Source organism: Nipponia nippon, unplaced genomic scaffold (assembly GCF_047370975.1).
Source record: "Nipponia nippon isolate SJK-2023a ecotype South Korea unplaced genomic scaffold, ASM4737097v1 scaffold_3, whole genome shotgun sequence".
Taxonomy (NCBI): Eukaryota; Metazoa; Chordata; class Aves; order Pelecaniformes; family Threskiornithidae; genus Nipponia; species Nipponia nippon.
Window position 1 is genome coordinate 94,488,315 of NW_028262347.1, and position 72,089 is coordinate 94,560,403.

At 39.2% G+C, this 72,089-nt stretch overlaps 1 long non-coding RNA gene across 1 annotated transcript; it reads left to right on the forward strand.

Annotated features, from left to right (window-relative positions):
• The first annotated feature begins 4,665 nt into the window (after window positions 1–4,665).
• LOC148054774 (uncharacterized) lies at window positions 4,666–48,775 on the forward strand. The gene is made up of 3 exons (XR_015706811.1): window positions 4,666–4,797; window positions 42,426–42,488; window positions 48,475–48,775. It is a non-coding gene; the product is annotated as an uncharacterized LOC148054774 (long non-coding RNA).
• The last annotated feature ends 23,314 nt before the right edge of the window (window positions 48,776–72,089 follow it).

Sequence of the window (72,089 nt, forward strand, 5' to 3'; positions counted from 1 at the left end):
TGCAGTCAGAGATCAGCAATCATCCCCCAGAACTGTTGGGCAGGTCCTACTACTCCAGGCTTTGAAAGAGTTCTTTTTTGTTTGTTTGCTTGTTCTTTTTTTCATTTGAAGAGAATCTTAAAAGACACAATATTTATCTCTCTGTCTCCATTTTAAGCAACAGCAGAGATGGGTCAATTACATAAATCCCCCTCAAAGTGTGGAGCTTACAAGATAGGTAAAGAATTATCCAAGGACTTTTTAATCAGAAAAAAGTAAATTCCCTCCCTTCAATTTCTTCATTCAAGCAACTTTTTTTCTTTCCTGTGTGACTCAGGTTTACTCTGTGCTGACATGCTATTTATCTGGATCTTATCTCCATGGGGTTACCTTGCTGTTCTGTAAGTATAAGTATGTCTTGCAAGGGAAAATTTATCCTGAGATTTAATATTTTGAAGACTGAATCATCAAACCCTAGCTTCCATGTGTTCACTGTAACATCCTAGCCCCATCAGTGTTATGAATGCTTCATTCCAGGCAGAAGCTCAAACAGAAAATAAATTATTCAGACTGAAAGTCAAAGAAGAGTAAGTAAGTTTCAAGAGTTGTCAGAATTTGATTACTTGTTGACACCTTTATAGAGGCAGCATTCTGGGGGACAGAGTTTTCACGCAAATACTCTCTCCTTCAGAGTGCCGGAGGCTTTAATAGCCCACCTTCTTCCAGGTGAAAATCAATACATTTGGTTTCTGTTTTTCTGGTTTCTGCAGGTACTAAGAAAAAGTAAACAGAAAGACTGATACAAAAGAGAAATGAGAGAAAAACCACAGAGGATCTCAGCACAAGGAAAATTTATGAATTTCAAAATGAAGCTCCAGATATGTGTTTGTTGATTGAGTGAGTAGCGAATATCTCAAGAGAGCCAGGAATTCATTGATTATGTGTAGATCCAGAAAACCCTTTGAAGTTAAAAAGGAAAAAAAAAAAAAAAAAAGAGATTAAAACATACCTTTCCCTTACAGTCTTTTTCTTGGCTATTTCCACCTGTGTTTTGTGTGCTTCATTTTAGGCTGACTTTCCACAACTGAAACTGCTGAGATGAAAATCAAGAGGTTGCTTAGCAAACACCTTGCACTAGGTTCAGCTAAGGTCAGTGGATCTGGTGTTCTTATGATCAGTTTTTTTGTCAACATCTGAATATGATGCTGAATTTTTTGGCTGTTAGTAACTGCATGAGCAGTGTGAAGGGGGGTATATGGGTATGCAGGTTGGCCACATACACAACAGTTTTATTCTGCTAAGGGGATATTCATGTGGCTGCGATGAAACAGCTTGCAATCAACTCCCAGCTGATTCCACACTCCTGTCCCCCAGGTGCCTGCAGGACGCAGTGGGATTCCAGAGTCCAACAGAACAGTTGTGGTGGCTTCTCTCTTTTCATCTCGTTGACGTTGCTACTTTCAACATTTCATCAGGCACCAGAGAGATCCCTGATGAGCAGGGGAAAGCAGAGAAATTCCAGACGTTCCTAAAGAAATCGTTCAGATCTGTATGCTGTGCCCGAGTTCATTCTGGATTTGGCTTCCCTGTCTGAATCCCCTATGCACGCTCATAGTTTCCTCTGGTGCATTCACCCTCAAATGACTGCCTTGATGCAAGTAAAAGAACCATACATAACTGTCAAGTAATCCAATAGAGCAGAACATGAGCATTGTCTGTGGCATGTTTAGCTTTAACAGACTGTGCTGAGCCTTTGTATGTTAATATACAGATAATGTTGTCAGTCAAGTTTTGTGCATTTTCCTTAACTGTGTGAAGTCGACACTGATATTAGGTGGTACTACAAAGCCTCAAAAACCAGGCTGAGATTTTTGAAAGGAGACTTATGCATCTAATTCTTATTGAATTTTAGTTGGCTACAGGGACCTAAATTCCTTAATCTCAGTCCTAAAGGATTACCCTTCCTCTTCTTTGTGTTTTACTCCAGGCAGAACAGATACAGGCTTCTTACAAAGAAACAGTTGTTTTTAATTCTAAGCAAATCAAAACATAAGATATGTATAAGCCTATTTTGGAAGGGTTTGAAAAATTATACAGAAATGCTGTTAGGATAAATTCCTTATGTACTGGAGAGAAGCTGTAATGTTTTGTGCTATTTTAGTGACTTTTCCTTGAAAATTGCCTACTTGTATCTTTTCATTCTAAATAATTTCTAGGATTCAGAGTGGTTAATGTACCATTAAAGGAATTTATTTGCACAGAAACCAGTAAATGTACTTTTATTTCTTTGGAGTCATTTGGGCATGTACTTGATTTATATGTATTGTTTACCTAGTTACTGATTTTCATTGGTGTGGGGAAAACTTTTATCAGCTTTGGTACCTTATTCCCAGCAAGATGATGTTGAATGTCTGAGTAGTTTTCCAGTTGTTTACCTTTCACTATTGTTGAGACCCATTCCTTTTCTTAGGTACTTGTTTGCTAAACAATGTAGATGGTAAATATCACCTTTACAGTGGGCCTAAGTATATGGTATGTTGAAATCTGCTTCACACATTTTGATTTGTGAATGACTGCAAACAATGTTAAAAAGTCCTTTCCCCTGAGTAATATACATTGGTGTCCTTCTGGAAGGCAATCTGGGGGCTTGCCATTACAATTCAGTTATTTTCAGTCATAGTCAAGACCTCAGTTTTAATTTATCCCAGTTAGATGGGTACATTAAGGATGCATCAATGGAAGGAAGCAGACAAACCACAGTAAATTCAGGATTACGCTTGCCCATGCAACTGAACCTGAGGTTTAGCTGGCTGTAAATGAAAGCAGCTGTTCCAACACTGCACACGGTGGTGAAGAGATTCTTCTCTAGAAGCAGACTTCTACATATTTTCAACTCTGCCTGATGTATGAACAGGGATAAATCACAGGTATCTCTTTAGGACCCAGTTTAGGCAGGCAAAATGTGAGATAATAATGCTGTCCTACTCCAGAAGGCAATTTGGAAAAAAAACCCAAAACATCACCCACAATCAACCATACCTAAGCCTTATAATAAGCAGATACTAGCTATTATTCATTGATTTACCATTCCTTCTTCCCACTTTTTGACTGGACACTTTATTATACACCCATATATTAATTTAAAGTTATCTATTTGTCTGCTAATTTCTTTGCAAAAATCTTTGCAAGAATAAGCATCATATTATAGATGCTGATTAGTGGCATAATATCTTATAATGAATAGTTTTGTCCTTTTGACCTAATTTATCTTCTGACTCAAGGCTATGGGTAGCTACAGTTGAGAAACTGAAAAAAGAAACTAGATTCCACTGATTGTTTTAGTGTAACTGCTAAAATATACAGATAGAGATCAACCGTAAAGCTTTAATTTTCTTCGGGGATACAGAAATCAGGTAGGAAGAATGAAAAGGTACTTTTCAGCTTTAAATGTGCTTTTTTTGTTCTGATGTGTCACTTGACATTTGTGAAAATAATGTAACTGCAGTGGAATTTAAAATCTGGGAGCCACTGAGTGGTTTGGTACAGCAATAATTGTTTCCTTTTCAAGTTCTTATGGATAATTATCATGAGTGACAGCAGTAACTTTTAGCTGAGCTACCAATTGCCAGAAGAGCTATATCATGATTGTCATTTGGGATGTTGTTGGATTGGTGAGGTTCTATTCAAAACAATACAGTGTAATTACTATTTACCCCAGTGGGTACACAGGGCAGCAAAATGCTGAATGCAATGCTGAAGAGAGAAGGGGTTTTTTGAATCCACCTTCTGTTTAGCAGAAAGATTGCTTAGAATAAGAATGCAACAAACCACAGGCTGCTGGATCAAGCCCAGTGCCGAACAGAATAAAATCTCAATTGAAACCAGAGATGCAGTTCTCAACCATACGCTGATTCTTGCCCTTTAAAACCAGATCCACCGAAAAAGTCCTTAGATGGAGCTGCTCATGCTTGGGACTGAGAACTGGTTGCATTTGAGTGCTGTGAAGCCCTGAGGTTAGCATGATATCTACCAGCTTCTCACTGCTGAGCTCTGAGAAAGGCTTTGCCTTCTACCAAGCATACCCAGAGAAGCATTGCCTAAAGAAGTGCCCCAAAACAATTTCTCAAGAGGCCTAAAAGTCAGGACCTGTCAAATATGGGGAAAGAGAAATTTGGGGCAATGGCCTTTAACTTTGTGGGCCTTTAACAGCCCACAAAGTAGATATAGATAAAGGAAGAAACTTGAATTAGCAATGCTTTAATAAATTAATTGGAATACAGGATTAAGAGTGGCAATAAACACATTGTTTCCCAGACTGACTGAGTAAACAGATGAAGTGATCTGTAAAACAGAAAGCGGAGAGGGGAAAAACTTGCTACACTTCAGGATTCTTCCTAATCAATGGAGATTTGTTACAGCTGGCTCCAAATAAGACTGAGTTTACACAAGTGATTTTCTTACTCTGTTCCTGAGGAGATCTGCAATTAGGGCCTAGGGCAATATATTGGGTTTATTAGTGTATTTTTAAGAAAGATGTCTTCTGCCACACTGCATGATTGGCTACAAGCACAAATATTAAAGTAGCATTGAGGAGAGTGCAGCATTCATGCAACAGGTGCAATCAATCTCCCATTTTATTTAAGTTGTTTATGAACCTGCTGATACAATTTTGTCTGGCTCTTCTAGGTGAAATGTGGGGGTAGAAGGGAAACAGCTGCTATTTAGGTGAAGTAATTATTAGGTGGTGATTAGGGGAGGAGATAGAAGGCCAGTAGAGCTCTTCCCTGAGAACTGCTGCTGGGAGGTGTCAATGAAGGGGTGAGTATTGTTTTGGGAGGCTTTTTGGAGGTTTAGTGTGTGTGTTTGTTTTTTTGTTTTTTTAATAATGTCTAAGTGAAAGACCAGGGATATTTACCATGTATACAGTATCATTAGGAGGGGGCTGAGTGTCTAGGGCCTATCTTTCTTTCCTCTGAAGAGAACACTGTCTGCTTAAACAATAAGAGGGGTGAAATACTACTGTGAAGTGCTGCTGGGTTTGCTTGCTAGAGCCTGTAAGAAGGGAGTCTATATGCTTTCAAGAAGGTCTGGGAGCCTCTGTTTTGCTTTCTTACAGTGAAGATGCAGATTAGATTTCTGTCTGTTGCTTCTGCTTTGTGCTAAGAGGTTTTGGTCCCTCCCTCCTCTTACATGGTAGCTATTCTTTTCTCATTGGAGTTGTTCCTAACAGCAGTGCAACTACAAAACAGAGACTATGCCAGGCCTCTCGGCCACAAACCACTGCTATTTCCAGGGCTACTGGGATGAGGTAAAATAGAGATGGCAGTAGTTGTGGTCCTGTGAGCTATCTTTTCTTTTGGTTTCTTAGAACACTTCAAACTTTTGCTTGTGTTTGAAAACATGTTTGGGCAGACTCCTGTGGGGAGCAGGAGCTGCTTCAGCAGGTGGAAAATACAGCCTGTTTTGAGCTCTACATCGTAGCTGCCTTGTGCAGACTGGGACTGGTGTTCCTCAAGTGCCTCCCCTAATACCTGCTTCTGATGTAGGCGAGGACAGCTGTAGACCTAGATGCTAGCACACTAACTGCTTGTATCATATTAGAGTAGCTTTTCTATGTGGAGATTTGGGAGGTGTATCGTGGGAAATAATAGGAGAGGTTAAGAAGCAAGATACAAGGAAATTGGCATTTCCTCTAATAGAATTACAATTCTTCAGATTAAACTGGAGAACTACAGATTGTCACTAATTTTTTATCCTCGGAGAGGAAAACAAGCTCCCAAATTGTGTATAGTGAAGTACTTGGCTTGCTAAGCATTTTCTCTAATGACTCATTTGTTATATTTTCCTAGTGTAAGAAGGGGAGGGGAGGATGATGTTCCTAACTAAAGATGGTCTATTGTTTCCTACATTGGCAATTGAATTGTAACTCATAATGTGCAGATGAAGTAGTTGAAGTATTCTGGCATCTTTGTGATAAAAGGGAAAAATTTAATGCTTTTGTGAAAATAACCTTGAAGGTAAATGAAAACCTACATCCGTCCAGGCATGGGTCTATTAAATGTTCCCTTGATACACATCAGAATAGAAACATTTGAGCAGGCAGTGTAGCAAAAATTGAAAGAAATATCAGGTCTCTGAAGTCACTGTATCACCTCACTACTTGTAGGACTATTTTTGTGTCATGAAGTTTGATTTTCTTTTTTTAGTTGCTCTCCTGGTAGTGAAGCAGTCATCTTGTACTGGGGTCAGGTGGAGAAAATACAATGAACAGCTTCAGAACATGGGGCTTTTTGTATTCCAGTGTATGAAAATTTAACAGAAGCAGGGACTTTTAGTAGTGGGAGAGGGAGAAACAAGAACCTAATAACATGAAACTCAATTGGAGATGGAGTTTTGGATGTGGACCCTTTCTGTGACTGTCATAGAGTGGTGATATTTATACTGGTGTAGTGCCTAACAGCCCTTAGGCAACTACTATGTGAAATAGTCTAACCCAGGCAGGTAATAGCTGAATCTAATGGTGTTAGATTAGGAAACTTGGAGCCTGAAGGTAGGGATGGAAACATCATAGCAAGCTTCTGGCTCAGCCCTGCGAAGGTGCTCTGTCCCTAATGCAGAAGGCAGGGTATTTGCACAGTGACTCTCCCGTCATGAGAACTGAGCTGCAGAGAAAATCTGGAGGTGTGCCTGGTTTGAAACAAGAGACTGCACTGTGTTTAAGGACAGAGCCCTGTGAACCAGACTATCCATGTCTCAAGGTCTGAGAGCCCGTGTCAGCAGCCTGAGGGCCCCCAGAGCTGTGTGGGTGATCATGGGGCCTTCAAGGACAGAGGTATGGGGGGAGGCACAGCTGCTTTCCTGCTCTTTGAACACTGAGGGGAATCACTACCAGATCAACATCGATTGTGGGTTTGCTGAGAGAAAAGGGATGATGAATTATCAGGTTGATGCACCATCCTGGTCCTGTTTTAGCTGTGTCTTTTAGGTGATGTGGATGTGAATTAAGGAAGGCAAGAGGACAGGAAAGAGTCACTGAAAGAGCAGGTGCAATCTGTTACCTTTTTATCCCACAGCAGAGTCTCCAGGGAGAACATTATCTGTGTTATTATGTGTGTTATTTCTACTAAGTTAAGCTTTCAAAAGCCTATGGACAGATGCTTAGGGGCAAACGTTTGGGAAGGTGAAAGCATTCTGAAAAAGAGCATAGGACACAGTGTGTGTTCTTGGCAGTGGGAATACTTTTTCTAACTGCTGTTTTTCTCTTCATTATAAAACCAGGCCACCTCCTTTCCTACGACTCTCCAATACGTGTGTTTTAAGGTTGCTACCAATCCAACAGAAATTTAAGTCAGTTCTACCTTTCTGGAATGAGGCTAGGTAATGCAATTGAAGCAATACAAGGCAACATTTTAAATGCTGGTAGTTAAGCAATGGCACAAATCACTACAAAGTTTAAAAGAAGTAAAAATGACGACTGTCACACAAAGGTATCACTTTAAGGTTGGATAATGGTAAAGTGAATGACTTTTGTGTGAGTAGTGGTAACAATACAATATTAGTCATGATTCCATGGCAGAGTCAAGAGATACTTCCTTATATTTTTTACTAGAAATGTCAAGGCATCTTTTATGTAGCTAAAATGAATAGAGGGAATTACTAACAAAACTGGTAATATATACATCAAAAGATTCGAGATGCTCGAGTCAATGTCTCTTCCACAGACAGTGAAGGGGTCTTACTGCACAGAACTACTAATACATATGAAAATTTCCTTTTGTTTTGCTTCTGCAAAGATCTTAGGGAATGAAAAGTGAAAATATTCTTCATCGCTGGTTCCTCAGTTTTGTGCAAACAGCAGCACTAAGGAGTACTAGAGGTAGACTCAAGGCTGCCTGAGGCAGGGCTTAAACCACAGGCTTGTCACTTTTGTCTGCAAACTGGTTTCTGCAGCTACCGAAATTAATGTTTCTACCCCGAATAGGCTACAAATTGTCTATCTTGCTTGCCTGTAAAACCAAATATTCCTACCAATGCTAAATTTTAGCAGCTTTCTGTGTTTTCTGGTGTCACAGTTCCTGATATGTGTGGAAGGCTTTAGAAATATAACCTACATTACAAGTAACAAGTCCTTTGTCCTCCTGTACCTAGTTCACATAAAATGTCAATGGGTCTGCTGCTACTGCTAGTGAAGGCATTTAACTAGCTCAAGAGGTGTATGTAGGTGACCAAGGCCCTGTGATTTTAAATTTCCCACAGATATAAGTTACCTGAAAGCATGTAATGGGAAGTGGCATCTCTCAAGACAAAGATGAGGTGTTACCAACCAGTAAGGAAAGAATTAGGAAGTATCGAAGTGGGACTTGAATGTGTTTTGGCTGTGATCCAATGACATTTTGTAAGGATGTTCAGAAGGCTTCTTTAATAACCATTACAAGAAAGGATTTAGTCTTCAGCATGTGGTAAAGTGATAAAGCTTTGTCTTCTTTTTTTGAGAAGTGTCTTGTCCTATTAAAGCTATGTGATACCTTTTAATTCCTCTGTAATTAGTGGAAGATGCTGATGCTTCATAAAAACCTAAGGAAGAACATTTTCTTTCTTTACAACATTTCTCTTACTGTAGATGACATGAAAGCAATTCTAAAGTATTTCATTTGTATTTGAAGGTTCACTTTTTACCTTCTCCTTGATATTTGAAATAGAATGACACAGCTAGAACTGTCTGTCTTGTCTGAAAGGTTAAATATGGCTTCTTGGTTACCAATTTTGTAGTTGTACATTCTGGTGGTGAAAGAAATGTGTTGGGTACTAGTCATCAAATAAGACCTTGCTAGAAAAAGATTTTTCTATAATTTTTCAAGGCCCTGGAATCTACCGGTTCAGGAACAGGAAAAGAAATATAATTGCTTGTTTATAAAATTATAAAACAATGTTTTTTAGTTTATGGTTCAAATGGGAACTCTTACCTCTAAATATTAAATATTTTAATAGTAAAAACTGTAGTCTGGCCTTTTTGTTTAGAGGCGATTTATTTGCAGCTGGCTATTAACTGAACAATAGGAGGCTTTAAGAACTTCATCTAGAATCTGTGCTGCAGAGAGGGTAGGTGATGGTGAAATGGGACATGGCTTCAGTCCTAGCCTATACTCTTCTCTTTTGTAAAGCATCTCCAAAAAACTATGCAAACGCTTTGTTGATCAAGCTAGTCTTTTCAATCAAACTCTGTATTACTGCAGAGATGACGTTAAGCATCCATTTGACAAAAGTCAGGAAAATAGTTTCCAGAATAATTTTATTTCAGGTCCTGTATTATATATGGAGATAACTGGAAGTCAGGTGGTTCTTTGTAGGTTAATCTGGCCCATGCAGAGCTTCTGAAGCAGCTATAAGGGCTCAAGATGGCTTGTTCAGAGCTTGTGTTGCTATGTGCCCATATATTTCTGTAAGTGGACGTGGCCTTAATACTAGAAGATGTGGTCCAAGTAACAGAGATGAACACTAGCAGTAAAAGTTCATTTTGACAGCATTCAATTCTTGTGTCTCATTGATAATATTTCACTGATAATAAATTCCCTAATAAGAACAATGATGATGAGATTTAGTATGTCCCAGCAACCAACACTTTGTGGCCATTATTAAAGTGGTCTTGTTAGTAATAATGCTAGGAAATGTTTAGAAGAAAAATGCAGTGAACTGCAGTGAAGTGTGAAATTCTTGTATAGAGAAAGTGGTCTGGAAATCATGCAAATGTCTTAGGACTGTTTTCGGTTCTTTGGTGTTAGGATATTTGGGCTAAAGTGATTCCTAGTGGCTTATGATGCCTCCTGGGTCATCTTGCTGTCAGGATCTGTGTTACTATCTTGACAGACTCTCACATAACTGAGCGCGCTTCCAGTTTCAGTGACCTTGGACTTCTGTGTGTGTGGAAGGGGAAACGTACTCAGTCAAACTTAGACACTTAAGCTACAATATTTCTAGGTAAAAGCCCAAGATGTTGAAGCCTAGTTGTAGTACTCAGGGTACAGTTTTATAAAGATCTTCTTTTAAAATAAGAAGTCAAGCACTCCTTTTTCTTAGAAAGCAATGCTTAGCATTTATTGCCTGTTCTCTGTGCTTCCTTTTCTCAAGTGTTTTGTGCACACTAATTTCTGTGGAATTTAGACAGCAGGCACTTATTTTACTTTTTTCCTGTACTATTCTCAAAAAAAAAAAAAACTATTAAAATTTGTGATTTAAGTTCAGGCTTAGAGCATGATTCTCCTTAACAAGAATGAAAAATGAGATTGGGTGCAGCCAAGACAAAGCACTTGCTTCTCAGAGTCCACTTTAAAAGTATAAGGGTACTTAAGAATAGCAGATACCTGAAATCTGCATTTAAATAGACTCGTGATGCGTGGCAGCTTGTATCCATTTTCCTCTGTGGAAGGTTTCATATTAGTTTGGGTTTATAATAGCTTAAATTGTGCAGTTTTGTGATGGAGTATTAGTGGGTACCTGCAGGAATGCTGATTTGGATGATGTACTTGGTTATGTACAGACTATTTCCATTGCTAAGGGAGTGAGAGGACCAAGAAAGCTGGACTGTGCTGAAGCCCTGAAATTAAATCAAATACAGCTCTCTAGTCCTCTTTTAGTCAAGAAGCTCCTAAGCAAAGGGGATTGAAGGTTGTTTTAATCAGACCACATAGATATATAACTCCATAGCTGAATTATGTGGCATTTGGAGATATTTTTTATCACTGCCTGTATATATTTGATTTGTATAATTAGGATGAAAGTGCACATACTTTCTGACAGTAGACTCTCCAAACAGCATTATGGTTTTGGGACTCTGATAAAAATGAACTGTGGGGAATTTTTTTCAAACTTTCTAATTGGATTTCCTGTCAGGGGAAAGAAGGAGAGGCAGATACCCCCAGGGAGGTCAGCACCCTATGGGCCTAGAAACGGCTACAACAAATTTTTTTTGCATCGCATATTACAGTCTCCTGTTTGGGTAAGGCGAGCCCAATCTGCCGCTTGGGACAGTTCATGCCCGTGGCCAGGGCCGCCTCCTCACCGCTGTCCGTCCCTGCGTGGTCACGGGCTCCTCGTGAAGTGGCTCCTGCGGCCACGCTGGGCGGCAGCGCCGCCGCTTCCCGCCTCAGCAGGCGCGGGCGGTGCCGCTGCGGGCGGGCAGCAGCTGCCCCCGCCGGTTCTCGCCCGTTCCAGCTGGGTGCCTCGCTGAGGGGGCTGTGAGGGACAGGGGGCGACCTGCGGGCAAGCAGAGCCTGGGCAAGAGGGAGGAGTGGCGTGTACAAGGGTGTGTTTGTTTTCTGTCAGTAGCTGACAGGGTGATCGGGGCGTGAGCTAGCTGGCAATAAATTACACAAAATAAACGTTCTCCTGGTGGAGATGGTTCTGCCTGCAGTAGTGAAGGGTGGAAGGCGCAGGGGATGCCCGGGCCTGGCACGGCTGTGGCAGGCGTAGCTGCTGTCACGGTGGGGCTCGGGGAGGAGCTTATCGTTTACCTTAGTTTAACGTTTACTTACAGGCTTCCTCAGATGCTGCTGAGGAAGTCAGTCATGATTACCTGCTACAAGACATAGAAACACTGCTAAATATCAGGAAATACTAGTTTCTGTGGCAGAAGAGGGACATAAAGCGTTGAATATAAGAAAGTGAAGGGTGGCTTCAGTTTGGGTGCAAAGAAGGCATCTGAATTCTTAAAGGCGCATCAAGTGTCAGCATTAATACTCCTCTGAGCTTTACAGATTCAGAGGCTCCTCTTCTGTAATTCAGGCCCTTTAGGATCGTAAACAGTTATTCTCAGTACTGCTGAGACCAGTGTCACACTCGTATCGTGATTTTGATGTTTGATGCCTGTCATGTATCAGAAGGCAAACGCAATTATGTGCATATCAAGAACACCTTGGAGTTGTTTAAGAAATCAAGGTTAGTCACAGATGCTTTTGACATTCCTCTTTCCCCCTTATGACTGTAGAGTTTTCTGTTAAGTTTAAGGGAAGATGTTCTAGTTAAGGATTAAGAGATGGTTGTTGGAAAAACAGGACAGGCACTTCAGCTCGCATCTCTAACAAATGACACGGTCAGTGACCTCTTGCCAGACTGCGGGAAGATGATCAGTAGTACTGTGGGCTCTGGGAATCTAAGGTGAAAAGGTAAAATTTCATTTTGGAAAAAGTGGTGTTTTTAAATGAGCCTTATGCTGTTTAAGTCATGTGTCTCTGTTACCATTCGTCAAAACACACTGGTCTCGATTTTGTCCCAGTGATACAGCCTATTGCAAGAGATGCTGCTTCTCTTCAGTAATTTTGTTTTGTGGCTCAAAGGAAAATGGCTCCTACAGTGTTGAAACTTCTTCCATACAAGGTAACCTATATGTGCTGGTATAAGGTTGGACCAAAACTGCCCTTTCATCTTCATTTGTTCAGCTTGAACAGTAAGAGCATGTGTACAACAGGTACACCATGTTGTGCTCAGTCTAATGTTTTCAGATTCATTGGGGGCAAGAGAAGCAAGGACAGCGGTAAGTCTGTTTTGCTGGATGATTATCAAGCCACAGTTGTTTCAAAGGGGCACAAGCCTTTGAGAACCTGAATGTGTAGAAAATCATACAAAAGTCTACAGCAGTCTTTTAGAGATTTTCCCCCTGCCTCTCTTCTCTACCCCCTTCAAAATAAAGCCCTACATCTTAGCATTAAGATCATCAGGGATATAGTAGTGTTGCTATTATTGATGCTGTGTTATTCTGTGAGATGATGTTTCATCAGTGTGTAAAATAAGGCCACTGTCTTGCAAATGTTTTCAGCTCCTTATTCTTGTACACAAGAGTCCCTTCAGAGACAACAGAATAGCTTGGCAAGTGTAGTCCAGCACATGTATAAGCACTTACAGAGTGAGTACTTAAGTCTGATTAATATGCAAAATGGAAAAACGGATTGCAAAAGTGAAAGCTCAGTGTGGAAAGATCAATGCAAGAAAACATACATTTGTGTTAAGAAATATTTCATGCATAGGAAGTAATGTTGCATGAAAAAAGGCTGAGACCTTAATAGTGAGACTTCAGAAGTGAAATTACCAGATATTTGGAGAAACCACTAATTCTTAACAATTCTACAAACACAAGAAAATTTCATTAGCAATGTTGTGTTTTTAAACTGTAGTGTGATGGATCATTTAAGATGCAAGTTTGGCAAACTACTTTTATTTGTGAGCAAGCTGGAACTGGAAGTGTTAATCTGGATCTTTTTGTTCTCTTGGGTTTAGTACTGTGTAGTGATGAGAGAAAGAATAATGAACTGGGTGCTAAAAGAGTTTAACACTGAGGATGACTTTTTGGGAGACTGTTGAGACATGGAGCCAACTGGTTTATTCAACTAAAAGTAAAAGATCAAAAATATGAAAAAGCTGTGTGGCCAGCCTGCCAGAGGTGTTCACTGAGAAGGAAAAGGAGGATGCATTGCAGGTGGAATACTGGGTTTTGAACATTGGGTATAAAGCTTCCTGATTTAGTTTTGATAGGTTATTTCTCATATCTGTAGATGTGTTTCCTCCCTTCTTGTTACCCTTTTATTTTTATTTGCCTTTTAATGGGGAAGTCTTCCTTTTGAAGTAGCAGTGGTCCAAAGACTGGACAATACCTTTGTCAGGGAACTACGGAATTCACTTTGGTCTTTAATCTTTTGCCTTAAAAAGGTTGTAGTAGCTGTAATATTTTAAAAATAGATTTAATAATAAAAAGAAGAGTCAGTGTATCATGATGGATTTCTGAGAAGGAAATAACTAATAATGGTTTCTGTTGGAAACCTGGAAATGCCATTATATGCCAGTATGCTGACATAGTATGTAGACTCACTTTATAACTGTTATATTACTCATGTACGTAGCAATAAAGGAAGCTATTTTCCCTGCTGTAAATCGCATGTTTACAAGCACAATACAATAATGCAGATGACTGATGGTTTGGACGCAGCTTTTGCTAGCTGTTGCTAAAAAAAAAAGCCAAACAAAACTAAGCCCAGTCTGATTCAGATGCTTACTCTCGTGGCTGACAGGGGCTATGAACTCTTTATGCCACCATTCAGCAAGCTTTCCAGTCAACCACAGAAAAAGTTGAATCTGCTATGGCCAGACTCCCTCAAGACTGATAAAAATCAGAAGTTTTTTACCCAACAGTACAGCTACAGGCTTGTCTGGTCCACTAAACGTGAACAGGGGGCTTCCTTCTGTTCCCTATTTGATCCCACAACTGTTAATGACCACACAAAAGTAAAGGCTGACTACAAACCAAGCCCTGTTAAAACTGGAAATTTCACCTTGCCAACATGACACTTTTGTTGAAGCAGGAAGCAGAAAAAAAAAATACAGAAAAAGATTGAATTTCAAGGAAGTATTTTTATCTGGACTGGTACATGAAATATAGGAGATAAATATGAAAGGGTTAATCAGTGTGCTGCAGACACAGCTGATAATTAGTTCTGCTGATTGTAAAGCTACTTGAAGTCAAATTTTCATATGGAGTATGTATTGTGGTTAGAATTTTCAAGTAACAACTAAAGCTTTTGTTTGGAGTATCAGTAATGGCTCTATTTTGCATGGACTCCAGGATCTGCCTATCATGAACTGGGCTCCTATTACAGACTTTTAAGAGGTAATTGGTAGGATTTACCTCCTTTATTGGCCATAGTTCCATGAAATGTACAAGTATTTAACCTTTGTGAATTCTCCCATGTTGTCAGATTTAACTGAAATTGGCCATTGGATTCAAAATTACTAAAAAGCACTGACTGACAGGTGTACTCTCATGCACAGTGTGAGTTCGTTTGCCTTGTTCCCATAGGAAACCAGGCTCCAAACCATTCCCAAACTGCAGAGCATCAGAGCTGCCTCGAGGAGAGGCCACACAGGCTGGCAGGGCCCTGTGTGCTTCCTGGCTGTGCGTAGGGGCAAGGCTTCCCCTGTGCATTGCATCCTGGCACGAGCAGGGTGCTGCCTGCTGTCTCAGGGCAGCATCCTGCCCCTTGGTCTTGCTCTGGAGTGGCTGAAAGCACTTAATTTCTCTTCTTTCTCTTTTTTTTTTTAATGACTAGGCAAATAGCTATAATATTCATAGCAATATCCTGCAGCAGGTGACTTAGGGTGCCAAAAATAAGACTCCATTGTAACCAGAATTATCAGTACTCATGACCTCTACCAAATCCTGCATGTGGAGGGGAATGCATAATAGGATGTAAGTTATTGTTCCCAACAAAATCTCTGCAAGATATATCATTCTGGTGCAATTTGACAATTTCAAATTTCGTCTGCTGGAAGAACTTGTTGAGATAATTTCTGGTTTTGTGAAGATCCCAGGGAATGGCAGCTGTACAATGTCACTTGTCATACTTAAGCATAATGAAGTGTTGGCTGGAGTGCTGCAGTGACAAGGACAGAGCAGCCAGCTGCATTGTGTCTGTTCCTGTCTGGAAAGGCCGTTCCAGTCTGTGACCTGCTTCTCCTTCCATAAAAGTGGAAACTGGATTGCAAAAGCAGCCAAGTTCTTTCAAAGCGCAACCTGGTTCTCTTATGGTGGGGTGCATGTAATCTGTCCTACAAAGATGGCTGCTGCTGACATGTCATGGGGGGGTGGGGAGAAAGAAAAAGTTGTGTTGGTTTTTTTTTTTTCCTAAAAACAAAGGTACATACACTAACCCCCCCAAAAAACAAAACCCAAGAACAAACGCATAATCTTCAGCTATTTCCAGGACCGTTTTGTTCTGGCAGTTCCACACAACACATAGTGTTGTGAGAAGTGAGTAGACACATTGAATGAAATTTATGAGCTGGACAAAATCCATGCACGCTACTCAGCTGAATGCGGACACAAACCTGCTTTTGCATTGCAGACTTCTGTTGAGCCACAGCAGTTTGTCCAGTCCTGATTCTGAAGAGCGCAGAGAACGGCGGAGAATCCTGGCATTTGTGTGTGCTGTACCTCATGGGATTGTCTGTTTTATGTCACCAGATGGTGACTTTCTGTTGTGAATGAGTGTGATGAGGGGAAAATTTAATTTACACAAGCACCTTCAAAGTATGTAAATGAAAAACATGTATATGCCAAGGAAGGATGAGGGGCTGAAAGGTGAAGTCTTTACAAAGCCACGGGATATTTGAGATAGCAGTACAACTTGAGACCTAGGTCCCAATTTGGTAAACAAATATTTGCTTAATGTTAATTCTCTCTTGGGATTTTTTTGCTGGTTAAAGATATGCTGAAGTGTTTTGATGGACTGAGGAACTGGATAAGAAGTGATGTACTCAATGCCCAACTTGGTGTTGAGGTTGTTCCTGCCGTCTGATGGGGCTCAACAGTTGTCAGTACAGCTTCGAAAAAAGGGAAGAAAACAAGCCCTATATATTTTTAATAGTAGGGTAAGGATGTTTTGTGTTTATGAAACGTCTAATGCTAAATCCATGCATTTCATAGCCATGTTTAAGCCACCCCCAGGGCCACATGAAAGACATGACCAGTACATTTAGTAAACAAAGGGAATGATAGGAGCTCAGTATCCTGATTATAGACGCAGTAGATAGTAAGTCTTGAATCTATGATGACTACTTGCTTTTAAAAACAAAGCTGTTTTCATAGCCTAGATATTTCCTATTAACCCTGCAAAGCTTGCTGAAGCAAAAAATACTTATTATAAAATACTTATATTTTATTTCAATCTAGCATGTGAAAAATGAAATTTGAATTGGTTTTATTGTTTTGGACAAATCACACAGCAGGTTTAAGTAGTAGAGTCAGAAATTAATTAACTTGATTAACAGGGAAACATGCATAGACAGTTTTAAAGTACTTAGGTTTTGGCCTCCAGCAAAATCTTTCAGTCTTTTTGTTTGAGAAATGTTTTGCCTTAGGGTCTGGATGACTCATAGACAGTAAATGCATGAGCCTTTCACCTTAAGTCACTGGTTCAGGTCAATATGATTCAGGTCAGTAGTAAGTGAAGGTCATGTTTTCTAATGTATGCTCAGTGATGTGAAATATTGTTTTCAGGACTAGAGCCAGCAAACGACTGAGGTGTTTAGAAACTAGTGACTTGCAGGTCTAGACTTCAAGCAGTTGGCCTTCAAAGGAGAGGTCACTTGCTGTGCTATCTGTGGCTCTCGGAACAGGGCATAGGTAGAACTGGGTGCCTCAACACATGGTTCTGTGGTCCAACATAGAGAGATGAGCTTGCACAAACTCGCTGGGAAATAAGAACCTACCACTAATAAGTAGGATGTTTTGGCGCTGGGGAGGGTGTTACTGAAATTTTGTCCCATTCCAGGGGTCTGGCTTTACTGGAGACTCTCTTCTTTGTCATTCCTGAAAACACCATTTAGGGCTTTAGATGCCTTCAAGTCAGTTGTGATTGGTGAGGGAACTGCTCACTGCTCAACAGTTTCAGGTCACTCATGGAGTCATTTATCAAGGTGGCTGAGCCCTGTGGTGCTCACTGCTTTCCTTCCAAGTCTCCCAAAGACTCTGAGAATTCCCTTCTCAAAACTCCAGCCTGGAGAATAAACAGTAGCTACTGACTTCACGGCTATAGTAATTTCATGATTGCTTGAGGAAATTGGTGGCCAGTTGGGAAGAGGATAAATCAACTGTTTGTCCTCCTGCCTTCCAAGTAAAGGGTCTATTGATCACCTGCTAATAGTCTTGTTGGACTAAGTTAAAGATCTGAACTGTAGCACTCTACTAAAATGGCAATTCATCCTGCAGCTACTCAGGTGCTATTAATGACCAAAATGGGAAAGGATACGAACAAATAGATTTTTTTTTTAACAAAGCAGAGAGGGATTGCATTATTTAGAAAGCAGTTTTGCCTTAATCAATTTTCTTCTTCATAGCAAAGCTCTGATATGGGATTACTCAGCCCTGCAAGAAGGTGTAAAAATGCATTCTGTAAACATGCATCTATTCTACTTTTTTTCCTAGGCAAAATGGTGAGTTTTTAATCCAAAGCTGTTCTGATTTTTCTCCCTTTTCCCTTTCAGTCTAAGGGCTTTTTTGATTGTATATTTTTCAAACCATTTCAGTTGTGAAGCAAGAGAGGTTACTCTAGATTGCTGTTTGGACAGTACGTCTCAAAGCTGTAGGAAGCCTCCTTTAAAGCTGAAAGTTGCTAAACCTTTCCCCTTCTAGAAAACTTCTGTTCATCTGAACAGGCCCTTTCGAAAGATGTGGCATGTACTACAAAGCAGGCTTTCCTGTCTGGAGGAGAGGAGCCTACAGAAAGGCCACGTTTTAGACTTAAATATAGGGCAAGGATCAACAATTGCACCTAAGGCGTTTTCAATGCAGATATTCACAGACCTGTTCTTACACCGTGTGATTGGACTTGCCATTAAATTAGATCAATACTTGGCTTCTTTCCTGATGTACTATCACACTCTGCTGAAAAGATCTTTTTTGTGAATCATAATTAGCCTTGCTGCTATTCTAATACTAATCACTGCTGAATACCAGCCAGGTAACAGATAAAGCAGGGAGCTGAGTAGTCTGGGAGCAATTTGGGCCTGAAGATTTCATCCCAAGTTCTTATGACTTTTCATATCTCATATTCAAGATTGGAGAGCTGTGTGGTGGGGAAGGAATTATTGGGGTTTGTTTAAAAAAAAAAAATCACATTCAGTAGCTTCATTTTCATTTCATTTTCATTTCATTTTGAGGGAGATGCAAAATGTTACACACTGAAAAATGAGGGAGGAGGAGGGAGATATTTTGAAAGAATAGTAAATAGCTCTATAGGTAAGGTATTTTGTTCAGGGTAGGGGAGAGACAGCACTCCCTTACAGGGCTTGTACAGATTGTTCCTTCTTGATACAATGATATTGTTCAGAACCAGGACTGCTGGGACTTGCAAGGTACCTTTCCTTTTTTCCTCCATGTATCTTACCTTTTTTCCTCCCTTCTTGACAAAATTTCTTCCTTTTGTTTCTTCGTTTTTTACACTGAATGCTGTTGCTGCAGACTTGCCCAACTTCTGTGTTTTCTTATATACAACAGCTTTTTTGCAACTACTTCCAGGCATATGACCTACTGACCCTTCTCTTATTTGGGAAGGAAATTGTCAAAGCCAATCATTGTGTATATTTCATGCAAGTCCCTTTTCTTAAGTGTAAATTACAAGCTTTTAAAACAAACTCATCTTGTTTGTTGTTTATAACAACCATTTCATAAGTGGTTTGCTTAGATATATTAAGGCAGTTATTAATAATTAAATATTGATGTCTTAACAGCATACTGAGCTTCCGCAAGTATAAAGGAGCTAGATATGGTCTGCAGGGTGTTATGTCATATATTACTGAAATGTTGAGCACACAATTACCATCTTATTAGGGTAATAATGTTGAAAGAACTGTTTAGACATTTAATTGGTATCAAAAAATATGTGATTGTGTGTTGATTAGATATCTATTACAACAAAGTATGAACTGACATTTGATAAGCACGATAACTGATAGCTTGCTTTTGTTCTGCCAATTAAATGGGTAAATATCTCCTGCAAGGAATTATAAATCATTAGAAAATCACTAACATGTTTGGCAGCTTGTCAAATGATCTGTAAACACAGGGGCTTCTGGCTGTGTTTGGGTAACTCGAGCATTTTCTCACAAATTGGGTTGGTTTTCAGCATAGAAACTTTGGATAACCAAGTACTCAACTTCATGAGAGTTATGCTTTTCCTCACTAGCAAATTAATTTGATGAAATGGAGGTATAAATATTTACTGATTTGAGTTAAACACAGTAAAGCCAGATAATTCACAAGATCATCTTACCCAATTTTGCCAGCAGACACCTTATCTGAGAGCTGTTCCTGGTCATGGTTTAGTCTATGTACATCCATGTACATATCTGCCAACACATTGATTTACATTTCTCCATGTAAATTAAGATTTCTACCTTTGTTAAATTGAGTGGTGCCTTAAGACAGAGTACAACTGAAAGACTCAGATGAGAGCAAGTACGTCGTTTTCTTTTGCAGTGCAGGCAGTATGTTATTTCCCACATGCTCTGTAGAACAAGGATTTTGTTTCAACTGTGAAACTGCTCAGTGGATGTTGTAACTGTGATGAGAGTTTAATATAAAAAGTAAATTAATGAGCATTAGGAAAGGGAACTTCTGAGGGAAGGAGAGAGATCTATATGTGTGTACCTTGATAAGGCTTCTCATCAGCTGGTATAAATGAAAATGTTTCAGGAGTTATGTTTCAGCCCAAGGCTTAATTGGACCAGTTACTCTTTCAGGCTGTAGCACAGAAAGGTAAGGGATGTGTGTTCCTGGAAAACTTAACAGAAGAGACAATGTCTTGCTGTCTCTGTATATTTCTGCAGTTATGTTTACATATGCATACATTAGACTTTTCCCATTTTGAATGAAACTCCAAAGGGAAAAGACTGGGAATACTCCTTTTCTGCCCAAGTTCCAGTATAGATTTCTCTTGGCTCCTCTATATGGTTATGCTCCCTGAATACAAAGGAAGAAGCTCTCAGTTCTGTGACTGACACTTGGCAGCTTTTCCTCTGTGTTGAGCAAGGAGACAGGGGCCGGGACAAGAGGAAGTGCCAGTGTTCCACAGGGACCGGTTTCCTCTTTCCCCTTCTCTGTCCAGAGCTCAGTCTTACTGCCTTGAGTTTCTTAAGAGAGCTGATTGCTGATTTGGGGCACCTTTCCCCCTTCCTGTGTTTGCTAGCCTGCAATGGCTCTGGCTTTTTGGCTTGTGCATCTGCAGTAAAGAATATACATGGCTTATGATAATATTTCTGAGATAACTCACAAGGAACAAAGGAAGTGTTTCTGTCAAATGACAGATGACGGTGGTATTTGTCTGAATTTACAGTTTCCCTGTATGTGCAGCTATGCAGAGCTATCTTTCAAATGCCTCCTCTTATTAACTTCTCAAGCTCCTGAAGGTTGTGTCCTATGGCATATGTGCTCAGACAGCCAATTCATCTTGCATATAGTAGTGAGAATAGCTGTGTTTAGCATTTTTGGTTTTTTTTCCTTTATGAAATGAAATTATATTTCTTATAGAAAAAAATAAATTCATCACAATGCAAGAAGGCTTGTCACTGAAATGCTGTAAATGTCAACAAGTGTTGTTATCATGATGTAATGTCAAAATTAATTTAAAATAGCTCTATTACATGCAAATGAAATGTTTCTTTGGGAAATGTTCCATTCTGTGTCAACTTCATTACCTAAACTGGCTTTGATTACTTTGATGTGTAACTTCTCTCTAATTGAAATACCTTAAATGAGTGCTATGTAATCATTGCTGTGTTTTCAGCAGAGAGAAGATAGATGATTATGTGCTGCAACCTGTACAACATAGCAGGTAGTTCTCAGCTATTGTTTGTATAGCTGGGTTATTGCCATTTGTTTAAAACAATCTTGTTAGAGGAGTAGTCCTGTGGCCGGGATGATAGTTAGAACTGTAGCTTTGAGTAAGTTTAGAGTTTCTTAAAAAAAGTTGTCACTAAGAGTTGCTGATTGCTTTGTATAAACTATTCCAAGCTCTACTGAAGGCAATAGCAATCTGGCTCTTAGTTATAATATTGAACAGAAAGGTTGTTCTTTTAATATGTTTCAGATGCTAAATATGTAATCTTCCAGCTCTTCTGTGCAGAATGTTGCTTCCTGGTGAGAGAAATTTGCCAGATGGAACTTCAAAAAGAAGTTGTTTGGTTGTGGGTTTTTTTTTGTTTGTTTTTGTTGCTTTTTTTTTTTAAAAAAAAAAAAAGTCCAGGCAGGCAGGAATCCTTTGACTTGCTTTTTCATCAGAGAAACTTGCATGGAGTCCAGGCTCAGCCTGTGCAGCTCTGTCTACAGTGAAATGCTCTGTGAAATCGTGTTGATTCACCGGCATATCACTTTAGAAGAGAAGAAATAAAAACAATCTGATGTTGCAACATTCTATGTCAATGTTTCCCAAATGGCGTTTTATTTTCTTTTGGCTATGATTTGAATGTTTTGTCTTTAGATATATTGATACAGACTGGAGAAGTAAAAATCAAAATAAGTCTTTCCAGTTCTCCTGCAAAAATGTTTTGATTAGTCAAACATGAATAAAAATAATCCTTCCTTGCCTTCCCTCCTGCAATTTGTCTTCAAAATGTTTAAGCTTTTTTTTCCTATATGACATGAAGCAAGAGATTTAAGATAGAGAAAACTTCTGTTGTGTAACTGCTGCTTTCTGCATTGCTTCTGCAGTGCTCTTCTGACGTGTGCCTTTTTGCATTGAGTACTTTGTGTTACACAAACATATTTAAAATAAATACATAATTGCTGTTAATCTTACAACTAAATACAGCGTATACTGTCAGAGTCACAGAAGTGTGTTGCTTCTGTCAGCTTACTTCATTGCAGTGGGTAAGAAGTTGTGTAGTCCTTCGTTTCTCCTCCCAGACCTCTTGCAGACCAGATTTTCACACCGCTGTCTCTCATGGTGAGTTTCCTGAGTACTTGAAAGATGTTAACTCTGAGTTCTTTTGAGCAAGGAATCGTCCAAAATGGAGTAAAGATGTCACAGCCTCTCACTGACTCTTCACTATCCTAGGGAAAAATCTTCCCCTTGGAAAACTTTGGAGAAGCACTTCTGCTGGCAGCAAACACATTGTTTCTTCAGTGAATTAGGTTATGTTCCTTGATATTACTGTAGTTTTGAGCAATCACTCATGCGTGCGTTGTTGAGGTAACTTCTGTGTTCATCGGAGAATCTTAAGTTCTGCTTGTGCCTCTGTAGGAATTGTTGGGGAGGGGAGAAGTCCCATTGGGAGCTGCTGGAGGTAATTAAAAGGCTGAGAAGAGTAGAGATGGTGTGAATAGGTGAAATTCTGGGCCCATTTGAATTGCGCTTCGTGCAAGTCTATAACTGCCACAACTGTAGCATTACAGAAACTGAAGGTGAGGTGACAGAAGCAAGTACCGTTTCAAATAGCCTTGCTGCCTACAAGATGAGGCAGCCATACAGTGCGGTACTTTGTTAACATGCTTTTCCTTTCTGATTTGGATGAAGATGATGAGAACAGAGGGATTTTAAGAGATTTCTACTTTGTCATTCTTCCTAACCTGTCATATCCTGATCCACCTTAGGAAAGGAGCCCTTTTTCCATTATGTTAACAGAGATGAATGGAGCTAGATGCTGTTGGGATCTTGGCTTATCTGCTGTTTCAATTTATTTTCTGCAATGCTCTCTTTCCATAGGAAATTGTACAGAAATGCAATTTGCCAGTGAGTTTTTTTTTGTTTTCAGTTAGCTCTTATCGTACATCATATATGCCAATGAAATAGCAACGTGGTTCTCAAAAATCAGTAAAACCGAGTTCTTTTGGAGTGGGGAAAGAGCAATATGTCTTTTCTTAAGTAGCTCAACTCCTGATCATTTTGCTTTACGAGAAGTCACTTTTTGAGATCATATCCTGCCAGAAGTGTTATCATCTGGATATATATGTTCTGCTCTAGCTGTACTGTAAATTGGCTGCATAGGACACGCTGCTTTAAAAGAACCCCATTGTCCCTCCCACTTACTAATGTAGAATCCTTAGTTTCTCAGTTTGTACTTTGAGGAACATGTTAAGCTTGTGTTCCTGCTCCCAGTACGGTGGACTTGACCCTATTCCCACTACAGATGACTTATTCACAACCCATGTGCCCTTTCTTCCTGGCAGAGGTTTCAGTCGTGCCCTTTCCCTGACCAGCTCACAGGAAGGAGGCTGCTGGTGCACTGCAAGGGGGAAACACAGAGCTGCGAACAGTGAGAAGAGCAAAGCTTTAGAAGTGTGTGTTGGACTATAGGCTCTGTTATTAATTTCTGTGGCTCTTAGATCACAGGTGCAACTCTGTATTCATGTTCTTTTAGTTCGGTGGTAGCAGCAATATCTTAACAGTAATAGAGGGGAGAAGTAATAGAAGATGTGATGCTATGTCAGGGCAGGTTGTTTATTTGAATGATCTGTTGTAACAAAGAATGCTTGTTAGAAAATTCAAATTAAATGTCACATGTTGAGGTGCTGAAATCTACCTACCAGGAAAAATCTTCCCTTTTACACAAGCTTCTTAAACTGAGAGAAGTGCAGAGAGTGGGGGAACAAGAAGTCAGCTAGGCCCATTAATCTTCTTTGGGTGGTAAAAATAAAGATGAAACTGCCATTTACTTCCTGGGATTTGTTTGAATGGTATGGAGTAACAGTGTAAAACACATTAAGCAGATCTGCCAGAAGGGAAGATAAAAACACTTTGGTAAGAGCTGGACAGGATTCTTTTACCTGACAACAGGATTTCTGCCCCGCTGCCCCCCCCCAAAAAAAAAAAAAAAAAAAAAAAACCAAAAAAAACCCAAAACCCAAACCTGCTGCCCAAAGAGCAAAGTTCAGAGAAACTGCTCAGCAGGTTGGGACAGCTCTGTGTCATCTTACAACAGAACAAACAAAACTGCACTTCCAAAATTGCCACCCTTCTTCCCATTTTCATTTTACTGAAGTTGAGTGGAATTAGCTAGTTAAGACCTGTTTAACACAGAATTACATTCTGATAAGTATGTAAGAAGCATCTCTACTTCAACACAATCTAATTCTGTTCTCTTTTCCAAGAGCAAAATAGCCCAGGTCTAATATTTCCTTGTCCTGCACTCTCTGCAGCAAATATTCCAGCACAGGAATAAATGGCTGTACAAAACCAGTGGAAAGGATTGAAAGGCTTGCCATCTGAAAAGTGGGTTTGAATAATGAATGGTCTTTTTTTTTTTTTTAATCAGTTGTCCCAAAACCAGTAAGTAGCAGTCTTTCTAAATAACCTTGCCCTTCAGCTGAGAGTAAGGATGATGAATAAAGGATATCTTTTTTCAGTTTTAAGTATTTGAAGATAAACTTTTGAAAAAATTAATAAATAGTAAATTCCTGAAAACAAACCAGCGAAAAATCGACAGTCTTCCATAACAACAAACAAAGCTCTAGGACAGAAAATCAGCTTGCTGTTCTTCTCCGTGCTCTGTTCTAGTTCACTGATTATAGATTTGTGTATTGAACATGTCATCTGAGAGACTCCGAACCATAAGCACCCTGATCTACTGTTTGCGCTCCCTCACCTTTTGGCTGGGAAGTGAAGTGCATGCACTCCAGCTTTTTTATAAATATAAGCAAGGATTGCTTAAAGAAACCAAAACCTCAGCTTACAAAAAACACCTACAGAAATCACTCTCCAGAAAAAATCCACAAAACCTGAATCCCCGGTACTTTTCTTCTCTGAGTAGTACCAGTGGAACAGATTTATGAAGTCTTACTTTTTCTGGTGAATAAGGAGTCATCTAATTTTGTTGCATTTAATTGATTTGACAGTGGGTGTTGCAGCATGGGGACCCAGTTGAAACACCTTGTGACTTCCATCTGCCCCCACTGCTGGATCTCTCCTTGGGATCTAGGGTATGCGTTTTGGTGGGGAAGGAGAGAGCTGGTGTGCATTCAGGTCTTGTCTTTATATGGAATATGGTCATACCTAAGGAAGAAGTTGTATGAAAAAGTTTAGTTATAATGCTTGAGGTAAAGCTGCCTTAAAGGTTGGATCTGAACTTGAATGTGCAGTGTCTGGGGTGTACTTTTGCTGACCTCATATTAATGTGTTCAGTTCTGTTATGAAAATATGTATGTATTTCAGTATAGTCCTATTAGACATCATCATTCCATGGATAAAAATCTTTGCCTTGTTGAAGCTAATAGCAAAATACCTACTAATTTTATTGGGTCATGATTCGTCTCCAGCTTATTCTGCATTTTACTGACACTAGATGGCCTTTAAGACTCATACTAGCTGGAAATTTGGCCAATGTCTAGCAATTCTTTTCTGTAGTGGCCTCATTTCAGGGAAAGTGTGGTCCCCTCTTCTATGCCTTTTTTGTTAATAGAAATTGAATTCCATGTGCCAGATAGTTATTCACTGGATTCAGTACTACTTGCTGGAATCCAGATGTGTTTTCCCTGCTTCATTCCTCTTCATCATCCTATATGTTATGTAAATATTTAACCTGCCATGTCATTTGCTGTGTACAGATAGTCCTCTGTTCTTTCAGCAGTTCTTACAGGACAGTTATTATCCCTTGTTACAGTTACAAGTAGGTTGGTTTTTTTTTTTCCCCCTTCTTGAGTCCAACATAGTGTCCATTGCAGAAGTGGGCTGTTACACGGACAATTCTCACATCTATTAAAGAATAAAGTGGTAGTATTGAGGCTGCAGGGATTAGCAGGAAATGGAGCTTATATGTAAATTTATTAAGCCTATATTTATTATTTCTAGGCCTTGGCTTTTCATGTGAGACACTATTTCTTCCTCTGCTGTGCTTTGGAAGCTGTCCTCCATTCACCTGGTACTGTCTCTTTCCTTGACTGTCTGTCTCCAATTCAGTCTGATGTGAAAAGTGCACTTGGGCTGCAAAACTTCTATAGAAATTTGATCTTCCTTTTTACTAGGAAAAATCCTAAGACATGTATTATTAATATTCCTTCAAGATTAGTTAAGATGAAGTAGAAGTCTAGGGAAAGATGAAGGCTCTCTGCAGATTTACATCTTCTAATCATCCTCAGTACAACATGAGTAGCTTGCAAATGCAGCTCTCCCACACGAATGTTTCCGAGTCAAGTTACAGGTATCTCCTCAAACCCAACGCACCTGCTAAGCTTGTGTTCTGACAGCCTCCCTGTCCTAATTCCCAACTTCCCTGTGACTGTGATAGCTATTTGTACAAGCAGATATTTTTAATAATACAAGACAAATAACGGAACAATGTCAAACTAGAAAACAGGGGAAACAATTACTTTCATTTTTCTAGTCTCATGTTAGTATTTTGGTTCAATGAGGTTAATATTTCTCTGTGCTGTGCTGCGGGTTGAAGGTACCTGGGAAGAATACCCAATGTTTCTGCAATACTGAGACCTGTTTAGGGAGACTACACCTTTGTTTTGCAAAACATGTAGTTTCTCACAAAGCTTTCGGTGTCTTTGACTACAATCTTACCATTGCCCTGAAGGTATCTATTACTCTGCTTTCGGTTCTGAGATCGTAAGAGAAGGGCTGCTCGTTCACCGTGTCATGTAATCACCTCCTCTTGTTGCAGCCTGACATTTGAACCACCCCTGCAGGCTTGAATTTAATTAATAAAAAAACTTCTGAGATGTGTTGGCTCCATTTAATAAAAAAAAAAAAGTCAAAGGCCAAAGGTTCAGCCTTCTCTGAGGCCACAGTCAAGGCTGTAATTCAGTTAAGGGCCTGTGCTGTCTCCTGACCTGAGCTCTGTCCCAGACCCATGCCTTGTCTCTGATTCCAGCCCGACTGTTTTCTACCCAGTTAGGATCTGTTGTGCTTCTGGGGTGTTGGGCAGCCTCTTGTTCCTCCACTTACTTGCTTAGCAGTTTGCTTTTATATATTCAGGTCATTTAAATATCTTCACAAGGGGCTCTGAAAGTGTTCAAATGCTCAGGCGCCTCTGAAGTCGAGACTAGCATAGACACTGAAGCATGTCAGGCAGTGGTATACCAGACTATAGTTAATTCCTAAATTTCATAAGAAGGGAGTGTGCTTCTGAGTGGTTTATAAATGCAAGAAGCCAAAGATTGAATTACAGACTAGAACTTCAATTTTCCATCAGTGTGTTTGTGCTTAAATATATGTAAGTAGCTTACATAACTATTTGCCAATACAATGAAGGCTGCTGCAACTTATTCTTAAGTTAGACTTGACATTTACAGATAGACATTTGGTTCTGACATAGCAAGGAGATTACAGTGTTTGTGTGAGATGGGAAGAAAAGGATTGCAGTAATCTTTTCTTGTTTTACAGCCTCATGTAGGAGGACAAAGATTGTAGTACGCTGCCATAGGAACATGGAAACCATGGGGAAATTGTTTGCAATGTTTTGAATAATGACCTGGTGTATATTATAATATTGTCGCACTGCCACTTTTGCCATGGATCCAAGTCTGTTGTGAGCCAGTGGGTAGGCACAGTTCTTGAAGGAGAAGTATCACTTGTGTGTGTGTATAGACAGTGGCAGTTTGAGTAAAATCAGGCATTCCAGTGGCGTGAAGGAAGAGGCCTGGCTGTTCAATAGAAATGCACATTTTGACTGAACTGACAAAGGCATTCTATTACTTGAATGTGTACATTCCTTGTTTTTTTTTCCCTTACAGAAGTCAGCCAGGAAATAGGGACACATTAGCATTAGAAACGGTATTGGCAAGGAAGGAAAAGGGCCAGAATGATTTATTTTTAACTTTTTATTTAATGAAAACCTGTAGATATTTTTTTCTTTTCTCAATATTTCATGTTGTTTTACTGAGGGCTTCAAATGAATAGTGCGAGGTCTTTGATCAATGGATCAGAAAAGGTTGTTTGGTTTCAGAGAAGGAAACATCCTTTTTTTTTTTTCTTTTTTCTTGGAAAGCTCCTTTGCGAGCTCTGATAGCAGGGCTTGTCAGGGGATCACCCAGACATTCTGTTGCAATTACATTAACAAACCCAGTACTAAGCTGAGAGTTTCCTCCTAACCTGCAGGACTGTTGCCTTACAAGTGTCTGAGGTTACTTCTCTGAAGAAAAACTCCCTTCCCTTCTTTGCTCTGGCTCAAAAGCAAGGCAGGGGTACCCTGAGCCAGAGGGTGGCAGGCAAAGCTCTTTTGTCCTGCATACCTAACAGGGAACCAGTTGTTTTAAACATGATTGTTTGCTAAAGTCAAAGCATAAATTTTCCCTATGTTAGGTCTTAGAGGGTTTGGGTGTGTGTTTTTTTCTTCTTTCCCAGCGGGAAAGATCCTTACGAACTTCTTATATAAAATTCAACAAAGTGGCAGGAGTCCCAGTTGGCGAATCCCAGAAGCAGTGAGCCAACTGATGTGGAAGCTGCATGGAGGTTTTGGTGATAGCTTGGTCTTGAGCTAAGACTCCTAGCCTGGTGCCGTTCTAGGAGACTTTTGTTTGTCTTGGGGCAGGGAGGGATTTTGTTTGGTGGCAGTCATCTGTGAGACTTGTTCTTTGGAGACTAGAGGACAGCGATGTGTTATTGCAGCATGTTTAGTTGGGGTATGGTTACTTCAGTGATCAAGCAACGTGGACATTGCTGCCTCTGTTTTTGGAGCTGGACAGAGACTACCTTATGAAAAAACACCCTGGGGTAAAGGTCTGGGGTTCTTGTACTAACACTATAAAACATCAGAGACTGCTGCTAGGTGGATGATGTAACTTTTCTTGCAGTTTTTTTCTGTTTGATATCTATAAAAAAAAAAAATTTGTACAGGAGAGAAGATGGAAATAGGAGTGTTAGCAAGAAGGCCAAGAGAGTGATGGCAGGAATGAAAAACAGACTGTAACAACTGTTGGAAACAAATTGTGAATATTAAAGAATCTTGTTACCTTGGTAATTTAGCAACAGTGCACTGCAGTGCAGAGTTGGGAATAAAAGTAGCTTGTAAATATGAACAGGTCAAGCCAAACCTGAAGCAAGGGAAACCTGTCCATAAATGTGATGTACCCCAAGGGAGCCTTACAATCTCTGTTAAGAAAACGGTTAATAAAAATCCTAGGCAGCACAACTCCAGGACTGACATGATACATCAGAAGTTTCCCTCCTGTAGCTACAATGCCATCTCTGCTGCAGAAGAACTTGTTAAACATGTTAAGTGCCTGGTGCTGCTGGGTGGGTACGTGAAGCCTCATGTTTGCTCAGAGTGGGTTCCCCTTTCATGTCAGGCTGAGGATGAGGACTTTTAAATCTCTAGGTGTCACAGATGTCAGGTTTGCCTTCGGGTTCCTTTCATAGATATTTATTAGGTCTTTTGCATTACAGAATACAGATAGAATTCTTCCTTTTTTTTTTCCTTTCTTTGTTTTCCACATTATTTCTTTACTTCGTCCCTCCTTGCTATCTTGCAGCACAGGTAAATTAGTGTTTTGCTCTCTAATGAAGATCTAGTTAGTTCACATACTTAAGGGAGTAAGAACCTTGAGATTATCCTGGAACTGAAGTCTTCCACAGAAAAATCGTTCATAGCTCAGAAAATTGCAGGTCAATTGTGTTCAGTAAATTAGCCTGTTTTACAGTGATTCTTAGCTGGCAAAAATACCACTAGCAGAGAATCCAATCAGAGGTGTTTTGTTTTCTCTATTCTGCTTTTGCTGTCATGTTGTGTTCTGCTTCTATCAGGAATAAATGAAATCTGTGACTGAGCCATTCAAGTAGCAGAAGTAATAGATTCTCACTAGAATTAGGGACATTTTGTGGAAGTTTCACTAAGGGATGTAAATTTGACTCTTTCCTTGAAGGATGTTTGTCTGCAGATTGTTAAGAGTTTCTGAGACTGCCTCTTGCTTCCAGTTCTTACAGCCTGTTTCAAGACAAAAACCAGACACCTTTGAACTGCAGAGGATTCTGGGCTGCAGAATTGTTCCTAAGTATCACTGCAGTGTCACAGCAAGCATCAGGACAGGCACCAGTGAGACTAGCTGCTGCTTCGCTTGTGTGCTTCCCAAGCTAGACATCTCGGAAACTTTCCTTGGAATGTAGTGGAAAGAAATAATTTTCCTTTAACTTATTTGAAAGAGGAGGCTACTTTTTACATAACACCCTAAAAATATGCTCTGAAATATATTTCTTCTACTTCACAGACCTTTCTGTGATTGAAATGTGTTTTAATCGAGTCCCTGTAGAAAGAATATTACCTCTACTGAAGAGGATGGGAAGATAATGTCCCATTTCCATTCTTACAGCCAAAAGACACTGAGTTGATTAAAGTTGCTTTGTATACCCTGCTAAAGCTGAAGAAAAACACTACCTCCTTTTAATGTGGAGATGCCAGAGGCTACATCATCTGTGATGGACAAAGGATTCTCTTGGAAACTCTGATTGCAAAATTTGCATCGTTGCATTCATGTTTGCTTTTGCCCTTCAAAATCTCAGGAAAAACAAGAAAAAAAGATGCCCTGAAGACACCAGTTAAGAGTCACAAAACATCATCTATAATTTAAGTCATTAATAGGCGTCTCCATTATGCTGTAATTATTTATTGATTTTTATATAGTATGACCGTTATGCACAGCACTCACTGAACTGATGTCATAGTCAGGAAATTTAAAAATCCTCTTGTGTGACCTATTTTCATCAGCAGAAGCCAATTATATAATAACAATGAGATTCTAAATTGTTATAAATGAAAAAAAAAGAGAAAGTGTGGGCAGAAATAATTGGTAGAATGTGTTGTTGTTTTTCCCCTGCACTCTGAAAAAATGTGTGAGCTAAACCCTACCCAAAAGCCTCCGTAATATTTCTATTTCTTTACAATTGCTCCAATTTCCCAATAGCCCATATAATCTTATATCCTGTCGCACAGAATGGGCATTACACAGATGCATCAGAGGACAGTTCAAAATCTGTGTAATGGAGATAACCAGTTTGTAGCAGCTTTTCTTGTTCAAAGCCAGCTATCACTGAGAAGCGGCAATTTTTTAGTCCCGCAGGCTGAATGTGAAGTACAGCCTGGAAAAAGGAGAAGGGCTGGTTTACCTACTAGTTTGTGGGGTACATAAGTTACCACTGGCTAAGTACCTCTTATTGACCATTTGAGTTTGACCCCAAGATTTTCACCCATTCTTGCTTCATATCCCATTTCTGCCATGACACCTACTGTGCCATCAAAACAAACAAACAAGAAAAGTTGGAGAGATATTGCAAGAGCTGACACTTTTAAAAATAAATAATGACAAATAGGGCAATTTTGAAGTTTTGTGGGTGTTTTTGTTGTTTGGTTTTTTTTTTTTATTTGGGGGCAGTTAATGAAACCATTTTTCTCCACTGGGCAGGAGATTTTGCAGTATTTCATGCATGTATGCACACAAATGTGCAGAGGAATTTTATGGGTTGTTGAATCAAAGTAAGCCTTGGTTCACTTTTGGAAATCTTAGTTTAATAAGAAAATGTGGGTTTGGTATCTAAAATTATATTGGGGAAACTATGAAATAGGATTGAATGCTTATGCAAAATAAAACCTGTTAATAAAGTTGACAAATTCCCGTCACCATAATTTGGAGTGGGGCAATTACGCTTTGTGAAGTTTCAATAGCCCTTGCTCATTGCTCCCACAAGTCTCTTGATGGATCATGTGGTTTTATAGAAACAAAGTTTGAAGGAGAAAGACAAGGCATAGCAATGATCTTTAATCAAATGAACAGACTTGAGGAACTTATAGGTCTTAGACTTGTGGGCTTGTTTTGCTTTCTCTTTAGGGTAATAGTGCTGTGACTAAAGCTACTCTATTGCTCTCTGAGGAGCCTGCACAGTAAGTACAGCCCAAGACTGTTGGCTGTGTAACTTCTAATGTGACTGTCATACACACTGACTTTTGATGCATATCTCTTGTAAAATTTGCAGACAGATCCTTTGGGGATCTAAGAAACATCAAAATAGAAGCAGAGAAGTAAAGTGCTGTCAGGGCAGAGGTAAAAGCCACTCCTCTTCTACCATGTATATAGGGCAAATATACGTTCCTTTACATTCTCTGAAAACTCAGATTCTCTCCTAGGCAAACACTACAGCAGTATCCTTGTGGGCTTTTACCTCCAGAAGCTGTCATTGAAGACAGATCTACAGGCCATGAAAGAGAGCACAGGATCAGCCATCCAGTGTCCTTGGGGAATGACAAATATATTTTGCTGAGGGGGAGGAGGAGGACAGGGATTGCTAGAAAGCACATTTTTATGGCAACTGAAGTAATGAACTCAAATGAAAAGAATAAAATAGAGGTTTAGAGTGGAAGTGCCATTTCGGTTTTAACTACAGTGTTGCACCTGCAAAGCTATAAATTAGAACAGGGTAGTTAGGTAGGAAGAAATAAAGCAAGAAAGGCAGAGTCCTTGGTAATAGGAAACTCGGAGGAGCCCAACCTCTAATAATTGAAGTACATCCCGCACTGGAGTTGTCTTGCCTATGCTCTCAGCTGGTAATTAACAGGGTTGGCAGAAAGATGCGAGGAACAACTTGTACAGGAAGGGGTGCACTTTCCTAGATCAGCAGGAAACTTATTTTTGCTAATGTTTAAATTCCTGGTTCTCCAGTCTTGAACTGGAGATTTGCAGCTGATTCCTATGGCATGTTTTTCCGAGAGTGATACTTGGAGAAATCTGTAGGTCACCATGCAGTCTTCTCTCCAGTAAACATTTCTTGTGTTTTTTACCTATGTTTTTTGTTGTTGTTTTGGTTTTGGTTTTTTTTTTTTTACCTTCAGCTACTCCAGGCCTCTATACCCATCTTGGCAACCCAAAGTTGTTGAGACCCTGAAATTCTACCATCTTGCTCTGCCGAGGTAGTGACAAGTCTGTGGAACTCATTGGCCTAATCAATCTCATAGTACCATCTTTTTTCCCTCTTCTGTTTTATTTTCTTGTGGATAGAGATTCCTTTTCAAGAATTCATGGAAGGCTGGGGGATGCTAGACTGAGAGCTGGAGAAAAAGACACAGAAACTGTTCTTAAAAAAAAAAAAAAGACTTGAAAAAAAGAGGAAAATTAATATGGGCCAATTGGTATTTTACTAATGGATTAAAGGCAAAGGATAAATGATGGGCAAATCCCACTGAACAGAGAGAGAATCCATTTCTTTTGATTTAGTGTTGCAGTAGATGGAACTGCAAGAGATTCAAATACAACCTCACTGACTTTTTGCTGGTCTGTAGTTCATTACTTCATTGCTAGTGCTCAGAAGTGCCCAGTCTGGCCAAGAAGATACCTATAAACATTAGAAAGAGGCTGAGTTAAGGAGCTGTTAAATCCCAGGAAGTAATGCACATCATTAGTTTAGAGCTTAGTGTGCTCTAGTATGTAACAAAATGCTCTATTTTTTCTAGAAACCACCTTTCATCTCAAAGCACCCTCATGTATTTCAATTGCTTTGGAGGCTATAGGCCAGATTTCCAGTTTGCGTGCATTCATGTAAGTCTCTCAAATGGGAGTGCTACGGCTATTTACACTTGGTGAGAACGTGTTCCTGTATATAAAGTACCAGCTCTATGTTGTCTTACAACTGATTTGTGGCTAATACACAATGAATGGAAGAAAGTAAGTGGAACAAACTGTGGTAGCCAGTATTATCTGAATATCTGTAGTGCTATAGGTAAAATTCAATGAGCTGAACTTGGTCAACTTTTGGCTGTTTTGTTGGGTAGCTCACAACCTGATGCATATAAGGATGAATGCCTATCAGACCTGCTTCCTTACTGTGGCAAAACAGAAATACTTCCCTAGTTCTAATATTACAAATAAAGCATGGGCTACTCAAGGTCAAGTTGTTCTTGTCACAGAAAGCTGCTAAGTATCTTGTAAGTTGATGCAATTATAGAACTGATTTCTAGTAAATTCCTACAATCGCTTTCGTTCTGAAAAATGCTAAGTCACTGTGCAGACGGGGTCTAAATATTTTGAAGGAACAATGAGGGGGCTTCAGTGTGTTTCTGGCTAGAATTTGTCATCTGCTGCTGCTGATTGATTCAGGAAGGCTGTGTCTGAATGACTTGTAGTCACCTCATGATACAGCACTTATTTTGCTTGTGTGGGAAGGGTTACAATCCTGTTCCTAATCAGATAACCGTGCATCAGTTCTCAACACAGCTTGATCTCTACTAACTTTTCAAGTAACTGAATGGAGTGTCACAAAATAAGCATTTGTAGTTTGTTAGACTTTTCCCCTTTCCTCACCCCAACCTGGTGTAACACTCCTGCCTAGTAATTCTGTCCAAATATGGCCTGAGATTTATGAACCTGATTCATAATAGCTGTTCAGCTTTATCTTGCAACACATCATGATAGAGCAATAAACAAGAAACATTTTTTGTATTGAAAGGGGCATTTTTTAAGGCAGAATTTCTGTTCTAAAATTTGAGTAGGACAGATAGTTCTTTTCCAAAAATGCCTAGAGATTATAAGTATTAATGTATTTCATATCTCTTTGCAAATATGGTATCTACTCCATGGCAACATCTTCCACTTATTTACTCAGAATAGAGCCCAAGACATATCCATCTATTTTGTCATCCCAGTACACTTGCCTGCAGTAGAGAGATTTCTTAGAAGCCTCACATGCAGCAGGGCCTCACTGTCCTTCCTTTGTGAGAGCTAACGGGATCACAGCCTGGGATCAAAATGCTGCAGTAAATCAATAATCACAAACTTGCATTCATAAATCTCTGTGTGGAGAAGAACTGCATAGGGGCCTCTGTGCAGGGTCTTATAGATAGGTCTCATTCATAAAAGATTTTGACGACTTATTGTGGTAGAGATATTATTTATTTTGACAGACTATCAGTGCTATGGTGAGCAGCCTTTATCAAGCTGTTTGTGCTGAGCTTTCTGGAGATAAGACATGCGCACCTGCCCATCACATTGCTACAACTTCTCCTTCCATCAGCTCCATTCAATATAGTCTTTATATTAGTTCTCATGGAGTAAAACAAAAGCAGGGAAAAAACCCATCTATCATTGCGGTGGAAGGAATTGCTGAGAAAAGTGAGAGAATAGTTTCTTTTGCCTGGTCTCCTTGAAGAATTCAGATAGCAATGTATATTTCTTTTCAAGGGATGAAGATCTAATGTGTGAATGCTTTTTTCTGTGGCACTTCATCTTTTACGGCAAAGGGAGCAGATTTACAGGGACAACTCATGCATGGATTAGGTTCACTTTTAGAAGTAAGTAAATATCTTGTGTTCAGATGTTAGCTGCCTCTTCGTATCTCCTCTGGTCCTCTTAACTCTTCTTGTAGAGCTGTTTCCATTTAATTCAGAGACTACTTTCAAATTATTTGCCTTGAATCTTCCCCAAATTATTCTCAGCTGCTGGAAAGCAAGCAGACAATGTTCCTCCCATGCTTGCTGTATCTCTGGTCAAAAGCTTTTCTCATTGGGTTGCAATGCCAGATTTATTTCATCAGGGGGTCTTGGTTGGTCCTGTTCTCTGCGCAGCACGTTGGCAGAAATAGCAGGTGTACTTCCTATGCTATGTGTCAGAGTGCCTCCCGTATTCGAGGTGTGCTCTTTGTGGAGATGTAGCTCATCTCTGAGGGCAGCAATAACAAACCTGGTGTGACCAAGTACAGGTCAGTGCTACTTGTGGCACTGCTGTAACAGCTTGCTGGAGCACATTGCAATAGATCATCCTTTCTTATCTGCTCTATTTTTCTTGAGGAAATAAATCACTTGGTTGTAAGTGAGAAGCCATGTGGCTTTGACACATACTCACTTCCCTTTTCTTCTTAAAGGGAAAAGGACTCTTCTTATGAAGAGATGGGACAATGCTGTGCCCTTGACTTGCTATTGAATGTGGAAGTGACTTAAAGTAGGATAAAAGATGCATTTATGATGTGTGCAAACTGCAATGCTTAAGCTAATGTGTTTTAAAACTGGAATGTACATAGGGCAAGTTGTACTTGTTACTCTGTGACAGTGAGCCCTTGACTCGGGTCCCGTTACAATTCACTTACCAGAGAACATGCATGAAAAGTACAATTTTTTACCTAAGACTATTTGCCTAGAAGACAAAATCTAGTAAGTCACAGCAAATGGAATGTCATTTTGGTTTCTTTGGAAATTTTTGTGTGGGTGTAACCCTTGAAGTTCTAGAAGTTTATCTCCCACTGTGATTTCCCTGCTTAGTTCCTGGTCTGGATCTCTCCAAGGACTTGATCTGAGACCATCTGGGAACCTCAGGTCCAATAGTTGGTGAGCATTAGATGAAAAAAGCCAAAGAATCTAAAAGACTCTGGCACTGTAGTCACTGATCACCTAATGTACAGAAAAAGGAAAGGGAAAGAGAAAATAATTGATTACTGCTGGTGTTACCTAGGTTCCTGATAAATGTAGGGTTTCTTTATCATCTGAAATGTAATCTCTACAGTCTCAAGCACTTTTTTTCTCTACTGAAAGTACTTTTACATGGCAAGGGTATCCATTTACTCCCAAATTATCTGAGTCTGACCTGCCTCTCTTGTCCAGCCTTTCATTACTTCTCCAGATTTGCCATGTTCAGAGTCGAGTTTCCTTTCCAAATGGAGCACCGCGCTCAGAAGATATATAATACATCAGAAACATCAGGCTTCTAGGATTCATTTTTTGATTTTGGTTTTATATTTTTTCCGCAAACTCTTACAGGGATTGTGTTCTTATTCCCCAATAAATCAAGTGATCACCACCTGAACAGGATCCTCATTACTTGAATGCTGCTTGCAGATGGTTTTGTTTCTTGAGTTAGTGTAGCTTCTCTTTGATATTTTTTTTGTTTGTCAGTTTAAATCATGTCACTTACAACTACAGAAATCACTTTTTTAGCTTAAAATGCTGTTTGAAACAGAACAAATCTTGATTTGAAACAATCAATCTTGATTTCAGTATGCAAGTTCTCTGGAAGTAAATTAGAGCATGTCCATGCAGTCATGTGCAGAGTCACGTTTCAGAAGCAAGGATAAGCTATGCCCTTGCTCACACTTGGTGAAGCATGAATCAACTTGGGCCCCAAAGCTTTATCACTGTTTTATTGGTAAAACCCTGTCTTAAGTCTACCTGAGTAGTAGGGCTCACTAGTATAGCAGTCACATCAGTCTGGGATGTGGGTTCAAATTCCATGTTTGGAATTGGCCCTAAATCTTTATGTGAATCTAACCCCTGTGATTCTGTAAAGATCTGGTTTTGTACCTACTGATTCCAGCACGTATCTTTTCCTTTAACTGATCTTTGGTCTTTTTCTTTTAATTGCTTTTCAATATTAGTCAGAAGAGGAAAGGAATAATTACAGCTTGCTGAGAACTTGCTGAAAACTTGCTGAAAATCTACTGTAATTAGATATTTTTTTTTTAAAGGGAAAATTGTTAAACTTTAAGTGCTCTTCTAATAATGTTGCCTGTGTGGTTTTCACAAATCAGAAAATTTTAGAAGTCAAAGTAGTAAAATTATAACAAACAGCTATTTCCTGGGGTTTCATTATTACAACATTGGGACATAGTTTACAGACCCAACTGCTGCACAGTTTAGCTTTGCTGACCCTAAAAGGCAGAGGCAGGCTGCTTCAGAGGGTCTGCTGGATGTAAGGAAGTTGGGTGATGATGGGAGCTTTTCAGGAGTGGCATTTGTGCCAATTAGCTGGGTATAAGCAGTGCTTTGTTTCAGTGTGTAAAGATGAGTTACTGTGATTTAGCTTTTTCTTTTTTTTGATGGACTCTTCTCTGAAAAGCCAGGTGAACTCTGTTGCTTTAACTGCAAAACCTAACAGACTTATGTAGCAGTTCTAGTTTCAAAGTTCGTTTCCAGAGTTCTATTTGTGAGATTTCACTATGCTCTGGCATAGGCTGTGGAGCTAAATCACTTTACCTCTGTGTTTATTGCCATGGCAGTGTGTCACGGGTTTGGAGTCTGCACTACCTTGTGGGATTCCTGTTTCTGATAGCTAACAAGTCCTCTCTGTTCCCCTTTTCAGTTGTTATGTTTGTAATAGGTGAATAAAAAAGCAGGACGTGTGAAATAGTTAAAATCGAGCCTCTTCAAGAAGTATAGTGGAGGGAGAAGGGGAGAAAAAGCTGCTTGTATTCAGATGCTTGAGGCAGTCCATGTTTTATGTTGGTGTATCTGCATACATGCGATATTTGAAATACTGCTCTGTGTTTATCTTCGATCCTCCTTATGTATTTATAACATGAGGAACCCCCTTGTATACCTCTATTTCTGTCTTTACATTTAGGAATAAATTAGGTTTTACTGCTTTTTGTTACTTCAGAGTGTTAACAGGAGTAATGTGTATTTTAAAGGACTAAAGAGCCAAGACACTTCACTAGGCAGACAAATATTCTTTTTATTAAAGAGATACTAGTCAATAAGTAAATTAATGTCTTTGCAAGAATTAATTTAGTAATGGACAGACCTATGAAATCAATCAGTCTAAGTGCTAGTGACAGACATCATGTCTTATACACTCGCTGTGGGTTGCTTGACTCATGCTTGAAAGTGTTGCAGCTTCATTTGGGACAGTATTTTGTAGTCAAGAATATCTTACAGTGAAATAGATTATTATTTTTTTAAAGTTCCCCCTGTCTTAATTAGTCTGAGAAATAGTTGTTTTATAATTGTCTAGTACTGAGAGTCTCTTTGTACAGCCAAAGGCTGGTCCACCCTTTTCTTTGAGTTATCCTGTAGCCATCATAAATGTGTCAGCTCCTTTTAATCCTCTTTTGCAAACTGCTTGCTCTGTTGTTTTGGTTTTTTTTATCCCTTTCATTGTTTTCCTCTGAACTCCTTCTGATTCATAACTATCTAGTTAGATTGTTAAAAATTAGTTCACTAATAAGCATGTAGCTTGACTGCTGGAGCCTGGAAATTTAACTCAGAGTTCAGACACAAATTGGGACCTTTGGCTTAAACTCATGCATGAAGTTAAGTCTGTATTATGGAGCTGATTGCACTACATAACTTTCCTTCAATCTTAAAGGCAAACTAAATTTTATATGAAATTTTCTTTAAAGAACAAAATCAGTTTTGAGAAATTTCCAAATGCTTTCTTGAAAATGTCCGTGTTTTCCTATCAGCTGCAGTGAATTAGAGAATTCCTGCCTATATCTGGTCCCAATGTACATAAAAATAGTATGCACATATGTCTCTCTCTCTAGGAATACATACATATATGTACATACACTGCTTTATTCCATTATCAAGTACCAGTTTTTCCTCTACTGAAAATGTGTAGGCTAGCTATTTGGATTATTTTGTTCCAGATGTCTTAGCCTGTGACTTTCCAAATTGCATTTTGCTGGTAATTTCTCTCATGTTTCTAATCCCTCTAATCCTGGAGATTTCATTACCATGCTGTTTACTGTCTTCCTGATCATTATTAGAAGTATTAAATGCAACTAGCAATGATGCCTCCAAACCTCATATGCTTTTCATGTAATATTATCTTTTGTTTGCACTTCTTAAGCCATCTTTTACTCTGTAGAGTAGACCTCATCTCCAACCTGATAAGAATTAATTGAGAGTAAATTTATGCAACACAGTTTTAAATCTCTAAAAGCCACACATTTTAAATCTGCTAAGGGCCTCCATCTCCTAATTCTGTTTTGTCAATAAAAATAGTAATGCAATCAACTCAGTCTCAAAGAATCTGCCTGTTACAAGCTCATTCTCTTTTCTTCTAGAATTTGAGCGTTGTGGGTTCTGCTGGTTCATAGACAATTTGTACCTGTTTGTGGCAGTCTGCTCAAATTAAAAACATGAAGCTATGCCTCAGTTCTCTAATAACACATTTTTCCAAGATCAGAATTCTGTTATGTGTTCTAAAGCTAAACTACAATTATTAGCTGTGCCAGTGCATAAAATGGCATGTTGGCGGGTCTCTGGACTAGTCAGGAGAGTTACATGGAGAGGATAGAGGCCTCCACAAGGAATACAGGAATTTGACTGTCTTCACTTCTGATGAAATAAGAGAAGCCTGGTCTCTGAAAGTATTTTCCCAAAGCAGCAGATGAATTTCAGCAATAGTTGCAAGTTGACAGGAACAATGTGAAATGCTCAGAAACTCTTATAAAAAGATCACAGGGAAAATTTTATTCCTGCTCGTGGGGACTGGCACACCCCTCTCCCAGTCGTGTTTGCCAGAACTCTCCTATGACACTGGCTGTTACTGGTTTGTGAAGATCAACTTACAGAAGGCTAGTGTTTATTTTTGAGGCCTCTTGCTGATGGTCTGTGGGGTTATTCTCTGTTCATGCAGTGGATGGCTTGTATCCTTTGGCTGCTTCAATAGGAAGAATTTCAGAACTACTGTATGTGAAAATATTGATTGGGAATTCAGTTTTTCCTGCCTCCTTGCTTAAGATGTAGCTATGATTGAGTTGTCTGTTTCCGAGAAACACGCCACAAAGAACCACGATTTTTTCACTGTAGTGGACTGATTTTTGAATTCTTGATAAAATGTGAAAAAACATCTCAATTCTGACTGGCTTTACTTTCCACTGAAAAGCATTTGTATTGCTATAATACCACGTTTCTCAGGACAAGATTTTAATCAGCAGTATCCGTCATAGGGCAGGAGAAAATGTTCTTTTCAGGTCTTGATTTTCTAACCAGATTACACTGAGTTGGTGGGGATTTTTGTCTCCTTTTCCAAATCTGGATGTCTTCAGATGTGTTGGATCAGTCAGAGACCTAGAAGCAGGCAGTCAGGACAAGACAAAATTACTGTTTTCTTTGTCAGGGTCACTCTATTCCAGTTATACGCTTCCTAGACCCATTCCCCTTCTCACAGTCACAGGCATCCATTGCTAAACTGGAGGGGGGAATCTGGCTGTTTTGTCGTAGCATGCACATCATTCACATTGAACAGCCATGGAAGCGGTAAGACATCTATAATTGGTTCATAAGACTGATCAGAACACATAGCAGATGTAATCTTCCATAGGATTCGACCAAAGTAGATGTGAAGAAGTCCTCCACAACCTTCCATAATGCAGTTTCAGGCCTTTTCTTCTAGATTAACTGGTTGTTAAGAAAGGTTAGAGGCAAAGTACAGAAAGGAAGGAAAGCACTGATCTACCCTATTGCCTCTCTTTGCAAACTACAACTAAAATCTCATCAGGGTTGCAATTCATCTTAAACATTTTTTTTTTCTTCCTCCTTTGCTTTTCACTGACTGCGTTTGTTTAGACATTTCATCTTGTATAGAGACTCTAGTTTGAGTTATCTTCATTTGTAAATTTGGAGATGAGGTGAGCTTTTTGAATAATCCGTGTGTTACCGCACTGTAAAATTAAGATGATAGAGGTGGGTTTTGTTCATATCTTTGTACACTGGTTTAACTAGAGCTTATTAATGCTAATTAGAGAAAATCTGGTTTCATTAAAGCAAGTAGTGATAATATGCAGTTAGTTATTGACCTTTTGGGATAGCAGTAATTTCAGAAGAGAATAGATTAATTTTTAAAGAGCTTCTGATACCCCACAGTGCAAAATTTTGTTTCAGGCTCTACATTTGCCTGGGTTTGCTGCTGCTTTTGTTAACACAATTAAAATGTTGTACTCCAAATAAAGAATTCTGGTTCTCTAGCTGGTATTGTAGCATATCCCAATTCTTAAATTCTTCTGGACAGGAAGGGAATGGCAATGCATGCCTGCGTTGTTTTAGAAGCACTGTACAAGGCTTTTTAAACTTTCCCTTTCATGAAATTGCTCGCCAGGGAACTTTTTTCAGGTTTCTTTTACACTTAATTTATTTACAGCTTTTAAAGTATAGATATTGGTGTTCTCAACAATGTAAAAACTATGGAAAGAAATTAGTATGGTTCCTAACATTAGCTAAGCATATTGCTTACAGTCCTCAAGGGAAATTCTTTGAAAGAATTATCTTTTTTTTTTTTAAAGGTTCTGTGGGAAGAAAGCAGTGTATGGAAGAGTCAACCAGAGATTGACTTCAGTTCAAATGAGGTACTGCTTTGTGACTTACAGGAGTTAAAGCCATAGGAGATGTCAATTTTTTAAGATAAAACACTGTTACAGTTTTTTATATGCTACTGGATTTTGTGTGTTTGAAAAAAGTTTCTATATTTTTGTCATGTTTTCTTTTGGTGTTCCAAGTGAATTCAGTGAGACTTCTGTTTATTTTTAAATGTTTGTATTAGAAACATGTCTGACTTAAAGGTAAGCATTCTACTAATGAACACAAAAATGCAGATTGCAAATGTTTCCTAAATGCAAAGGATTCAAACTGTTCCTACAGATATCGACATTCTACCATGTCTGGGATAATAGATGAAATACTGTTTTGTCGTGTTGCAATAGTTACATCAAAATGTCCCAGAATCACCATAATCCAGAGTGTATATCTCAGAGTTATATCAATGTTACATTTAGTTAATTTAACTTATTCATACTTAGAAGCCTTACCTATAAATGCTAATATGACCAGGACAATTTGTTATAGTGTGTGTTTTTTGAGTTCCACTTCATCTTGCTAGATTGAAAGGTATCAATAGGAGGCAGAGCGCCATGGGGATGGCACCATAAAATACAATGCTGATGGCTTGGTAGAAACACAAGATAGTCTTTGAAATATGCTAACTATGTTCACAGATTCCTTCTTTCAGGCTTTGTCTGTATTCATCCTCAGAGCTTTAACTAGTTGTATAGATTTTAAGCATGGAATTACTCCTTTAGTTTCTGTGCTCCAAATACTCCTACTGTCTTAATTCAGCCTTCCCAAACTTTAAAATTAACTTACTCTTCAATACTTCCAAACCTTAAAATGGCTATTTAAATAGGTCTGCACCTTTTGTCAGTTTGGGTTTGTTTCACCTGTTTTTGGACAGTACAAACTTGGAGTGGATGTTAGTCTCCATAGACCTAGAGGTTATGGCTCTGCATGAAAACAAGGGAAAGACTGCAATTCAGTGTGAGTGGATATTGAGCCAAGCTTAATTTCATTCTCTCTGCAAGTCTGTAGACGCAGTCTAGAGCAGCAACCAGTGGATATATTCCTTTATTCCATTATTCATTTGTTTCAGAAGTTTGTTTTTATTTTAATGCCAACCCCCCCTAAGTCTTCACTACAAAACAGGATGTTAAGATGAACTCCTGTACATGTCTCAAAATACTTTGGAAAGCTGTGTCTCTCAGTTATTTTGGCCTTTTTATTTTTTTAAACAGGTAAATGAAAAATGGCCTTTACAAAACATTACTATGCCCCTTCTTTAATTTTAGCCTTTGTGGTGGGTTGACCCTGGCTGGATGCCAGGTGCTCACCAAAGCTGCTCTATCACCCCCTTCCTCAGCTGGACAGGGCAGAGAAAATATAATGAAAGGTTCCTGCGTCCAGATAAGGACAGGGAGATAACTCAGCAATTACCATCATAGGCAGAACAGACTTGACTTGGGAAAAAATTAATTTAATTTATTGCCAATCAATTCAGAGTAGGATAATGAGAAATAAAAACTAAATCTTAAAACACCTTCCCCCCACCCCTCCCTTCTTCCTCAGCTTAACTTTACTTCTGAATTCTCTACCTCCTCCTCCCCAGAGGTACAGGGGGGATGGGGAATGGGGTTGTGGTCAGTTCACCACATGTTTCTGCTGCTCATTCCTCCTCAGGGGGAGGACTCCTCACACTCTTCCCCAGCTCTAGTGTGGTGTCCCTCCCATGGGAGACAGACCTTCACGAACTTCTCCAATGTGAGTCCTTCCCATGGGCTACAGTTCTTCATGAACTGCTCCAGTGTGGGTCCCTTCCATGGGGTGCAGTCCTTCAGGAACAGACTGCTCCAGCGTGGGTCCCCCACAGGGTCACAAGTCCTGCCAGGAAACCTGCTCCAGCATGGGCTCCTCTCTTCACGGGTCCTGCCAGGAGCCTGCTCCAGCATGGGCTTCCCATGGGGTCACAGCCTCCTTCGGGCATCCACCTGCTCCAGCGTGGGGTCCTCCACGGGCTGCAGGTGGATATCTGCTCCACCGTTAACCTCCAGGGGCTGCAGGGGGACAGCCTGCCTCACCGTGGGCTTTACCAGGGGCTGCAGGGGGACAGCCTGCCTCACCGTGGGCTTTACCAGGGGCTGCAGGGGGACAGCCTGCCTCACCGTGGGCTTTACCAGGGGCTGCAGGGGAATCTCTGCTCTGGTGCCTGGAGCACCTCCTCCCCCTCCTCCTTCACTGACCTTGGTGTCTGCAGAGTTGTTTCTCTCACACATGCTCACTCCTCCTCTCTCCAACTGAAGTTGCCATTGTGCAGGTTCCCCCCCCCCCCCCCCCCCCTTCTTAAATATGTTATCACAGAAGCACTGCCACCATCAATGATGGGCTCGGCCTTGGCCAGGGGTGGGTCTGTCTTGGAGCTGGCTGGCATTGGCTCTATCGGACATAGGGGAAGTTTCTAGCAGCTTCTCGCAGAAGCCACCCCCGTAGCCCCTCTGCTACCAAAACCTTGCCACGCAAACCCAGTACAGCCTTTTGTCTTGATATAGTTCTTCACTATAAGGGTGGTGAGGCACTGGAACAGGTTGCCCAGAAAAGCTGTGGATGCCCCACCCCTGGGAGTGTTCAAGGCCAGGTTGGATGGGGCTTTGAGCAACCTGGGCTAGTGGAAGGTGTCTCTGCCCATGGCAGGGGGTTGGAACCAGATGATCTTTAAGGTCCCTTCCAACCCAAATCATTTTATGATTCTATGATATCTGCTTCTTCTTCATAGTTATAATATATGTGTAATATATTTTAGCAGGTCTTGATATAGCCCCTATGATATTACTCAAGTAAATGGAAAAACAGCTTATAAGAAACATGAAAAAAAAATTGTTTACATAAATAACTGCAGAAAATATTTGCAAAAGCTAGAAAGGGTAGAGCAATAACGCTGTAAGATATATCTGTGCCCATATACATCAGCTCATCAAGATATTTGAGCATAAGAACAGACGAATGTATAGAGTAAAACCAAAGGTCCAGCTAGCTTAGTATCCTTTTTCTCAAAGGGAAACCAATATCAAATCAGTGTAAGAACAGAGTAAATCCATAATAGTGGTGTCCAGGGATGGTCACCCAGACTCCAACAACTTGCAAAATAGTTGCCTGGAATTCAAAAGTTCTCAGTGGATTTTTCTTCCATGAGTTTCTACCTGGCTGTCTAAAATATGTCATTTAAAATTAATAAAGGCTTATGAGATTTATGTTAGAGTGTATGCACACTTGAAAGTGATAGGAGTAATTCACTGCAGTGTATACATATTTACCATGGTCTTTCCCAAATTTCTTTTTATGAATAGTTAATCCCTGCATTTATAATTTAGGAATGACAAATGGGCAGGTGATGATGCATGAAACCATTTAATTCACCAGGTCAGAATTATGCTGTAGTTTCCCTAGGCTTGTTATTTTCTTCATATCTTCCATCTATTTTCAGATCAAGAAGGTCATGCATGGAATCTTTTTGTGTGGACCATGTTCTGTGGTGTTAATTAGAATGAGCACATACAACAAGCAGGGTAATTTAGCTTGTATGTACAGTTTGAAAGCAGATTTTTAAGCAAATGACTGCATTTTTTTGGCATGGAAATCATAGGAACATATGGCCATGTGACTGAATGTAAAAGAGCTAATTTAGTCTGTAACTTTTCTGACCTTGTCTTAGAATTAAGGTGAGAAATAAGTCATAGGTTTGCATATATTAAGGCCATAAATGACTGCTGTGATTATCTAGTCTGACCTTTCATATTAACATGAGCCATTGAACTCCCCCGCATGCTGGCTTTAAATCCAACACTTTTGCTTGAATTAGACTAGGTATTATGTTTAAACCTATCCAATCATGATTTCAAAGTGTGTAGTGATGGAGAATCCCGGGTAAGCTATTAATGCCTCTTACCATAACAAATGTATCTCTTGTTTCTTATCTGAATATGCTTAGCTTCAGGTTCAATTATTTCAGCCTTGTTCTGTCTTTACTTACCACATTGAAGAGCTTTCTTTGCCATCAAATTTGGCTCTCCCTGCAGGTCCCTACACACCATGATGAGATCGTCACTTACTACGCTTCTAGGATAAACGACTTTTTTGAATTTGTAATTCAAAATCTTAAGTAGGTTTTTTTTTTATCCCTTTCTAAATCTTTTTGATTTTTCCACATTCTTATTAAAAGCTGAGCATCAGAATTGTGTGTAGCATTCCAGCAAGGCTTTCTCTGTAGACAAGCACAAACTGAAATACCTCTTTACGTCTTAATATTTCTCTGCCTTAGAGTATGTAGCTCTTTCAAGCTGTCGCAGTGAGTCTGCACTCAGTCTCCCATTTTTGAATGTCTGATACATGCAAATGGGTATGAAAATTCTGCTCTTAGCTACAGCTTCACTGCTAAAGAAAGATAGGCATAATTCATTGCCTTTATTCAAAACTTCAAGACATTAGAAACCCATACCAACATCTGAGGTGTTTAAAGATTTGCTGTATCTATGGTTTTGGTCACAGGTCTACAACTGTGTTGCGAAAGATACGATCTTGCCAGACTCTTTTGAAAGAAGGCAAAAAGGGAACTAAAGGAAAGGAGATGTGAAAAAAGTTGGTAGCAGGGATGTAAGTTTCATACACTGATTAAAGTTTGGCAAAACATGATGGAGATAGTGATACCATCTGCTCTCTTTGTCTCCATTTGTTTACATCCTCTTAGGATCAGTGAAAGCTTGATATCCTGGTCAACTTTGGGACAGCACTAGATGGTAGATTAGTGGCTTTGGTAAATTTTGCTCCTTTCAATCCTGTTCTTTTCATCTTTAGTGTCAGATTAAGGATCGCAAAGCAGGGATAAGGGGTGAAAAAGCCCACTTTCTCCGTATTTTGTTCACATGTTAAACTTCATTTCTGCCCTCCTAGTGTTTCTGTATTGACTTGTATTCCTCTCCTCTGTCATTCACTGTTCAGAGTCTGATTGATTGGAGTCCTGGACTGAAGTCAGCTCTTAGGGGACAGGGCTAGTTCCAACTCAGTCTTAGGGCTTGCTGCTTTTAAAACCCATGCTATGTTACAGACAACAGTGATCTTTTAGCATGTTGAGTCATGTGGAACAGGGGTTCTGCATGGCAGGCCATGTGGTTGCTCTGATAGTTACTTTTCTGAGTCTCATCTTGAGCCCAAGAGCTGCCCTTTCACAGATAGTTTTCTACTCAGTCTGTCCCATAGTGTTTCGTTTGCTACCTTAGCTATGTTTCACCACTTGTCCTAACTTCTGCTCTGATTCCTTTCTGTGACATTTCATCATTTACCTCTCCATGTTTTTGTCAGTTATAGTCTTCATGGTAACAACTTTATGGATAGCATTTTCTCAAGCTATTGGACAACATTTTTAAATAATAGGTGTTTGGCATTCGCACTTGCAACTGTCTCTTGACAATTATAATTCAACAGTTAAAATTTTGAGACTACTATAATTGGATGGATTTTAATTAATTTATTGCCGGTCACATACTGTTTGATATAATCCTGGTTTCTGGCTGTATTCAACTACTCTTACAGGCTAGAGTAAAGCTTAGATTGGATACAACAGAAGGAAAGTAGGCTTATGGCAAGGGCTTCTGAAAACCTTCCATCTTAAAGAAAGTGTAAGTGGCTAGAACTGTTGTTTCATTTAAATGGCAAACACAAGAAACTGTAATAAATACAGATTACCCAAATAAATCAAAGTCAGGATTCTTCTGTTGAAGTGCAAATCTGCTGTCATAAAAATGCCTATAAAATTATCTAATTTCCACAAGCAGGTTTTCTATTGAATAATGATTTATCCATCTAATGTTTCTCCAGAGATCTTAGCTAGCTGCAAGAGCAGATCTCTTGAATAAAAATAAATCCGTACTGGTTTTAGTTTCTGCAGAAAAGGGTGATATTGTTCTCCAAAGTTGTTATGAGAATAAATGTTTTCTTTCTATTGTACTTTTGTTTCAGGAAAAAAATGAAATGTTAGAAGCAGGTTTCACCATGCTATTTGATAAAACTATGTCAGTTTACTCTGGAAACCAGATGATCTCTTCCATGCACAGTGGAAGCCAGACCTCTGGAATGTCATCAAGCAATTACGCAGTTCTTGAACTCTTGATCTTGGCTGTCATCTTTAAAAAATGGATGGCTTACTGTTATTGGACACATTTTCATTTTGGAGGCAAGGTTCTCCTAGCTTATGCCATCTCCCAGAGCCTCCTGGCCACCTCCTGTCTGCACCCTCCCTGCTGCACAAAGTCCACCTGTGCTTTTCAGTAACCAGAGGGGCTGCTGGACACCCTGAAATCCATAATGTGTTCATGGCGTTTTGAACTCAGTATATTCAGCTGTGTGGTCCACAGGTCGTTAGCTGTCATATATTCGTTTATGTAATTGTTTCATCTCTGCAGGGTGAGAGGGATATTTTAGATGTTCTGTAAAGTGTCCACTTATAATCGTGTTCCTGAAAACGATCAGACTGAGTAAGACTGCTCTTTTCTTTCAATCTACCATTTTCCTCTCCTGTAAAGAATATTGTATAAAATAAGAGGCAGGTAATTGTCTGGGTTTGCTACTTGAAACTGTGATATTTATTATGCAAGTTCACATCATTCTTACTGAGTGACTGAGGGAAGGACAGAAAAGTATGCTGAAATGAAATCACTGAATGTGCAACTAATAGTTGTGCTTAGGAAAAAAGCATGGTTGTAGGCTTGAGCTGTCTGCTATTGCCTGCAATAAAAAATAAAGGGCAGTCTTTCTTAGTTGTGTTTGCGTTTTATTTTTTGTCTCTCTATTATTCTCCTGGTGTTGACAGTGTACATTGTAATCCTTTTAGTAGACTTCTGACTAAATGCTTAAGTAAAGGTTTTACAGTCTGCAAGTGGAGACAAGAATGAGTTAATCAGGATATTTCATTGCTCAGCAAAGCAGTAGGTGTGCTTCAAAATGATTATGAGGAATATTGGTGGCATGTTAAGTTTCTGGGCTTTTGAAAAGAGGGAAGGAAGCCTGAAGATTCTAATGAAAGCGCTAAATATTCTGCCAGGTATCATCCTGCCATTTTATTCAACAAGCTGCAAACAATCCCTTAAAGGCAGAGGCTAGCTGGGATGTTGTTCAGATCTGTTTGCAGGCAGAATATCATTCCCGTATTTCTAGGTGGCTGAAAAAAAGCAGAAGCATATCCATAGATCTACTTCTTCAGAATGAGATAATGTACTTTCTCGTTCTTAAAGCCACAAGTTGTTTTTTCAGAGGACTGTTCTGGAAAGTGGCATGTGGTTATGATAGATGATAGAACTAAGTAACTGGTTTTGCTATTAAAGTGCAAGCAATATATGGAGGATATTATGAGTATATGTGGTCACTGAATTGTGCAGTGTAACCTGCACATCAGCTAAGGTAACTGTGTCGGTGAGCAGTATAACTGCTTATAAAAAAAATTCTAAGCTGCTGCAGATAATGTTATGGCTATGCTATGAATATGGCAGAACATCAGTAGAAGTTGCTGAAACAAGACTTCAAATAAGATGAGCCTGAGGCTATATGTACTCATTGTTATAGTCATCTTTCAGATTTGGCGTTTCAAAAAGTTACTGCAAATATTTTCCTAAGTGAGCCCCTTGGCTAGCTGGCATCAGGCAGTGCAGCACTTCTACAACACAATCCAGCTCATTAATTATCACAAGAATGGTTCAGACTGTTGTGTCTTAACTCAAATAAGTGACTAATCTCTTTTCTGGAATGTCATGTCCAGAAAATGTATCATCATGAAACATTTCATTTCCAGAGAATGTTTGAATATCTTGTCTTAGTGGTCTTGCTACTGTGAGCAATGAAGCTCCAAGTGACTAATAGATGCAGCTTTTTATTCTAGGTAAGAGGAGAGAAGCCATCTGAAAGCTTGTATTAGGCGTTTGGAGACTTGCTTGTGAAAATGAACCTCTCCCTCTGAAATCTGGGCACAGTGAGAAACATTTGTACACTCTGTACTCATAGGGATAAAAATTTTTTTTTCCTTTTTTATATGTTTTTTAAATGTTGCAGCTTCAAAACTTGTTTCGCAGATTTTTAGACACTTTTGAAAGCTAAGTGTGGCATGACTGCTATGAAAAAAATTCCCAAGTGATATATGCAGAGTCACACTCGACTTAGAATGTCATTTTTTTGTTTATATTTGGTGCTCAATGGATACAGTAGGAAGTGTCTGACATTATGTAGATTTAAATATGTAGACAGTATTGAAGTGAAGGAAAAAGTTGTTTCCCACTGTATTTTCCTATTAATTGTTTTCCTATTAATTGGATAAGGGCACTATTGTGTTGTGGCATTGTATAAAATGGAAAATATTATTTAAATGGTGTGCTTCCTATTGTAAAAGTAAGAGTATTAATGCTACTTAATGTGACCCTCCTTCTAATAAAATTTAATTTTTAGAGACAGAATTGGCGCAATTTCTCAGTAACTTTCATGGCATCGTTAATAAAGAGTTTATACAAAAAATTATTTATTTGATCAGTATGATCTGGTTTTTTATGTTTCTTGGAACCTATATACTCATAGTTGTTGCATCTGGCTCAGTTACACTGTTTCTGTCTTTTACAGTCTATATCACCTTCATGGCTTGTTTAGTGCATTAGCTAACTGGAAGTTTGGCGATTTTGCTGTGCCCAAATGGAGGCAAATGCTTTTATGTTCATTTTCAGCCAAACAATGTTGACTCCGAGTTGTGGGCTAAGCAATTTGTATGAGTGGAGATGTGTGTACTTACACTGAGAGTGAGTGCCACAAGGTGGATTCCACCTCATAGTGTAGGCTATGACTAGCAGCGACCTCTAGGAATGAACTTGAAACAGATGCAAGTACTGTGGACATTCAAAAACTTTTTGACATTGTTGTATGTCCCCAGATTGGATCAGTTTTCTGTGGCTGGATAGTGTTCTGGTTGGCTGTAGTCACCATTCTGTTCCTAAAGCGTCAGTCTCTTTCCACGAAGAGGAAGAATGACCCAAATTTGCCAAGAAGTTTGAGTACAGGGAGGAAGCCCTTATTTAGTCAGTAGTTGTTAGAAGACACAGTTTTTAGAACAGGACTTATGCTGTACATCTGATGGTGTGTGTGCGGTACATAGCTGAATGGTCTCTATTGTGTTAGCAGCATTATGCAAAAAATAAAATCTTACTTTTAGTGACAGTAATAAATTATATTGAGTCATAAAAATGGAAACAGATTTAAGGTTGTAACATTTAAAATGTAGCTCTGCTCTAACCAGTCTTGCAAGTCAGTTTTACATCAATGCCCTCTTTTATTGAAATGGGTGGAAATTAGCTATGCCCATTGCATAAATCCCTTCAGAACAATAAGCATCCTTTCTGCTAATTTTAAATTGTCTTTGTATTGGTCTGTGTCTCTAGTGAATTTGCCTGTGGGGAAAAGGAGATGGTCTATTCTCCAGCTGGTGTGTGCAGTGGCTGGATCAAAGCTAGGTAGCTGCAGACTATGTACATGGGGAGGGTAGCAGCAGATGACTGAGCAGTAGCACTCCAGCATGTGGCAGAGGGGCTGCTGGGCACACCAGCCTGGGACACAGCTCACTAAAGGGCAAGGATCGGGTCTTTTGGGCATAGCTGGGTATCCGTGCAACGTGAGGGTCACTGCTGCCCCATGGAAACATGTGCAGGGAGTCTTTTTGCTGTAAGGGGTAAAGAGCACTGATGTAGTAGAAGGAGGCTAAATGCTCCTTTCCAGTTGCTGAGCAGGGAAGTAAACAATGCAATTGTATCTGTTCTGAAACAGAAATGACATTTCTTTATTCAGCCATATGCCAATATTCTTTTCACTCTACTACTAGTTTTGAGGAGGAAAGACGCTGGAATTGGTGCTGATTTTTAACAGGCTGAAAATACCAGAAAGGGGATTAGCTGTGTCAAGTTGGTGCCTGAAAAGGAGGTTTGGTTCTAGTTCTTGCTTTCTTCTTAAAAAATAAGACTATCTGCTTAGCTTGCCTTTTTTTTTTTCTTGAAGTCATTAAACTGTGGATGTAATAGAATTTAGCAAAAATTATCCTCTGTAGAGCTAGATAGTGTAGATATAATGAAATATAAATCTATCTTTACACCAAATGGGAGAATCACATACAGAACTGATCCTCTGTGTGCAACAGTAAATAAAACGAGTGTATATATATTGGCTGCTGGGGGGGAAGAAAGGTGTGGAAAGGGAAAGTTTGAGATGTTGATTTTGATCTTGTGGTATCCTTTGTTTTTCTCAAAAGGCATTGACCATCTCCATTTCTAGATATATGGTGTCTTAAAGAGAGGAGCCATCCAGCTAATAAACTTTAACTTTTCACCCCCAAATTTCAGGCCTTAAGATTGTTTCTCTGTGATTTTTTTTTTCTTCACTTTTAACCCCCTATATTGTTTTCAAAAAATATATAGAATGTTGTTTAATTCACTGCAGTGCTTAAACAGTTTACAGCTTCTCCTTAATTGATTTTACTGTTCTAATTAAACCCACTTCTGCAATCTACTGTCTTAGTACAGGCCACACAAAAATGAGAACCTCTGAATTACATTTTCCTATCTCATATCTCTTGGTTTTGGTAAATGAAGGCTCAGACTAAGGCATGGCTATGGATGACTCAGAGCCAGGTAATGTGACAATGAATCAGTCACCTGTCTGCTTTGCTTCACCTGCCTTCCAGGTCAGTGGTGAACAAATCCACAACAATCTCCCTGCTGGCTTGAGGAGAACTGGTGTACTCCTATTACCATGGTCATACATGAGCTGCCATAATACATGCTTTCCTTGGTGAATCTCTGTTTTCTGTCAAATTGTTCCCAAAGCTGCCAATTTGTAATGGTGATGGGACAGTCTAAGAGAAACATAATGGTCTTGATGCTAAATTCTTATCTTTTTGTGTGCCTTTTAAAACTAAAGGGTGAACATTATAGAAACCGCTATTTTGGATGACCCATTGAATATGTAGTGTGGTGACTTAGCAAGCAAGAGAGCATCTGGTACTAGATACTTCTGAGAAAGATGCAAAATCATCTGTACTAGGCAACCATGAAAGAATCAAGCCCAAGAGAAAAATGTTCTTCAGAGTCTCAATGGGAAGTATTGAACTTCAGCCTTGAAGCATCAAAGTTGCTTTCTCTTCCTGTGATCATCTGCTTAGTACTCAATGCTTTAGCTCTTGTGGTTCACATAAGTACCACCAAACACTGTTGCAAACCTTGCTGTATTCTAATTGTCAGCAAATGTTTGTGGTGATGAGTTAGTTAACTGTGAATGGTATGTGAGCATTACAGAAAGCAAAATCAACAGGAGGGGGGAAATGTTTGATTCTGCTTCACTGAAAGCATTGATGAGTGACTATGTTAGTGAAGGAGCAGCGTTGGTTAGAAGTTTGGAACTGATGAGATAACAGGTAAGAAAATGCATTATTAAATACCATTTTCGATAAACGCTTACCTTTTGGGGCTAATTATACAAGCCAACTTTCTAGCAGTAAATTGTAAACAGCCCTTCCTTATAATCTAGCATTAATCACCTGTTCCTTGGAGCTATTGCACTAAGTACAAAAATGAGTACATAAAAACAGATAAAGAAATGTTGGCATTCATAAGTAATGTATCGTGCGGTTCTTACACAGCACTAATGGCAAAATTCCAGCAAAAAAAGCTTTGGTGCCTCTGAGCTTCCTGTTATCTCTGAGGGAAATTAATTGTGGTTATTTAGTGCAGAAGACTTGTATTTAAAGACTGCAATAGCCATGAGGATTGTGTGAAGTATGTGGGAGTAGGAAGCAGTATCTCCTAAGTGTATAGATTATTACTCACAGCATGCATGCAAGATCATCTTTAGACTATCAGGCTCATGTTTTCTATTAAATGTTTTGATTGCTCGTTGGGTGTGTGTCAGTAGGAATGTGATTCACATCCTCTAATTCATGCTTCCCATCAGAAGTGCAGATTGATGGTACTCTACAGAACCCTGTGTCTTTATCTGCCTGCAGAAATACCATCACTCTCCAAGCGTCCCTTAAATCCTCAGGTTTGTGCTACTTAGAGTTGTGGTTTTCCTTGCCTGCTGTTTCAAGGCCAGTACAGTGCCTTAATTGTCTGTCACCTTTTGGCACTGCTGCAGAAATGCACCATGCATGTTTGGAAAAGTGCACCCGTCTTCCCTTCCCTACTCCTTCCCCCACTAAAAAAAGGAGGGGAAAAAAAAAAAAGAGAGAAAGGAAATAACTCGTCTTTGAGCACTCTAATTCTAGAAAGACATGGACGAATCCTTCCCTAACTGGCTTAGCTACCAGCAATGGTTACATGGTTCGTAAAGGAAGGCATGAGCTCCAAAACAATAACCTTCCACAGCAGTCATTACAGGGAGCCTATGTTATTGTTAAGTAAGCAGACACGTACACTGAGCCAGGACACCATCCTTGTCTGCAAAACAATGTTGAGCTCATGGGTTTCAAAGCATTCAGGGGACATGCTAGTTTGACTCCAGCACTGACAGATTTTTCAGCCCTTATGTACTAACCAGACAGGTAAGCAGGGGCCAGGGGAGTCTGGAGAGGCAGTCTAATCTCCTCGGTGTGTGCAAGCAGAACCAACTACTAAATAACGATGAGTCCTAGTGATGCTGCAAGAACTTGGCAAAGTGAAGACGACTGCATTTAATTTTTATTTTTAGAATAGGTCTATATCTAGTAGCAGTAAGACAAGTTTTCTTAATAGACTTCTACACTGAGCTGGAGGAGTCTTGTCTGTGGTGATAGGGCAATTAATTTAGTCCCAGCCATCTCTGGTGGAACTGTCATTTGGACAACTGGATTTGGCATTTGTAATGGGATGCCTTCCTCTGTCGTGGAAGCTCCTTGAATGGAAGGGTTTTTCCTGTTGCTGCTGATCAGGGGGGAAGTCTGAACTCAGGTAGCAGGTCTAAGCGGTTTCTCTGGGGATCTGCAGTCCCTTTTCAGGGTGTCTTCTTCAGTTGAGAGTGGAAGAAAATGTCAGAAGAGAGGAGAAATAGTACCAGCACAGTGAACTGAATTGTTGGTACAGATTGACTGAAGTCATGCATGCATGATGAATCTATAAATTAAGACAATTAGTAGAGGGAGAAATGTTTGGGTTGTTTTTTTTTTAAGATTGTAGAAATGTCAGCAAATGTTCTCGGGAAAACAAACTGGTTAAAAAAAAAAATGCATTGAGGCTTTTTCTTGTTTATCTTTTGGGAAATTTGTTTTTTTTACTCATTACTTTTCCCCTCGCTTCAGCACATTTGTGAAGAGTACAGTCTCCAAACAACAAATTTGTCCTGCTGTTGCTGGCTATCAATTAAGTGCACTGAAATCTTGAGAGGAATAAAGAGAAAATAAAGGAGAATCAGTTCTCTTACCATTCACATTAAGAGAGGGTCTTTAAAATTTCTGTCTGTGACATTCTACAATCTACTAATTGTTATATATGTGCATTGTGATTACAACTGGGGTCTCATTTAAATGATAAAAACAACAATCCACATACTAGAAAATTCCCATGTTGTTAAGATGTAGTTAAGAAATATTGAGTGGAAAATGCTGATTGATCAAGCTCAGCATCAGTTTTCAAAACACATTTTAATTAATGTAATTAATGCAAGATACACTGAATCAAAAGAAGGAAGGATGATGACTGAAGGACATCAGGAAAAGTTTGTAGGAGTAGTATTAAGTGCTCTCCTGTAGAATTAAAAGATGGGGCATGCCGAATGGAGTAGCTAGATTGATGATCTATGGGCTTTTTTGAGGGGTGGTTGTGTGTTTTGTTTTGTTCCCCCCGCCACCCCCCCCCCCCCCCCCCGACTGGTCTGCCTGAGCTTTATTGGAAGAGCTGAAAAAATTCTGCCTAAAGCAGTAGAGAGAACAGCAGCTGCAAATTCTTCTGTTTCTGCCTTCTTGGCTCTGTTCATGGAATAAAAACTAGGCAGACTCCCATGACTCTTAAGACCCTCTTTTGTCTTCTACCTCAGACTGTTTTGACTTTTTAAGAGCCTTGGAAGGACCCTGACCTTCAGAGATTTTGTGAAGTAAGGCTTTGCTTGTGCTGTGGTCAGAAACAATTCATGGAGTACTCTTTTCCCTGATCCCCTGATCATCTTGACTGGAGGCCTTCTGCAGCATGGTACTACTCTGTCTTTGCTCACGTGTCCAAGTTTTCCAATGGAAACTAGATGTTCTGGGCAGCAGGTAACTACCTTTGGACAGGTAGTTAAGACCCCAAAGTTGGGAAGTACTGCTGGGTCCTTTGCTGTTTGCAATAGTGTAAGAGCCTCTATGTTTTTCCTCCAAAAATGTCTCTCTTGCAATACAGATTATTAATTTTGGAGCACAAAAGAAATAGTAAACAATTTGGTAAGTATGGAAATAGAGATCAAAACAAATTAGGCATCTTGCCAGGATGGGAAGTTAAATAGATTATAGATATAGCATTATTAATTTGTATCAGATCTGCTTTAGCTCTTTGTGCCATATGGTTTGTGGTACTTTTTCCCTTTGCATCTCATTCTTATCATTCTCTCTCAATTTCCTTTTCCCTTTATAATGTTTGCAAATGATTGTGTTCCTCTGAAAAGATTAAAAATGGCTTAATCATATTGAAGGAAAATACTATGAATCCTCTTCACTTTAATAGCAGTGAAATCTAAATATAGGAAATTGCTTTAATAGGCAGGTAAAAATTGTTTGGGTCAAATAATCTTTATCTAATGGCGGAAAGATCAGTAAAGTGGTCCTAATTAATTCTACGGATGGTTCATTTAATCAGATCAGCAAAGTAGTGCTTTAGTTATATCTTAATTAGCATTTTATGTTCTACAGAAACATGTAGAAATGTGCTTGAATACCTCAATTTATTTTCCTTTTTCTTTTTTTTTTTTTTAAACAATGTCCCACAGGAAAATACAGAAGTGTAGTGGAGGAGTTTGGAGTAAGGCAATCTGAATTTGTTAAAGCAATAAAACTTGTGTTTGGCTTTGGAGAAACTTGCTTAGTTCATCTGCCTCCCTATTTTTCAATCTGTATAACTGTTTAATTGTACAGTGTGGTAGCAATTGAGCTCAATGCTAGAAAATTTTATGTATAAATAAATTCCACCTATTTAAAAACAACCAAAAAAACGCAAACCAAAACTCTTTCTTTTCTAGATTAAAGGAGCAAAATTTTGATGAAATTGCCAAAATGTTATGATTTTGAAGAATATGCACAGAAAGAGGCATCTTTTACTTGCCAGTATGAGTTTTCCTATTGGAACTTGACAGCATCCTTGAGTTTTACTGTTTGATGGATAATCCTCTTACAGCTGCTCGACCATGGAAAGCTAGAGATCAAGCTCTCATCTTTACCCTTTCCGCCATCATTTTTAACCTCCATAACAGACATGAGATTTTTCAAGTGTAAAGAAAAAAATCTGGAACCATATAAAATGAACCACAGTCAAGTTATCACAGAGTTGGTAGACGTGCAGCTATTTCTTGTTGCAAAATATATTTTTATCATTTCTGTAAAACAAATCTATAGATGCAATTCTGTTGGACAGAAGGGAAGAAGAAAAACAGAAGAACATGTGGAATTACGGGATTTTTATATACATAGGGAGAGACATATAAGGTCTCATTATATTAAAATATTACAGACCCTGAAATGTACGCCACTAATAACCTTTGCTTCTGTGCACAGTCTATGCACTCATGATGAAAATTAGGAAACTGGGATTTGATTTTTATGAACACTTCTCTCAAGTAGTGGAAGACCAGAAATTATGTGGAGAAGAGTGCATGCTGAAATACAAAAAAATATGCTCTTTATTCCAAGTGAAAAGTCATAACTTCCCAAATCTTGTAATGCTCAGGGAAGCAGCAGCTTCTGTGAGATGTAAGATAACTAGCAAAGCAGTTAAATAATTAGAATGGACAGTGACTGTTCTTGAAGGGGTCAGAGCACTCCATGGAAATAAAGAACTAAGTGATGTAAAGTCATGACATTTGGGAAAACTGTGCAGCACAGATTGGGTTTTGGAATTATACCAGAGGGTCTTCCCAAACCATTACAGAACTTACTTGTGTTAACTATGTGACAGAAAAGCACGCTGCAGTTGGAGGAAACCAGAGGAAATTAAGACCGTAGAGGATGCTATGCTTCTGTTCACCTTACACACTGTTTTGATTTCTGCTGTGGCATTTGAGGCTTGGCATTTAGAAACTGTAGTAGCCAGGACTGTTGCATCTTTGTAAGTTTCCTATATATATATATATGGTATATATTATTTTAATCAAGATCAATAGGTTGCTGATGGCAAGTGCAGATTGGAGTGCTCAGGTGGGCTTCTGAAATTTATCATATTGGTAGCAATATATATACATATATATGTATAAAAAAACAACATTCAGATAGGGGATGCAAAGAACTTATAAACCACCTTCTCTTGTATTATTTTTGAGCATAGTTTACATTTATCTGTGTATGTAAAATATCATCAAGTTTAGATTTATCTGTGTATGTAAAATATCATCATACTTCACACTGAAGCACTATCTTTTTGCATTAATTGTTAACAGACTTTAAAACTGGATTTATGGTCATAAATAGACCAGCACATCAATAGCATTAGAAGTACTTATTGATCTGGAAAGATCAATCATTCTGAAGGCTCAACATTTATCTATGCTTCAAGAATCTTTTTCTGCCCATTACTTCATTCATTGGAGCTTTGGAATATTATCAGCTTGAATAAATGTCCAAATTCTTGTTCCACCTTTTGATTTATTTTTTTTTTTCCTTTCCCTTGTCCCACAACTTTTGAGAGAAGATGGTAAAACAACATGAAGGCTTCTCACACTTCATCTTGTGTAGCTTAATCAAAAGCCTTTGGCCACTGCTAGGTAGAAGTTATGTACTGGCACTTGGTTGCTCCTTCAAAACAGATCTTGATCATACGAAAGCCTGCATCATTCTCCACACTTCCATGGCTTGCCCTAAAAATACACGAGAGAGATGTACTATGTAATGCCTGTCTTCCCTCAAGCAAAGTAAATGATAATTAAAAGCAGGAAAGAACACCTTAAGTTAATGGAAAATAAAAGCTTTTAAGATTTCTGTTTCTTGGTTTAATTTTAAAAACCAGAAAGGAAACATGGGAATTGAAAGTCCAATATAAATGTAAGGAAAATAATTATATCACATATTTGTTTCTACTTCAGTACACTTCAGTCCATCAGAAATGCTTTTAGTGTAAGTGAATGTACATAATTACTGCTCTGCTGTTCTGATTACTCGTTATACCATAGACTGTTACAAGGAGAAGAGATCATTTGGCTGTCAAGTTTTAGTCATAGTCATTAGTACATTGCCTTTATCTTAATACAGAATATGACGTTTTACTATGAGCTGCTGGTGGTACATTATATGCACCACTGCATTTCCTAAACAGGGAATCAATTATAACTGCCATTATCTTGTACCCTTTCCTGGTGTAACTGGACGCTAATTTTACTCCACTGAGTAATATTTCTTATTATTCATCCTTTCTGTCACACCTAGATTTGCACAAGCACAACCGAATGGAAAGGTCACAAGTACTATGTCAGAGGAAGAATTGAGATATGAGGTAAAGCACAGGTGTTCACTTCTGATTCATTTTGGTAATAATTTCATACTGACTGCCCAGTGTCAGAACTATATTGCAAAGAATTCAGACTGTATATAATGAAACTATATAGAAGAAGGGTAGATTTTTTTTTTTTTGTGATCTTTGTTGTTATGTAAATGTGTCAGGTTCTTACCAGGTGTTTTGTTTCTGGTTTTAGTTCCTCTTCAGTGTGAAGGTCCCGTAGAGGTGTATGAGTAATATTGTTCACAATTCTGTGAGTTCTTTTGAATGGAAATAACTGTTCTGCCCTTTAGTGCTCTTCCAGAGCTCATTGATACCAGCTGGTTGATATCAGCTATGCTCAAACACCCTTGATATGTAAATTCAGAAGAGATTTTTGTTGGTATGAACTAATACAGCTCTGGTGGCTCAAAAATTTTGATCGAGTCGGAAGCATTCAAATTAAATAACTGTATTTGTCCATATTAGGAAACTTAATTCTCAAGTACCCTTATAAATTCCAAAGGAGCAAAGTGCACTGTGTTAATTTTAGGTCAGCCCTGTGAATAGGGTGTGTGCGTTCTTTCTCCCGTTCCTGACTTGGGAGTACTAACGTTATTACATCAGGAACATGTTCCTTCCTCCTCAAATATGTTCATTTCTTCCTTTTTCTGTTGACAGTAGTACTGAAAGTACCAGCAATAGTGCTTTATTTAGGGTTTTTTTAGGATAGCCTGACCTGTAGAGATAGTTCTTCATGAAAGAACTGTCTTAGTGGGAGAAAGAGTTTTAGTCTGAGAGAAGGTGTATCTGATCGTGCTGGGCTGTGCTTATGAAAAACAGGATGGAAAAATATGAAAACATTTGAAAATCATCATCTAGTACTCTGCTACACTGAACTGCTGTTGAATCTGTCTGTCTTCACTGAATCTATGTCTCAGTGAATCTATGAATCACTGAGAGACCAGTGAGATGGTCTCTCAGGACTGCTCAACAAACTGTGGTACGTTACATTTGGCCTGGTTTTGACTCTTGATACTGGACTGAAGAGAAAAATGAGATTAGCTAATGGTATTTGACACGAATATACATATGGAAAATCCAGCCCTTATTACTAAGGCTGTTGTGGTGAACAAGGACCTGCCTGGGATGGGGTTGTGCAGGAGAATGCCTGATGGTGCGACAGGAGTAAACCCTCTCCCAGAGTCTGCTGCGCTGATGGGTACCTGCATGGGTTAGTGGTGGAACCAAAAAGGCAATGGGAGGGCAGGGAGCGTTGTTTTTCTGTGTTTAGGGGTTTGGAGTGATGCAGGTCCTTGTTACATGGGCATGCGTGTGTCTTCAATGCAGTTTCAGAGGTATTTTAACTCTTCCATACGGTGTACTTTCTGCTCAGCATGAATTTGGCCAAGATCTGTTTTCCTTCAAGACTCCTCATAGTTTTCTGAGGTAAAGTTAAGGCTTTTCTTTGAATTTTTTAGTTTCAGGAGCGAGCTGGGACAAGGCAACCTACACAGCATATAGCACTGGGTGACTTCTTCGGTCAAATATTGTCATGCATTCATTGGCATAATACCAGCAAATTCAATTCAGCTTTGTTCATGTTTTTTTCCACTCAGTACCCAGGAACAGAAATACATAATTTCCAAGTGTGGGAGAATGCTCACAGCAACTGAAAGTCTTTAAAAAACTTTGAGAATAGGTGCTTGTGAGAGAGTGCCTGGGGAAGGAATGAAATGGCTGCAGTGTGTTGTTCGTGCTCTTTTTCTGTTTAGAAAACTACAGCCAGCCAGTTAGGAAGCAGAAGCAATAACACAGCTCAGGTGATCAGTCTGAAAAATGGGTTGCAAATAGCATGAATAGTAGTTGTTTGACATATTAGTTGCAGTGGATTGGGTCTGCAAATTTTTGTCTGCGTTGAGCATTAGCGGAATAACTCTGGGTATCAAGTTTGTTAACAACAGTGCTTGCTTGTGACTAATTTGTGAACAGAAAAATGAGCTATGTTAGTTATGTAAATGGTGAATACTTCTGGCAGAGGCATTTTGTCAAACTGCCTCAGCATTTTTCAGGTATTAGTCAAAGCAGTATCTGATCAGAGTATCTGCATAACTCCTTATGGCAGTAAGGGAACTGATGCCTTCTCATTCTGTAGGCTGTCTGAAAAGATGGCTAGATCCACGTAAGGATTCAGCATCCTTAGTCACGTCTAATGTTTTTATGGTTGCCTTTTTCATCTTTAATAGAAGTTTTTCCAAGATTATGTTCAGTTTCATTTTGACATAATACTCAGTTTAGATTGAGGTTAAAGAGGGGTCAGTTAGCACTTCAAATCTGTACGAAATTTGTTCCTGATGAATCATACTAAAACTGTTACAGGAAGCCACATCATGCCTACTGCAGGAAGGGAGAGCATCCTTTATTGCTAAAACCAGAACAGTTGTTTTTCTTGTTTATCCAAATACGGCCTGGTAGGACCAGGGTAGTATGGTGTCTAGAAACATCACCCTAGGGAAAACTCCAAGGAGCTGTCCTCTTTTGTATGTGTGCTATACTTCATGTGCTTTGCATTTCCCTTGCTGCTGCAGTTAACACTGTAGGATATCCAGTTCTTATTTGCCACATAAACTGTATCATACTTTTGTTGTTTCCAACCCTCACCTCTGACTGCTAAAAGCAGACTGGAGAGCCTGGTGGGGAGAGTTACATGACTGGTTGAGCTTTTAGCATAATACTTTCTTGAACCTGATTCACAAACTGCCGGAGACAAATCTCCAGGTAAAATAGAACAGAATTTCTGAAAACTTTAGTCTGTATTTGCTGAACTCTTAGTGGTGTGTTTTTCTTGTGTTTAAAGCAAGAGGCTCTCTAACCAGAGCAAGAGTTACACATGTGCACAAGTGGAAATTAGGACTCCTTAAACAGGATAGCAGTAGTCTACCAAAATGCCCTGGTGCTGGACAGAAACTCTAACAGATGTTGCTTTCACAGTAGCTGGTGAGCATTAAGAGTATGGATGATTTTCTGTAATTTTTTTCCTTTCAGTTTCTCTACCACTTCTAAAGCTGCCAGCGCATAACTGAACAATTCTTTCCAGCTATTCACATTGGATAAGTGGACAAATCTTATTATGCACACTTAACTTGTTATGGTTTGTGATTAAGCCAAGAAAGCACTCTTTTTTTCCCCCTCTCTAAAACATTCGCTGTCAAATGAGATTTAAAATGCAATCCATGTAAAGCAATTCACATAGCCTAGGAGATTATCCTTGGAAACTTCATCTGATGCTGGAACCTTTTAGGCTTCATAACAGTAGCAGTACTAGCATCTTAAAAGGCTATTTGCAACTTTTAGTAACAGCATACCTACATTAAGCAAAATGGAAACAATGGTCTGAACAGAAAAAACACTAGATCCAAGTAGCTGTGCTATAAAGCGTTATTAATCCAGGAATGTTGCATACCTCCTGTGGTAAAATGACATTCTTGGTATTTTCTGGGGAATGTTTTCTCAAAGCAATGTTTAAGGCAAGTAACACTTGCAAACAGATACAGTTGGTAATGTAATTTGATTGTTTATTAGTGTTAGTTTCCATTTCTGCTTAGATCTACTTCTGTGCTCCAAAACACTAATGCTAATGGTTTAAAAGTAGATTTTGGACTGGAACACAAGTATTATTAGGAAAAAGGGTTTATTCTGCTCTCTGAATTCTACAAGAGAGATTAGTGGTGTGCTGTGACAATTCTCCAGATAGTGAGTCTGTCAAAGCAGTGGGCCTTGATTTTGTGTTGTGTCGTAGTACTTGCACACTCCGTTTGATAAACAATCAAAAATAACTGGCCCATTGTACGCATATCCTCTGGTTTTTCATTTTTTTTGTCAGATTTGGAGTGGAATAAACAAGGGTCGCAGTTCCTCAGCAGTTTGAATGCGTGAGTCTTTTGTAATGTAACCCAGCATGAGGAAAGAAGGCGTGAGAGCTAAAAAGTATGCCCCATTGAACTGTGACTTCTTCCTCATCTTGCTTATAGAATAACAGTCCTGAAAAAAATAGTATTCTCAAGAAAGATTTAAAGAGCTTTAAGAAAATCATACCCTTTATGGTAGAGCTACAAAGTGTGAATTGCTCTGGTTCAAACAGGACATAATACAGGAATTCTTGGAGAGTTTCCTGTGACATATATAAAAGGTGGGACAATGTCTTCTCAGGTAAGAGAAAGCATTGACAATGTGTCAGCATATGAGTGTAGAGACATTTCAAAAACAGTAAGTGAAACACCAATGTGTAACTAAGTCTGATATAATGAATAGTCTAAATTCGGAGGGGAGGGAGAATTTGGAAAAAGAAAGAATCAAAATCAGTCTCAACTGAACAAGAAAAAAAAAGACTTCATAAGTATTAGAAGAAAGAAGAAAATGAAGGGATGTGTAGGTCTGTTATTTAATAGAGGAGGGGGATAAATGATGGTCTCAGAAGAGAATTCATCAGAGTTATACTGCTAACAGATCTTGGTCCTTCTTTTAAAGAAGAGCGGGAATGTAACCTGGTCAGCACGGTCTTAGATACCAAGACTCAATAGGATCAAATCCTATATACTGCCAGTTGCTTTCTTCCCATAGGCACATCAGCTGAGGCTTCATTTTAAACACACTGGTTCCCAGTCCTGACAAAGTAGTAGCTCTGTTAGTGCAGGAGTGCTAATCTGTCTGACAGCTCTCATGCAGGACAGTTGGCATGTTTGAATTTTGCATCAGCATGACCTGGAATGAAATACCAAAAATGGGCAAATGTCTGACAGAATGGAATTAATTGAGACTGAGTTTGCAATCTGTTTTCCTTGAAAAAAAAAAGAGTTTTTACCACTGCAAATGGTAAAGTATGTTTTTTTAATACATAACTAATGAACTCACATATGGTATCCCTGTAAAACTTTTCCATTATAGGGATCATTGTTAATACCAAAGAAGGTCACACGTCTCCCATCAGCCTCACAGCAATTGAGGAGATGCTTTCTTAGTGTCTCCATGCAATTTCAACAGCAGGTTTACCACTTTGTTCTATTTAAAATGAAAGTTCTCAGGTCCTCACAATCAGATTTGCAGTCAACACTTTGGAAGGATGAGCATGATATAAAGTGAAAAAGTAATGACGTGTCAGAAAAATAGCTCAGAAGAGGGTCCCCAGCTTCTTTCCATGTCCCAATCATATTTCCACACTTCTATTTTAAACCCAAAGCAATACCCTTTCCATCTTTTATGCTGATATTATATTTTTTCTGATGTTTAAGGTATACTGTTTGTACTGCCAAAAAAAAAAAAAGAAAAAGGATTATTTGAGTGTTCATTTAAAAAAACATAGTGAAAAATTATCCCAGTGCAAAGAGGAGACTACTATAAGAGACCAATATGACTGTACCTGATGCTTTTCAGAGGAAACGTTGATATGGTCAGATGCTATTCGTATGTCAGTTTTCTGCTTATGCTCTGAGCTAGGAAAGAGTAAGTCAGTTCCAACATGGAAATTGGGGTATTCTGCTATCTGGTGTGAAATGCGTGCGTCACGGTAGTACTAATGCTGTCGTGTGTTCAGTCTGCCTGGGGTGCAGGGGCAGAACTAAAGTAGGCAGTCAGTACATGCATGTGGCTGTGGAGATGTGCCCTGAACATGAAAGTTGGATTGGAGTCATGCAACAGTGAAAGCAAGAATATATAACTCAGAGTACTCAAGAGCAGCAAAAAGCTGGCAGAAGGAAAGTCAGAAAGGCCAAGAGTAAAGATAAAGATAATTTAAAAAAAACCAACCAACAAAACCCAAACAAACAAAAACCCCCCATCTCTTAGAGATTCTATCAATATACTTAAAGTAAGAAGGAAAACAAAGGCAAATACAAGCCCAAGTATGTACTATAAAAAGAAGTAGCGACAAAAAGACTGAAACGGTCAATGCTGTTTCATGTAAATCATCACAAGATATATTTGTTATATATTTAATGAAAATGGGGTTAATGAGGAGATAGAAGTGCAGGTCAATATATGAAATAGTAAAGAATTCTGATGTTTAAATCAGCGTGGACAGGACCAAGAAGCTCACCCTGAGGCACTTGAGAATGGGTCAGTCTCTAAACTCTTAAGGATTACTTCTGAGAATTCATATGAATTCCCAAAGGAAACATGGTATGTATTTGTTTAAAGGGACTCAGGTAAATTTGCAGCTGGTCAGCTTAACTCTGATTCCCAGGGATGTTCTGTACCAAATCATTACCTAGTCGGTTGTTATGTAGCTTCAGGATAGTAACGCAGTAAAGTTAAACCCAGGCAAGTTGAATTTATGAACATCAGATCACATGAAGTTAATTTCCTCCCCACCCCCCCACCTTTTTTCCCCTTTGGTTACTGGTGTTCTAGTCTTGTCTCAAAAAAAAAAAAAAAAAGAAAATTATAAAAATACAGAGGGGGAAAAAAAAAGACAGTGATAAATGGTCATTTTAGCAAAGAGGTGAAGTTACTAGAATGGTCCCATAAGAATATGTTCTGGGAATTATGTTGTTCAATTCATTTATAACAGAGCTAAAAATGAGGTTGAGGAGTAAGCAAAAATATTTACAACTGAAAAAAAAATATCAAGATAGTCCAATGTAAAGCAGCTTAGGAAGAGTTGCAGAACTATTTTTCAATACTGAATGACTAGGTGATAAAATGGCAGATGAATTCCAGTGTTGACAAATGCAAAATAACGATCCCAGGAAAAAGAATTTCTAATGCATATACCATGATAAGTTCTACATTAGCTATTGCCATTCATAGGGGAGATCTTTAAGGTCACTGAGAGTACTTCACTGCAAATATCATCTGTGTGCTCAGCCACACTGAAAAGGCAAATAGACTCATAAAAATTATTAGGGGGAAAAAGGAGAACAAAATAGAAAACATCTTTATGCCATCTATAAATCTAGGCTTTGCTTGCATATTGAATACAATGTACAGTTCTAGTCACTCCTTGAAAAAGGACATAAGGGAAACAAATACAGAGAAGGGCAGAAAAGATGATGAGAGGCAGGGAATGACTTCCATGTACAGATCTAATTAGGCCCACCCTTATGACTTGGAGAGGGAATACAACCGGGATATACGGAATGCAGAAGGCGCATAGGGAATTTCTCTTCACTAATTCTCATGGTAGTCAGTGGTACTGAGGCCTGCTGTACTCAGTTACAGCTTTCTCTTTCCTTAAGTTGAAATTGAGTATGGATATAATCTCTATGAATGTACATGCATTGGTCCACAGAAGTTTCACTCATTTAAACATCATTATATTTGGGTAGTATTATAATTTTAAAGAAAAATCTGTTATGGTAGTTATTGAACGTCTTTAATAAAAGTGAGCTCTGCACTATGTGAAGTTAGATATTTTATTAGTACTCTTAGTGCTTCTCAGCCATGACTCGCAACTCTACGTGAATCTCAATGTTGTGGTCAATGTTATGGTTTTGTAGTATGACCACATTGTCCCTTGAAAGAGGACTGAGTCCAAGAAGAGCGATTAGCTAATTTGTGAGTTATACTCTCTCAAATGTCTCTTTATTTTTACCAGTGAGTTCTCTTTTTATGTTTTTTTTTCCTAATGTGAGATTTTTTTTTTTTTTCAATAAAACTGAAATTGCATTATTTTTGGTATCGGGGACCATAGTGACTAGAACAGGAAAGATTGATGTACTACAGGAATAGAAGAAAATGTTTCTCATATGTTAAATAATTAGCAGAATTAGCAAAGGGGATTTAATAATCTAAATATGTTTTACAAGGCATAAGGTTAATTGTTCTTGCTTCATCTTCTGGGATAATGGTGACTGACTGCAGTTCTGTGGTTTACAGTTTAGTCTGCTATAACAATGCTGTTAATAAAATATTTTTAGTCGTGATGTGAGCAGCACAGCCTTCCCTTGCAAAACCTTCTGCCTTCCCCACTGATTCCCCAACTTTGCTTACTGAATACAGCAGTCATCTGAGAACTGCAGATTGCACAGATCTGTGCATGAGCCTGTTTCAGTGTCTATTATGCCACACTGGAAAGGTGTCAGAGTCCACCATCGATGCAAAAAAAGCACTGAATACTTCAAGCTTCTCTGTCTCGCTGTAATTATTCAGCCTCTTTTCCTCTTAAAGTTTGTGCTAAACTTCTGTGAACTTAATTTTGGACATAACAGCTCCGTGCTCCATTCCTTGAATATGGATAGGAAATTGTGTGTTTTTTCTCAGTTTAAAAAGCAAAATATGACAGTAGTTTTTACATTTCAGTGCTTGGGCTAGAGGTTTGGCAGAATCATTGTGTCAGAGACATACATTTTTTAACAATAAAGGTCTGCGTGCACACACTGGCAGCCGAATAATTGTCCATTTAGTGCTCTGAAGAGGGATGGGATCTCACAGAATAAAACTGGTATAGGTTTGACCATATGATTAAACTTTCAATTCAGGCCCAAATGGTGAATGTGAGGGCGAACCAGAACTTTCTACTTTGAGAACTCAGCTTTACCTCACTGCTTCAGAGGATTTGATTAGGCTTACTTGTTTGATTTTAGCATAATACTAATTTACATTAAATGACAGGAAACAGGTGAAATTGGTACAACAAACCTCTCTTACAGCTGATTCTTTGCCTTTCACCTTCTGCAACAATAGACATATAAACTGTGATCGTACCTCTTTATTCTTTCCTGTTTAGTTTTGTTTCTATGACATTTAGGTTAATTACTCTTAATCAGCCAGTATGTGTGCAAAATGCTTTGATTCACACATTTTTTCCATTTAGCAAAGCAACAAGGAAAGTCTTAGGCAAAGCCAGGTGACAGAAAAGGAAATGAATTTCTCAATAAAACCCCACTGATTCCAATGGAATTTGAGCTCACAGCCTCCAATGGCAAAGTCATGCAGCGAGTCAGTTGGGATTGAGCTATGTCTAAGGCAGGCAGCTGCAATACAGAGTTGTTGGAATTAGTCACGAGAGGTTGTCCTTGTGCCTCATATGTGTCAGAGGAGCCTACTGGCACTGGAGACCTGGATGACATATCTTAGAATAGGCATAATACCAGTTTACAAAAGACTATCTCCAGTTGTGAAAAATTTGTCAGAAAAAAATTAGGCTTTGTCCCAGACACTGCTTTTAATCAGCTTAATCAGCAGTATGTGATTATGTGGCACTTCATTTATTTTAAACCCAAATTAACCTCTGTTACAGAGCCTCTGTTTAGTTTCTGTAAATTAACAATGCGATAGACTTTTTGTGGCTGAGGTTATGCTAAAAAAGTATACATGTGCAAAAAATAACAGCCAAGGAAATGGGAAGCTTGTTATGCTTCTCTTGTGGTTATGTTCCTTATTACTTATTTTAAAGAACAAATAGTGCTTCATGTTTTCTGTTACCTTTGGCTGCAGCAATTGCTGTATATTTTTTTTATACGTTTCCTTCCCCTACTGCTTCTTTCTCCCAAATCCCCACAAAAAAAGCAAGCACTGGAAACACATAGCAGCAGGACACCATTGTCCCCTTTCCGCAGTGACTGGGAGACACTGGAGGTGAAGTCAAAGCCAGGATCTTGCAGAGTTGGGAATATTTCTTCAGTAGTGTTCCTTCCCAGTGCTGGTGTGCTGTTTGTTCCAAGTCTCCCCCCGCCCCTTATTTATCTCACCTTGATTCCAAATGTGGCCTTCATTAATCTTCTCCCTCAACTTGCCTCCCTACCATTTTCCCTTGAGTGTTCCCTCTTCCCATCACTTTTCAGTTAGCTAATCCCCTTCTAATTTAACTGCCATTTGCAGCCCTCTGTTGACCTGTGCTTTCCATCCCTTGAATGCTGCCTTTTGTCTGGTTAAGTTGATGGGTATCCTGTCCCTCTAGAGCAAGTGCAGCAAGATGAGTTCAGGGGCTGATGGTGCTGCAGTTCACAGGGAGTTCCTAAACCTAGCTCTGACCTCCATGGGTGTGGGGTTTGCGCATGGCTTAGATGAGACACTGTATGGGAATAGATAGTGTGTTCTTCTACCATCTCTTTGAAACATAGTGTGGTTGTTTCTTGCTATAATAGTTATTCCTAGTGCTGACTCCAGTTTTGAAATGGCTGTTTCCATTGTGACCAATTCTTGTCACCCTGCTGCGTACAGAGCTGTTTCCGCTTCCCCCAGCGTTTGGTTCAGTACATAGGCTGCTCTTAGAATTGACTCATCTATTATTTGTTCCATGGATGTCAAAAAAAAGAGGCCTACTATAGAAATGGACAAGTAAGAGTTTTGTACTGTTGCTCTTTGGAGTAAACTGAGGTAGACATTGGCAATACATGTTAGGAGTCATCGCTTTTAACTTGTGAAGTAAGTAGGGGAAAGTGCATTTGAAAGTTAGCAGACTAGGAGAGAACAGAATATAAATAGATTTATGGAAGTGTCACTGAGTGAAGATGGAAGACAAAGTGCTGTTACAATTGCTGTTCTCAAGATGAAGCTTATTAGGCAGTGAGAGTACTGTGCTGGCCATCCCAGCAAGGTGATGCTGTCAGAACAGAGTTGGTAGCAACACCAGCTTGTAATCTGAAACACAGAAGCATTGGGAAAGATAATTTACCCATCCTTGTGTGCACTTCAGAGCTGGTTACGCATGCACGTGGATAAATTAATCCTTATGTTGGTATTAAGACTTAATGAATCCAACTGTTTCTATTTAATCAGTTGTAATGGGACTTTCTTAATATGCCTGTGTTGCAACAGGTTTCCAGCTTTGCCTCGTGGATCTGTGGCTCCACGGTGAAACAGACTAGTTTACAGCACAGTGGTCACTCCTGAACTACCCCTTGAAGTCACATTGTGAGAGTGCAGAACTCCTTCAGCTGTAATTCCAAAGAACGATGGTAGTGATATTACAGACAGTATCATTACCAGTGAAGAGCAGTCTTGAATGCAAAAAGCCAAAACTTCGGTTTCATTTCATTGGGAAATCTTTCAGGAGTGAACTAGTTACTGGTTTAAACCATCTGTTTTCTATGGTCAGACCAGTAATAGAAGAAGTCCTGAATCTGCTGCTGATCACTGGAATTTACCAGCATCTGGATTTTAGGTAAATATCTGAGGGGTATCTCTCCAGCTTGTGTGAAAGGTCAGAGTATTAAGGCAGCTTCTGTTAGCTGCAGGTCTCTCAAGACTCCCTTCAAGCTCTAGCTGTGAAAAAATTAAAAAAAAAAAAAAGCTGTGAGGAAGGGAAATATAGGCTGGCTACTATTGCTTCCTACTTTTGAGGGTGATTTATATGTACCACTAGTGACATGAGGTAGCAAATGCATTTAGATTTCACTGTGTATCATACTCCCTTTGCACTGAAGTAAACAACTGCGCAGAGATGATAGAGAGCTGAGAACTTTTATGTCGAGCTTTGTCACTGTTCACGCATGATTTTTCAACTCTGCTCTTTCCTTGAGCCATAGGACTCTCCTACATACCACCTGGAGAGCCTGGTGAGTGAGATTATGCAGAGACTCCTAGGCCTGGCTCTGGAAAGACAGGAGAGAGGTGCTCAGGAACAGCAGAGGATGTAGGGCTGCAGTGGTGCTGTGAGACTTTTTCACTGGGCAGATTTTAGCCAGGAGAAGACTCAAAGGAAAGCTAGCAGTGGGGGGATGTTTGTCCATTTGGTTGCAGGAGAAAACAGAAAAGGAAGGAATGGAGACAATGCAGCTTTGCAATTGCCCTTTCCACTGTGATTTCTTTAATGATTCAAGCCTCATCTCTCTGCTGTATTGACAAACTGGGATTAAACACAAGGTGGGTGGAAAGGGAGGAGGAAAGCATACTGAGTAGATCTTAACCAGGCCAGCTTCAAAGTTTGTGACAGCAAGCAGCTACAAGTACACATATGCAAGCATTAAGCATTTCATTTATAATATTGATAGATTGCATTTT